Source organism: Lytechinus pictus, chromosome 2 (genome assembly GCF_037042905.1).
Source record: "Lytechinus pictus isolate F3 Inbred chromosome 2, Lp3.0, whole genome shotgun sequence".
In the NCBI taxonomy this organism is placed as follows: domain Eukaryota; kingdom Metazoa; phylum Echinodermata; class Echinoidea; order Temnopleuroida; family Toxopneustidae; genus Lytechinus; species Lytechinus pictus.
This window is the reverse complement of record NC_087246.1, coordinates 34,083,934-34,156,022: the sequence shown is the minus strand read 5'-3', so window position 1 is coordinate 34,156,022 and position 72,089 is coordinate 34,083,934. Positions and strand designations below refer to the sequence as shown.

The 72,089-nt window shown below is 37.0% G+C and overlaps 4 protein-coding genes across 6 annotated transcripts in view; 2 read left to right on the top strand and 2 right to left on the bottom strand.

The window, feature by feature from the left end:
* The window catches only part of LOC129254359 (GTP-binding nuclear protein Ran-like), a 16,187-nt gene extending 10,431 nt beyond the window's left edge, over nt 1-5,756 (top strand). For both annotated transcript variants that reach the window (XM_054892820.2, XM_064115521.1), the window contains exons 6-7: nt 355-525; nt 2,310-5,756. In XM_054892820.2, coding sequence (XP_054748795.1) covers nt 355-525; nt 2,310-2,354 — 216 coding nt within the window. In that variant the 3' untranslated portion in view covers nt 2,355-5,756. The remainder of the gene's footprint in view (nt 1-354; nt 526-2,309) is intronic.
* A 5,760-nt stretch (nt 5,757-11,516) lies between these two features.
* On the bottom strand, nt 11,517-24,870 carry LOC129281059 (probable 18S rRNA (guanine-N(7))-methyltransferase). The gene is made up of 9 exons (XM_064115518.1): nt 24,838-24,870; nt 24,215-24,310; nt 22,630-22,712; nt 20,631-20,727; nt 19,760-19,856; nt 17,472-17,608; nt 16,928-16,976; nt 16,068-16,219; nt 11,517-13,089 (listed from the first exon to the last, which is right to left on the bottom strand). Exons 2-9 carry the CDS (start codon nt 24,301-24,303, stop codon nt 13,032-13,034), a joined length of 762 nt encoding a protein of 253 aa, XP_063971588.1. The 5' UTR covers nt 24,304-24,310; nt 24,838-24,870; the 3' UTR covers nt 11,517-13,031.
* A 20,994-nt stretch (nt 24,871-45,864) lies between these two features.
* On the top strand, nt 45,865-71,309 carry LOC129254361 (myosin heavy chain, striated muscle-like). 2 transcript variants are annotated; one of them, XM_064115516.1, is made up of 21 exons: nt 45,865-45,997; nt 48,229-48,950; nt 49,938-50,173; nt 50,786-50,932; nt 51,382-51,516; nt 54,903-55,067; nt 55,610-55,822; nt 57,016-57,253; nt 57,583-57,798; nt 58,353-58,401; nt 60,701-60,862; nt 61,260-61,313; nt 62,582-62,629; nt 63,736-63,800; nt 64,714-64,980; nt 65,515-65,646; nt 65,980-66,779; nt 67,338-67,459; nt 67,987-68,082; nt 68,431-68,496; nt 68,965-71,309. In XM_064115516.1, exons 2-21 carry the CDS (start codon nt 48,313-48,315, stop codon nt 69,058-69,060), a joined length of 3,945 nt encoding a protein of 1,314 aa, XP_063971586.1. In that variant the 5' UTR covers nt 45,865-45,997; nt 48,229-48,312; the 3' UTR covers nt 69,061-71,309. The 2 variants fall into 2 exon arrangements, with proteins under 2 accessions (XP_063971586.1, XP_063971587.1); XM_064115517.1 differs by having other exon boundaries at nt 65,980-66,776; nt 68,965-69,144.
* On the bottom strand, nt 69,876-70,610 carry LOC135153220 (V(D)J recombination-activating protein 1-like). Its single transcript, XM_064095615.1, has one exon. The coding sequence runs from the start codon at nt 70,608-70,610 to the stop codon at nt 69,876-69,878; it is 735 nt and encodes a 244-aa protein (XP_063951685.1).
* Nucleotides 71,310-72,089: the final 780 nt, after the last annotated feature.

Sequence of the window (72,089 nt, the reverse complement as noted above, 5' to 3'; positions counted from 1 at the left end):
TGTACACATAGTCAACTGCAATGACAATAGCCAAGTGTCTAACTGTGCAATACAAACTGAAGCTTGTATTGTGAAGCTTGTATTGGATTCTTGAATTCCATCTTTTCCTCAGCACTATGATATGCATGGCCCTAAATTCTTTAAAGGCCATACCATGGTAACTTTGTGATAGTGGTGTCTACTAAAGGTAGCAGTACTCAGCAGCCAATCAAAGTTATGGTTTCCATTTTCGTTATGATGAATTAACCATGATTGTTAATGATTAATAAAAAGAGCATGTGGAACTTAAAAATTTCAATGTCATTCTGGTTGCTGTATTGGTATTAAATCTGTCGGATTTTTTTCTTTCTACAGTATTATGACATCAGTGCAAAGAGCAATTACAACTTTGAGAAACCTTTCTTGTGGCTGACCCGTAAACTCTGTGGTGATGCCGAGATTCAGTTTGTGGAGATGCCTGCCCTTCAGCCACCCGAAGTCAATATGGACCCCAGCCTTCGAGTCCAGTACGAGACTGAGCTTGCGGTGAGTTATTTTCAATTCAATATCAATTCAATTTATTGACCATTAAAAAAAAACATCAAAATATTTACAGAAATAACATAATACCAACAAAATAATCCAAAATATAACGGGTGACAAGTTACTCAATGGTCGAGACCCCTAAGAAGAGATGATAAGGCTACTCTGATATCAAAATGGTTTTAACAAAAGCAAAAATATGAAAGGAAAGAGTAATGATAGATTGACAAAAATCCATCAAAGAATTATATTAAAAGGTGTGAATGTTTTTTTTATTTTGTGACGTCACATGTGAGCATCTCCTCCAGTCCACGTCATAAAATGAATTCCATTCATTCAAATTATCTACTCAAGCATGATGACTAGATCCATGAATGGGTTCAGGTTTTACTGATGCATAAGTAAGGGAACAGGCAACAAATTATCTTTTTTATTTGGGGGGGGGGCTACTTGTCACAATTGACTGCCTAAATCTGCAACTTTGGATAAGCCTTTAACGCTGCGATAAATGGGGATTTCCAGGGCTCCTTTTTGTGTCGCCTGAAAGAAGTTCGGCAGAGACCTATGGAACACTTTTCCTGTTGGTCTGTTACAAAAATGTCGGTTTTTGTCTCACCTGCATAGCAGAGTGAGACTATAGGCGCCGCTTTTCCGACGGCGGCGGCGGCGTCAACACCAAATCTTAACCTGAGGTTAAGTTTTTGAAATGACAGCATAACTTAGAAAGTATATGGACCTAGTTCATGAAACTTGGCCATAAGGTTAATCAAGTATTACTGAACATCCTGCCTGAGTTTCATGTCACATGACCAAGGTCAAAGGTCATTTAGGGTCAATGAACTTAGACCATGTTGGGGGAATCAACATCAAAATCTTAACCTAAGGTTAAGTTTTTGAAATGTCATCATAACTTAGAAAATATATGGACCTAGTTCATGAAACTTGTACATAAGGTTAATCAAGTATCACTGAACATCCTGCATGAGTTTCACATCACATGACCAAGGTCAAAGGTCATTTAGGGTCAATGAACTTTGGCCGAATTGGGGGTATCTGTTGAATTACCATCATAACTTTGAAAGTTTATGGATCTGATTCATGAAACTTGGACATAATAGTAATCAAGTATTACTGAACATCCTGTGCAAGTTTCAGGTCACATGATCAAGGTCAAAGGTCATTTAGGGTCAATGAACTTTGGCCAAATTGGGGTATTTGTTGAATTACAGCCATAAATTTGAAAGTGTGTTGGTCTAGTTCATAAAACTTGGACATAATAGTAATCAAGTATCACTGAACATCCTGTGCGAGTTTCAGGTCACATGATCAAGGTCAAAGGTCATGTAAGGTCAAAGAACTTTGGCCACGTTGGGGGTATTTGTTGAATTGCCATCATATCTCTATAAGTGTATTGGTCTAGTTCATAAAACGTGGAAATAAGAGTAACCAAGTATCACTGAACATCTTGTGCGAGTTATAGTAGTTTTCAAAATCAGCACTGCTGCTATATTGAATCGCGTGATGCAGGTGAGACGGCCAGAGGCATTCCACTTGTTGTTCAACTTGCTCTCGTTTCTTTATTTCTGCATCAATGGTGTTCATACTTCGCACATATGATCCTTGCATAATACAACATGTGAGATCATGAGAATGATGGGGTCATCCAGTAATTTTCTTTTAATTTTCTATATTTTCATATTACTTTGTATTGTAGTTAGGAAATATTTGTGAAAGTGAAAGTCTTCAAGATGTACAATAATCCATTTATCTCTCTTTTACTCTTGCAGGAGGCACAGAACACTGCGTTACCCGAGGATGATGACGAAATATAAACTCCTTCTATTTCATTTTACAAAATATTTGTTTAGTTTATAAATGCAAGACCGGTTTTGTGTGTTGTCTTTATCCGTGAAGGGATGTTATTTTGTCAGAAAACATGAATTCCATTATGAAAGTATATTTTTTAATAAACCTGATGATATCATCGGTTTTGAAAAAATGGTCCTATCCAAGAATTGATACTTAACAAGACCGCTACATAAATTGAAGGATAATCCCATGGTATAGCAAGGGATGAAATTCAACTTAGCCGCCCTAGGTTTATAATTTAGAATGTACGAAGTCGGTGGGGAAGGGCATAGCTCAATTATTTGTCCTGCAGAATTTTATCAGGCATTAGAATCGATTCCGTTTATTTATACACCTTAATGATAATGTCTGATATAATATTTCTCAATTTTTCATATTTTTCCCTCCTGCCGCCTATTTGTAGTACCTGCTTTTATACATATTATATTGATTGTAAACTATGTTTACCTCAGAGTATCAATTTCATTGCTGTCATGATTGCTTTGTATTATAAGGAATGTGACTGAAAGAACATGTACATTTTATTAGTATTCCTTTATGTTATAAACATGCATGGAAGGAAATTGTAAATAAGTAACTCTGATTTCATATTTTGGTAGCAAAATTTGTTCACACCAATGTGACAAACAGAAGAAAGAGACTCCTGCAAACTTCTTGTAGCTCTGGACGTGTGGGTAAAAAAATCATCCTAATTTGACTCCGACATTTTTTGTATGATATTCAACTTTGTAAAATAGATGTATATGGATATGTGTAGTTCTTTGGATTGTGCATCAACATTTTGTCTGCATTCTTTTTTTATGAAACCAAATATGCTTGTTTCCTAAGAATTGAGAGGTTCCTTATTGTGAAACCTTAATTCTTAATCTTACACAATATTTATTTTCTTAGAAGTAAATGAAGTATTCCACCATTTTCCTTTTGTGTTTGTATTATTTTTTGAAGAACTTTAGATGTACATGTAGAAGTCATATGCAAGTTATTCCACTGTTTAAAAAAAAGGGGGGGGGGGTCATCTGGACATAAACTTGTGGGCTACCGGGGGTTGCTAATTGGGTTTTATTGACCAGCTCTCTCATGTCGGTTATAACAAATACAAGGACAAATTTCCCCCATTTTCATTTGATTGACCTTTTTTATTTCTTGATGAATATCGTTCAAGCAGTAAAAATAAATCTATTTTATATTGCAGAAGTGAATGAATTTTTAATTTCTTAATAGTTAATCTGCCTTCTTTGATTTAGTTTCGTACATCAACCATGTATAATAGCTTCAAGCAACTTCAATATCCTACTAATTTTGTCTTTTATTTACTATTGGTCCATGTTATTGCTTTATAAATGTTCATTATTTGATTTGAGGGGTGAGATATGTATACCAGTATCAATTTATGCGCTATTTACTTGTTCAATCTGTATTAACCGTGGCTGCTAATTCATGAGGGATGAGGTTCAGGGGGCTGTTTCACAAAGAGTATGACTTTTAAGCACTAACAAGTTTAGTGAAACTTACCATGTAATCTCTTTGAGTAGCTGTTGCTGTTGCACTGAACCCGCGGGTATGTTCCAAGGCAACTGGAATCCCAAGTGCCATTCACAATTAGTTACTTGTGTAGCATTCCCCTCAATCCCATATTCATTTTATCCAGGGAAGCGCTTTGTCGTATTATATATTATGATTTGTAAATAGGGAATAAAAAGTTGGGTGTGAAAATTCTTCTATTTCCTGACTGCAAGGAAACGTAGCCTCTTCGTGTCAAAAGCAAGATGGGAATCTGCGGCCACATGAACATGTACGAGACTGGCAAGGGCTGGTTCTTGTGAGATTCTCCAATCAAATCACTGCAGAACATGTGCAAGGTTGCCAAACAAAAGGCCTTGACTCGAATATGTGATTTCAAGTCAAGTGGTGTATATTAAATTTCCTACCAAGTGAATCTTGAGTTATGTACAGACCATATATGAGCTTTATGGTGCTATCATTGTTCGGAATGAAACTGGATGTTGCATCCTTGAGACGAAGGTAACATTATGTAGTAAAAATTCCTTCTAAGCCCATGTACCCATTAGTCAACTAGTCGAAACAGATTCTCTAGGTGTTTTTACTCTGCACCATCCATCCATCTTAGTCAACCATCCATATATCCTTAACTGTTTTCATCTAGTTCTTTTTCAATTGAGGTAGGTCTCAATACGGATATATGGAGCTTTGCTGTACTATGGAAACACTTCCGAGTCCTATTGCAAATTCAATTCATAGGAAATTTGAAATCATGAAGTAAAAGAATAATTTTCTTTCAGAGATTCCAATCAAGTGTTGTGTCTTGTTTTTGTCAACAGTGGAGCTTGTGCCCTGAACTTGGGTTTAATTAAACTTTGTTCTTAATGCTTGGATGAATTATGGAAAGCCAAATATAACACAAATCTCAAACCATAGAGCTTTGATCCGTCAGCTCACTTCGTTTCACCATTAAAGCACGGTGAAATTTAAAGATTAACATAAATTTACGATGTAAACATGTTTTTGACAATTTCAGCGTCCCAGTTTTAGCAGACTTGGGACTATGGCCTTTGATTTGTGAGTACAGGCCTGTAAGTTTAAACTGACTGCTCAAAGTAAGAGTTTGGAGTTGATGATATTGAAGGTCAGCTCCAGACACCCATGTCATAATAGAAATGTTTATAGATACTTAAACCATGAACTACCATTGGTTCCACTTTAATATACATTTTTCATAGAATATAAAAGAGTATAAAAGTTATCTTGCTTATACGGCTAAACAGTTTAATTAAACATACACAGTTGAAGTTTACATGACATGCTGTAGTATGCACAAGAAATTGGGGGATACCTTAAATTCTGCCCCATTCGCATTCAACAATGCTATAATACCCAGTAATTTAGCTCATCTGCAATTTGAATGCTGCATCACATATCTCTATGCGTGATATCTATGTGTTATGTGTACATAAGAATTTGTGCTGGTAACAAACCCAACACAAATATTAAATTTTTGTAGTATTTTGCATGCAAAAGAGGGTTTGGGAAATATCTTTACCCTTGAGCATGATTATGTCAGTTGCGGAAAAGGTGAAATACTGGTTCCCGCCAAAACATCCCCATTTTGCTCTCAAAATACTGCAATTAGGTTTATTTGGTTGGTATCTCTGAATACCTAGGAAAAAATGGAATTGTAATTAATACCAATTTGTTTCTGATCATTTTCTGTTTCTTTTCAAATACATTTGTAATAACAATATGTGATGATTACAGAAGTGCATTGTAAATGTGTGTTTTATCACAGATGACACTTATTAATTGTGGGCTAAAATTAAAATCAGAATGGTTTGAATTTGCAGAAGAAATTTGATGTCTCATTTATTTAGTACAAACCTTGTTTTGAGTACATATGATATGTGGGATTGGATGTTATTGAATCAGGAAAGCAATCGACAAAAAGTGAACGAGAAGGATGTTAATTTGATTAAGGACGTTCCACAGTTAAAGTGAAATCCATGTCATTTTCACCAAACTTTGCACATAGATACTTTAGAACCTTAATATTCGAAATATGCAAAAATTAACATAGGTCCATGTGCTTGATTTTTTGCTATAGAGCTTCAAAGTTCACCCAAATTGATGTTGTTAAGAATTGCGCATTCAAAAGAATTTGGCATTTTTAGACCTCGCAAGATTACTACAATGAGTTTAAACCTCTATTACTCAGTCAAAATACATGAAAAAGTCATCAAATTTCGCAAGAGAGTTAATAATTGTATCGTTAGAATGGAGAATCTATTTATAGTGCTATTTGTTTGCAGTTTTAAGTCTAACAGCACTGTCAGTTCTTAAAATGGCGTAAAAGATAACAAGAACCCAATCTAAAAAAATGTGAAATTTCAATAACATACTACAAAAGTACAAATTCATGTCATTTTCACCAAAATTTGCGAAGTTGTAGAGGAAGGTATACCTAAGAGGTATAAACATTAAAAAATGGGGGTTCATGTGCTTGTTTTTAAACTATCAGCATTTTTTTTAGAGCAAATGTGCTTTTTAAAACACGAAAAATGTGCCGAATGCTTTGTATCTATGTGAAGAAAAAATCAAAACCACTCTACCATTTATTCAAACTCGGGGACTTATTCGTGATTCTTGGCAGCACTGCAGAGTAAAATATTTTGAAATTGTAGAGATGTTTTTTTTTAATGGTCCATGGAATAATTCCATTTTTTAGCTTCATAAGCTAATGCATCGGATCTGTAGTTAGAGTGCAGATGATGAGAAAAATCAGCTCATACCCAGAGCTAATTAATCACCTGTTCATCCATTGTGACGTCAGCGCGCAGAGTGTAAAGTATGCACAGATCATAATGCGCACAAACATAACTGTGGAACGTCCTTAAAGGACAAATCCACCCCAACAGTCGATTTGAATAAAAGGAGAAAAATCCAACAAGCAAAACATTGAAAATTTCTTCAAAATCGAAAGTAAAACTCAGCAAGTTCTGACATTTTTTATTTTTGCTTAATTTCACAAAACAGTTATCTGCAGTAATCCTGTTCTGTATGCAAATGAGGAGACTGATGATATCACTATTTCTTAAGTATTTTTATTATCTAAAATATGAAAAATTCTAATTTTTCCTTCATTGTCCTGTGAAACATTTTATTCCTCCCTGAACATGTGTAATTACCATTATTTAAGCACTTACTGGTTCAGTCAAGTTGGTCATTATTGCCAAATCTGTTTATAAAATGAAATATTGTGTAATTCAAACAATAAAAAGAAATAGTGAGCACGGGACATCGACTCTCTTTTGCATGTCACTGAATTGTGCATATAACTGTTTTGTGAAAAATAATTGAAACTTTAAAATGTCATAACTTTCGTATTTTACATCCGATTTTGATGAAATTTTCAGCATGCTTGTTTTATTTTTCTTTATTTCTCTATTTTCAGCATGCTTGTTTTATTTTTCTCTATTGATTCAAATCGACATTTTTTCTGGGGTGGACTTGAGGTTGATAAATTTGCTTCTGACAGAATGAGAAGCAGACATTTCCTAGTGAAAATAATCGACAATAGTTTAGTTTTTTTTTAATCAAATGGAACTCTTGACTATCTGAAAAATATCCATGATCACCATACTCCACGCATGAGAGCAGGTAGCTACTGCACACTACATGTTGTGTTAGCTCAATGGCAGTGAAGGGGTATACAATAGGAGGAAAAACGATAAAAACCAGTGCATCAGTGATCAATCATTGTTTTTTATTGTTTAAAGGGGAATCCAGTCTTGGCCATAAAATGTTGTGTTAGGAAGGAGAAAAATAAATTAAACAGAATGGTGAAAGTTTGAAAGAAATCGGACAAGCAATAAGAAAGTTATAGCTGCTTTAAAATTGAGATCACTAATACTATGTAGATTTCAAATTGGCAACTGAGTAAGTAAATTATGACAAGGGGCAAGGACAACTTTCCCATAGGCCATGTACTTTATTATCAGGGATTTGTGGTTTTCTCCTATGTACCCATTCCCCTGGGGCATTAATCTAAATATAACCCAGGTAGTATATTGTTTTATGTCCTCATGAAAGAAAAATATTATTTGAAATAAAACTTTTAGGAAAAATGACATTTTAGGCATCATATGTATTGGAGTACATGGAAGAGTAGTCCTTGCCTTACATCACCATGACATCCCATATGCGGCCAATTTGAAGTCTCCATGGGTATAGTGATTACCAATATTTACAACTTTTAAAAATGCATAACTTTCTTGTTGTTTGTCCAATATTGTTCAAACTTTCACCTATCAACTTGTCTGATTTTTCTGTTCCTTATAAAACAAGTTTTTATTTGGGTAGGATTTCCCTTTAATGCACAGGTATCCCATTGTTATGTCATCCAACATGACCGCTTGTTACGTCACATGGAAATTCTTTACCGTTTGGTGGTACCCATACCAAGAAATATATATCTTGATGAATAACGGACCACTTTACGAAAGAAAGCTCTTCCCATTCGTTTCTGACCTCAATCATTGTAATTTTGTTTGAATTAGCCTATTGAATCACTTCGATTCTTGGAAAAGTTAGTTTTTAAAGACCAAGCTTATTTGAAAATGAAAGGAAAAAAAAGAAAGCAAACAACAAAGATGCATTTCAGATGTTTAAAATTCCTGATTTACCGGTAGTTAAATTGACTTCAACTAATCCAAATGCATTTACATAATGGCTTTTTTTTTAACCTTTTTTTCTTGCCCCAAGTCTTGATTCTTTCACTTTTACCTCCCCCTATCTCGATTTCCTCATTTTTATCTTTCTCCTACTGGTGTGAATAGTCAACACCCTATCTCTACTCACTTGTAATTATTTCTTCTCTTAATCAATTTGACCCCTCCTTTTTCTCTCACACACACTCCCAAATCTGTTTCTCAAGCACTTTCTCTTTCCGCTCTGTATATCCCATGCTCTCTCTCTCAAGCTTTTCCTCTCCCTCTCTCTGACATTCCCATCGCCCATCCCCCCCCCCCCCCCCTTCCCACAGCAAATGCATACATGTACACATATCCATAAATTACTTGAAATACTCTAGTTTCGAAAATGGAAATTATATTTCACGATTTCCATTTAGTGTACAAACTAGTACGAATGGCGGATCCAGTATTTAGAGATAGAGGCGGCCCAAAGAGCAAAAGGAGCGGATAACAATTTTCTTAGATTCAGCAATATCAATATGTACATTGTATGTTCAAAGGTGATTCTCAAACTATAGAGGGGGTGATCATCCCTTCTGTAACTAATTATTATTTCCTTTAATTAAGTCAAGAAGAACATTACATTCACCATTTCAAAGTCTGTAATTTTATTTCATGATGCAGCTGAGCCAGAGAGACAAAAGATTGGCCAACGGCAATCTTTTAGTAAAATAAATATTGATCATACGTAAAATGTAATGGATGTAATCCCTGACCCTAAAACAATAGGATTACCGCAGGTTCCAAACACTACGCAAGGCTGATTGGTTTATGGTTATACAAAATTTACAGGCATCACCCCCAGCTTTAGGAAATCTACCAATGACATGAAAATCTCGAAGCACTTCTCAGTAACGGTCCAACTTACATTGCAAAATGGTTAAAGGAGAATGAAACTCTTGTAGCAAGTTAGCTTTTGTGAAAGCAGAAAAATCAAAGAATAAGATCAACAAAAGTTTGAGTAAAATAGGACTAGCAATAGAAGAGTTATGAGCATTTGAATGTCGAGATCACTAATGCTATGGAGATCCTCCCATTGGCAATTGGCAACGACCAAGATCTATGATGTCACAGATGAACAACTCTCCCCTTTTGGACACTGAAAATATACCCCAAAACATCTCTTTTTGCTCATTCTAATCATATGACAAACGATTCATCAATGATATAATGTTGTGAAACCTCTGTACTTGTCCTCTCATAAAGAGAACACCTCACCTTGTGATAGACTATAAAAGTGAGAATATAATTGAAATAAGTACTAAAGTAATGAGGGAGTTGTACGTGTGTGACATCACAGATCTTGGTTGCATTGCCAATTGGAGGATCTACATGGCATTAGTGATCTCAATATTCAAATGCTCATAACTTTCTTATTATTCATTCAATCTTCCTCAAACTTTGAACAATATGTTTCTTTGATTTTTCTCTTTGATATGGATTCAGCTGGTTTCAAGGGTTTCATTCTCCTTTAAATTTCAAAGTAAGCACAGTCACAACCTGCACAGTTCACAATATTCTTTGCATCGATAGATCCCTTTTCAAATTAAAAAAAACAAGGTAATTGATTATTGGCTCATGAAGCTCCAAAGATCTAGATCAGCTTACCATTTGAAGGAAATCTCCACCTTTGAATATTTTAAAGGCCATCTAAAGAATTGATAGGTAATGGCTCAATAAAATATTGGAGTATCATCTAACATTCCAATTTTAAACTAGAACTATCACTGAAGGTGATAAATACCCCCGCCAAATGCCGTTACCATGGCAATAGTTTCCAACACATGGAAAAACAAAATGTCTTGCCATCTTCACTGCAAGACCTATGTGTGAGCAAAATTTCATGAGAATTGGTTGAAAACTAATCAGGTAGTTCGAACCGCCAGAATTTTGCCTAATTTGGGGCATATAATGTTGTTACCATGGAAACACAAATTCTGACACACTAAAATATAAGTCGTGCACATCTTCACCCCAACACCAATATGTGTTCCAAGTTTCATGAGAATTGGTTTAAAATTGAGAAAGTAGTTCGATGCGCAAGATTTACAACGGACAGACCGTACGCTGATTCCTATATACCCCCTTCAAACTTTGTTTGGCGGGGGTATAAAAATCTTTTTACAACCACTGTATATTTGTGATAATTTTTATTTTACATTTGAGGATACTTAGCTGAATCTCAGTTATAAATTTCTATTTTTCTATAAAAAAAAGCCCTATCAAAACTTGTTGTTTGAAGGTTTGCATGGTGGTATGTACAATCGCTGATGTGGTTTACGGTACACCATGTGAAGTGTTATAGAAACAGTGGATAGAAGAAGAGAAGAAATGGATAGGCGAGAAAGTGGAGATTTGAGAGTAGAGTATTCTTTCTTGAAAGTAGTCCTGAAAAGGACTGTAAACCAGGAAAGATTGATGAGTTGAGAACAGCTTGAGTAGTAGAGCTAATGAGGAGATGCTGGCTTGAGTCGGCGAGTAGAGATGATGAGTAGTAGAGAGTCTCTCTACTACTCATCATCTCTACTCGCCGCCTCTCTACTACTCATCATCTCTACTCGCCGACTCAAGCCAGCATCTCCTCATTAGCTCTACTACTCAAGCTGTTCTCAACTCATCAATCTTTCCTGGTTTACAGTCCTTTTCAGGACTACTTTCAAGAAAGAATACTCTACTCTCAAATCTCCACTTTCTCGCCTATCCATTTCTTCTCTTCTTCTATCCACTGTTTCTATAACACTTCACATGGTGAACCGTAAACCACATCAGTTATCAAAACTTATCTTTCAAACGTTATAATGAATTGCTAATCAGAAAACAAAGAAAAACTATATCCTGAACTTTGGATCCCATTCTATTCTTGAGAAATGGTATTATACTAAAAAGCAATAATACAGTTTAAAAAATGTAAAATTGCAAAATACATCTGCTAAAACATGTTTTTTTTTCCTTCATGTTATCCAGTTTCCACATCAAAACGATTTTTAGCATACACATTGATATAATGTAGTAATAAACTGGAATAATAACCAGCACCATTTTTAGCAGGTGGGGGGGGGCAGGGAGGGGGGTACTAAAACTAAGAGAGGCTTGAATTTGAAGAACATTAATTCCCCATGAGCTCAGTAAAATATATACTTCATGTTCGATTATTTTATGTGCTCTAGTTAATAAATATATATAAGTATTAAAATCATAAACATACATTTATTGGCATGCATCAAAGATAAATATTCTCATCCATCATTGTTAACACAAAAGATCAGTGGTCTATTGCAAAAACATCAAGTGCAAGTTCCAAATACATACTTCTGATTGGTTGATAATTAAGTACTCGTAGTTGATTTCTTGAGTTGCAATTCTTCTTGCAATGGGCCATGGCCTTGAGGTTGTGAATTGACAATTCCATCTTTTCTATTGGTGACCATATGAATCTTGTATCAAAAGGGATCCCTTGTACATGAAACACATGCAAGTAGCAGCCCCATATGTCATGTAATAAAAATTCCATTAATTCCTAAATTATAATTTTTCACAGGGTTTAAAAGTATATTTTTTCACTCATAAAAGCATGTAGGAAATGTGGCTGATGATATATGAATGATCTTATCATATATTCAATATTATATTATTTACTTCTTGAAATGCTTGTGTGCTGTAAAAGGCCGCAAGGCTAAAGCAGAGATAATAATGTCCAAGTCCTTTGCAAGTGCATTAAAACATGATATCATACAAGATCTGTGTACAATTTAATAGCGCATTACATATTGGGGTGCGACTTGCAGGTATTATCACAAATCAAAGCTTTGAAAATCCATCAAGTTCTCTGTTAATCTTGTGAAGAGTTTTCATCAACCCTTCATTGATATGTTTCTCTCATAAAAGTTGCCTACTTTTTTCAAAACCAAATAGACTTCAGGACTAATGGAAATGCATCGCTGAAGCATATCCACAGAATATCTCCCCTTCAGCTCACCAATACCTTGATCTCTGATTAAACATTTTCTATAAAGGTGCAGTTTCTGTATGCAGTTTAAAGAGAGAATTCCTGGATTAACTTGAGACAGTATTTCTGGAGAACATCCACAAAACATCTCCCCTTAATAGTTCCTCCATATCAAGATCTAGAAGAATAGCATCATCTGCAAGAATGGTATTCCTGTACACACTGATGAAAGAGTCCTTGATAAACGTAAGCAAATGCCTCCGGAGAATATCCGCAAAATTTCTCCACTTTAAAATATTCCATCAGTTCATCCTTGAACTCTCATCATGATAAAAAGCACTGTCTGTAAGCATGCTATTTCTGAATGCAGCTGTGAAAGAGATCATTCCTCAAAGTGGCAAACTCGGGAGTAAGTCCTCAAATTGGCAATCTCAGAAGGCTTTTCCTGATCGTTTCCTTCCTGTATACTTGGAGTCTGGCCTCACCTCTCTGCAAAGATTATATCAAGAAGAAAGAAGAAATTTGTGACAAGTGACTATGATGACTCGTACAGCACTCAATCAACACACTTTACCCTAGAAACACGGTTATTCCAGTTTTCAAAAAGTTTAGTTAAAAAAAGTTTGCATTAGCCCAGAGACCTGGGGGTGTTTCACAAAGATTTTAAGTATGACTAATACCCCCATCTCACTAGGAAGGCGATCGTGGCGACCATGGCGATCTGTGTAAATCCCGCAAATCGTAGCAGAATCTTCCTCGAATTCTATTTTTAGCCTGCGAGACGATTGCACTGCAACTTCTATGCGACCGACCTGCGCTGAAGGCGATGGTAATACGCTGAAAGTACGACGATGCCACTTTCTTGCGACGATTCGAGGCAGATGTGATGCGCCGCTTCTGCGATCAAAGCGATCGTACAACGAGGCTCATACGCTAATTAGGACCTCGGTACGGTGGTGCTACGAATGAAGCGATTATGTTACGTTCATGATGGGCTCTTGAAACGATTTCAAGCAATCGGCATACTAATCGCGGCACATGACACATTTTTCAGTCGATTGCCAACCTCCGACCAACATGGATGTCCAGAATTTGGTTGGACTTATACATCTTGGCATTCTAAAAGAACATCAGTTAAAAGTTGAATGCGAGGACAGGAGTAGGAGGAGGCCAAAAAGATACAGGGTCCGATCCTGGCTGTCACCTAAGTCATAATATACAATATTTTTAAAATTTCATTCAAAAGATGTCGATGAGCCTAAGAGTTAATATGAGGGATGCATCCAGAATTTCATAAAAGAGCATAAAAATCTTTGATATTCTGTTTATTTTTTTCCACAAAGTTTGTCACTCAAAAATATTTGGTAAATTCCTTCCAAATTTGCTGACAAGAAGTAGTCTACTGATGTGAGAGCACTCATAAAAAGAGAGGGGGAGGGGGGCACAATGCCAGAATCTCCCTAAAGATTGCCTTTCCCAATCAATACATTAGTGATCGGATCATTAACAAAATTTGATGTTGTATACTGTCACTGTGGTTAGAATTCAATTTATTTTCAAAACATAATCAATTTATTTATTTCTGCAGAGGTAACCCATTTCGTCATCAAGACATGTGAGCGTCTTTTTTCTCTTTCCAGCTGGCTCAGAAGTAAGATTTTCATCCTCCTCCTGTACCCCCTCTACCACCACCATAACCCCTTGATCTTCCTCTTCAACCGCCGGCCTAAGAGGGGTAGCTTGGGCAGCTTTCCCTTTTCTGGTCCTTTTTCTGGGAGGTAGTTTGAAAACGCCGTGGTATCGCCTCGTAATCTGTTGCAAATATGATAATCCGCCACCATCGGCACGTCGTTTTATAGCAGCACGGACGGTTGTTGCGCAATCGCTGCCCAGTCATCAGCGGCGCAGCAAAAGCGCAACGTGAACGCCTGTAGCGGGCTGAGAACGTGTGCCACATGCCACCCAAAGAAGGAAGCGTCGTGGTGAAAGCTGTGTGAAGCGTGTCGAGCGCAAGGCAGTCGCCTTGTAAACGGAAGCAGCGTAGCAGAATTGTCTTGGGAACGGGCCTGAAAACCACGGGCGATCGGTGCCGCTTTTAATGCGCTTATATACGCTTTATGCGTTGGGGCTCCGTTACAGCTACGAATATGTCGTTTGTAATACGCTCATGACTCGATTGTGATGCGCTTTAGCACCTCCGCGATCTCGCTACGTAAGTTTTGAACATGTTCAAAATTTTGTGGCGACCATAAAGATGGTGGCGATCCTTGCCGCTTCAGAAAAGATCAAGGTACGACGGAGAAGATTGAAAAGATCAAGGCACGATCAAGCTACGTTATACCACGCTTTGTCGATTTTTGACGATCGCAGTGGAATCGCCATCTAGTGAGATGGGGATATTAGAGTCGCACTTATATGTCTAGTTGCATGCGGTATTAAAGGCATGACTGCATTGGTCAGATCATACTAAGAGGACGCACACAACTGTGTATTGATCAATAAGATTGCGTGTTACACATCATGTAGCCATCAGCGTTTAAGTGCGACTGTAAGTCAGATTTAAATCTTTGTGAAACACCCCCCCAGGTTTTCTGTTTGCAATTTGATTTGTAATTCATATTTGTGATTCTAGATTACAATATTTGATTAAATGTATGCAAAGAGTGCTGAGTAAATAATAATTAAAGGGATGGAGAAAGTTGTTGCAAGAACAGACTGTAATTGAAAGTGGTCTACACTGCTATGATTTGAAAATAAAATCACTACACATTAAATATCAGAGCAGCCAAGATGATTTAATGGCTGTCAATGAGAAAGCTCAGTGTCATGTCCAAATATAGAATTGCTTTGAGGAGATATGTTGGACATGAAGGTGGAAGAATAATTCAAAACAAATTTTAATTGAAATACCTTAAAAATATTTTTGGGGGGTGAAAGGATCCTTCTTTTTTCTATCATCACATGCAAATATCCTACAATTATAGACAATTGATCTGATAGATAAGCCAAACTTGCATGCACCACCCCCACAAAAAAAAATGAATAAATGAATGAATGGATGAATTAATGAATGAATGAATTAATAAATGATAAATAAATAAGTGAATGAATAGATAAATGAATAAAAAAACTAAAGAAAATAAACAAATTAATTCAATAATCAATAAAAATGAGCAACAGTTGCCCCCCTCCCAGAACTTTTAAATACTTAAATTTCTTTTACTGAAACTTTTCACAAAACTCATTAAAAGTAAGCACGCAATCCTTCAATTTCTGTTTGAAAATGCAAAAGCGCCCAAATGACAAGCTCGGTCACTTCGCTCTCTATCACCTTTTTCGAAAAATTGTATGTATGTAAAAAATTTGCGTACAGCCATGAAAAAAAATAAGGAAAGCCAGAAATAAATATTGGAACTAAAGGAATTGAAGATTCATATTCAGGATGACACCGATTAGCAAAAACTGACCCTTTTCCTTGTCGCCTCCTTCGTTCTTTCTTCTCCTTGATCCATTCTCTACTCTTCTTTACACTCTTTCCCTTCATGTTTCTATACCGCATACGAGAATCTGTGAAGGATGCCTGGGTAGGGACACCTCTGTCGTTACCTGTACCAAGAGCCTTTAGAACAAAGACAGATTCATCATAACAATCTTTATCAGTCATCGTCATCATAACATAACATCATCACCATCATAATTGTTAATAGCATCATCATCACTATCCCACTTCTGTTCCCTCTCCTTCCACTATCTTCTCCAACTTCTCATCCGCCTTCTTTCCCCTCATTTTCTTTCCCTCATTTTACACCTCCACTCGTTATGGATCTTCTCATCCTTCCTTCCTTCTTAGATCCTCTCTCTCCCCCCCCCCTTCCTTCTCCTCCTTCTTGTTCTTCTTCTTGAAAAGACTTGTACACTAGTTTCAATAATAGGTCAATCAAGTAATAATATAGTATTACTTGGTTCTTTTATAGTGCATCACACATACACATAGCAAATTGCATGTCCTATGCGCTAAAAGTATAGGAAAAGTATTAAGTAAGAAAAAGCTACATGTAGGGGACATGAAAGGAACATGCATATAGATACAATTCAATATCGAACAGTTGAGTTCACTGGAAAAGTAACTGCTTAGAACTTTAACTTTAAGAGCAGTCATATAAAATCTAGACATTTATTGTACCGGTACCAAATGTTGCTGGTATTATAAGAGGAACAGTGCACATGACAAGTACAAAGTGGTATATTACAATGATATTTATATCATATTTATATTACAATGAGTTTGTCTTTCACTATGTTTATGTGGATGTGATATAATACATACCTTGGGCAGCGTTGGATTACTAACTCCAGCAAATAAACATAAGAACATCCTGAAAAAAATACAGACACAAAATAATTAAAAACATTATATGGCCCATCATTCACGAAAGGGAAATAGTTAGCTTGGTCAGTGTATGCCTGTCGAACCAAAGGATGTGGGTTCAAGTCTACCCCGTGCAAATGACTGAAGCCTGCATTGTGTGTAAATGTGTCCCTCCCATGCTCCATGAATGCAGGCTATGTTACATTGGAAAACACTCCATCCCTCGGATATGATGTTAAAAGGAAGCCCTGCACTTAAAGAACCCTCTGCACTCTTTGTATTTAAGAGTAGGGGGAAACCCCAGAGAAGTTGTTCACCTGCACCCCCCCCCCCCCCATTAGTTATATCAGGAGAGAAAAAATAAAATAAGCATAAATAAGTGCACATCTAAGGTCATTTGCGCATCTAAAGAAAATATGCAATTGGATCAGATGCAATTTCCACAAGTACTTTAAAAACTTTGATGGGTAATGAATCAGGTTACTAGGATGAATATTATTACTTTTTTGCTCTTGTGCTGTTGGGAAAATCTACCACCAGTCCTCCTGTGAAGCCTGCCCTCATTGCCTGTGATGTGATCAACTCCAGCTGACTGGGGTTCTCTGGATAAAATTGGAAGACTGCTTTACTACCTCTCCTCTGCAACGGAAAATAATAAGGTCAAAATAAACATCACGAACCCATAAAAATTCAAATATTAACCCATAGAAACACATCAAACTAAGGTTTGGATTACTTGCTTCCACTCCTTCCTTAAACTGGCAACAATGACAAATTCAAACACAGTTTGAAAAATAAAAAATATGATTCATTATGTTGCCTATTTAGGGAGTGTAATGATTATAAACATCAGTTAAAAAGCTTTTATAAAGGAAGAGTCCAAAGTACTGCACTGGAAATAGAATCATTATACATGTTTTCTTTTTCTTGTCATATTCATGATTGCTTATATTCAGGAAAAAAAACAACTGATAAGTGGCACAATAGTTCAGTTGCTCAAACATTGGTCTCACAACCTGGGTTCGAAAGCCAGTCAGTGTGCTGTGCGCAAGTGCCCTTTGGTAGGTCACTCATCATTTATGTCCCTTGACTCTGTTCCATACACAGAGCATATATCGAGCTGCAAACTTTGATCGAGTCACATTTCATTAAAAATGTACACGCAACAAATTTAAGTCTATTGTACGCACAAACAATTAGTGTACACAATGCCTTTATTCATGCGTGCATCGCATTACATGTTCACATCCAGCATCTAATACACTCCTTTGCCAATACTACTTCCATTAAGATTTTTCAAGGAAAATTGAGCTTTTTAACTGCTTACATACTGATTGACTAGGAAGATTGCAGTATAATTCTGTCAACATTTTCTTTCTTATTCCACACCAGCTTTCTACATTTTTTTAAAACATACTGTACATAATGTGCATAACTTGCCCCTTAGTGGAGAAAATTAAGAAGTTCTTCTACTCATTCCTTTCAATTCTAATAGCTCGTACAGCTTTGCATATAATAAAGAATGATACAAAGTTATACTTCCATACAACAATAAGGACATCACAGTATGAAGAGAGAGGAAGTCTATTCAGAAGTACCCAGGGTACTAAGAATATAGTGACAGTCTATTCAGAACTACACTGGGATATGTATGAATAGACAGGAAGTCTATTCAAAAGTTTCCAGGGTACATGCAAATTTTAAAAGGAGTATTGTCAAGTTACTCTATAATAGCCTTGTTCAGATGTGGGACCCTGGTCAAAGTACAATTTTATCATGCATGGATTAAAATTCCAAAGATATTGGTTTATCCAGACTAAGACAAAGGCTGTACTAGATGGAGGAAGGGTTGGAGGAAGCCCAGTCGGAGGAAAGGTTGGAGCAGTGCCTGTCTGGACAGAGTTACTCCGACCTTCCTCTGAACAAGATACTCCTGCTGGTTTCCAGGGGAGCGCTTCATCAACATTTTTGTCAAAAAAGTTAGATGTGACATCTTTCCTCGATTCTGATTGGCTGAGAAGCATAGTTACTATAGTAATTGTCGGATAAAACAGGACACGTCAGAGAAAACGTCTGACAAGTCCTTTCATGAAATGTTCCCCAGGAGTATCTTGGTTGGAGAAAATAGACCATTTGGTCTAAATGCCATTTGATCTACACTGAACTTGGTCTAATACCAACTTTGTCTAAATTTAAATTGCCTTATACCCAGTTGGTCTAATTTCCACTTCATATACTTTTTTTTCAAACTTTGTCTAATAAAAAATTTGGTTCGTAAACAGTTCATCCATTCTGCTGTATAGGTATATGATTAATTCAATGAGTTTTAATTATGGGATGTCATTTTTCTTTCAAGCAAACTGCTTATGATGACAATCCTTTTGCAAATTGTGTATGTTATATAAATTTGGTAGAAGATCATATTTACTATGAATGACATTTTTAGTCCATTTTTTTTCTCTAAGATTCATGAAACCCCCCTGTAATCAATATATCATGTTTGTTTTGTAATGAAACATGTATGCAGAAGAAAACAATAAATCAAATCCATTCTAACCATATAGACTAATTCATGATAGACCAAGAGGGGATATCAGGGAAATCTGGAAATTTAGACAAAATGGTAAATTGGCTAAATGGCAAATAGAAAAAATGATAGTAGACAACTGGTTGAAGATGAAAAATGATAAGACCATGTGGGATGAGAGCTAACAGGAAGAAAACAAAGTGGATGTAGGCCAATCAGCAGTTTACCACAAGGGCATAGAAAAAGAAAGCAAGATTTCTTACCAGAGCTCCATAGAGGGTCGAGAAGAATTTGTATAACCTTTTCGGAGGGTGATGTGACTTTTTGTCCGCATTGCAAAGCCACTGAAGAGCTGATATACTGGAGATGGAAGAAAGAATTATTTACATTAATACAGTTTTGGTACAATAGAAGCATTTGATTTCAAAATGCGTTTTGAAACATTTTAAACTGATCTAAACCATTTTGTTCCAACACAATTTTATATTTAAAAAAAAAACATGTAATTGGGTTCTTTATGTTTTTATCACAACTTTGCATAATGTGGATATAATGATAAAGGTTGAAAATTCAATTTAAACTTATGTTTTGTAAGCATACAGTTGAAATTATTGATTTAACTTTCAATAGCAAAAAATAACTAAACTTTATACATGAAACATCAGAAGAGCTCTGTGATGATGTGATCCTTACATCAAATTCTTATTTCGAATTTCTTGCTCTATTGGTCAAGTAAATTATTGTAATTAATCATTGACAGATTTACATGTATATTGCAGACCAGAATGTACCGCTAATATGGTGCATTGTCCAATAGTATTTACAACAAACCACATATATTCCTCAAAGCCATTCAATCACAGTGAGCAAGCCCTCTTTTGTCAATCGCCTTTTTTCAGGCTGTTTGTCTTCTCTTTTCTCTCCTGTTTTTGGAGAAGTCTTGGTAGAGAAACTAGGCTTGCCATTTTGTAGTCCAAAAATCTCCCTTTTAATTTATTGTTGTTTTGTAGCCATTAGAAAATGTGATTGTTTTGCTGTTGTTGGTTTTTGGGGCGTTCATTTGTTTATTGCTCAAGATTTCCCAATAGGAATTTTTCCACAATACAGCTGGTTTCTGTAAGTATAAATACTGACCTAATTGCACCATCAAATGTCCCTGGTTTGAAGAAGATGCCTTGACCCATATCTGCCAGACAAACATCACCATCGACTTCTCTCTCTATAGCTATATCTGAAAAAGAAAGATGTATATACACTGTAAAATAAACTGACATTGTCAAAGGCAGTAGGACAAATCCATAAAATAATTCACCCCAATTTTCTTTTCTCTTTTTTTTTTTTTACTTCACTTCCTAAACTGCTCAAGCCATGATAATATCGGAGCTTTACAACATTTCATACAAACTATTTATTTATAGTTTTCTTTATTTCATTTTTAAACAGGCTAGCTCCATATGCAGGCATACATACTGTATAATACAGGGGTGGAAGAAAGATACTCATAAACCAGATGGAATTTTCAGATTAAGATAATTATGAACTAATGAACAGTGACAAATTATTTTAGAAAGTCAAAAAGGGGCCTAAGCTTTCGATCCTAGCAGAATCTTCGTCGGAGGCAAAATGAAAAAAAAAAAAAAAATTATTTTAGGAGGGTCCCACATATAGGGGGTCTGACATACTGTACATACTTTATGAAGTTGCAGAGTAATAGATAGAAATGTACTTCATGAAAAATGAGTTGTTTGGTGATGAGCAACACCCATATCAACTTTTTTTTTTTTTGGGGGGGGGAGGTGAGCAGAAAAACAACTATCAACACAAAAAAAAGAAAGTTCAGGGTCCATGGGGGCCGTTTCATAAAGCTGTTTGTAAGTTAAGAGCGACTTTCAGAACGACTGGTGATCCTTTCTTACTCGCTAAATCATCCCCAATGAACGTTTTGGTGTATATACCATTTACCTCAAGAAAGGATCACCAGTCGTTCTTAAAGTCGCTCTTAAAGGTCAAGTCCACCTCAGAAAAATGTTGATTTAAATCAATAAAAAAAATCAGACAAGCATAATGCTGAAAATTTTATCAAAATCGGATGTAAAATAAGAACGTTATGACATTTTTAAATTTTGCTTATTTTTCACAAAATAGTTAAATTCACAATTTAGTCACATGCAAATGAGAGAATCGATGAGGTCACTCATTCACTATTTCTTTTGATTTTTATTGTTTGAATTATATAATATTACAATTTTTACAGATTTGACAATAAGGACAAACTTGACTGAACCAAAATATTAAACAATGGTAATTCCACATGTTCAGGGAAAAATAAAACTTTGTTTCACAGGATAGTGAGGAGAGAATTAGAATATTTCATATTATAGAATACAAAATAGTGAGTGAGTGATGTCATCACTTCCCTCATATACATACCGACCGGGATGTGCATTTAACTGTTTTGTGAAATTAAGCGAAAATGTCATAACTTTCTTATTTTACATCCGATTTTGATGAAATTTTCAGTGTTATGCTTGTTGGATTTTTCTCTTTTTATTTTAATTAACTTTTTGTTGGGGTGGACTTGTCCTTTAACTTACGAACAGCTTTATGAAACACCCATCAGCAGTAGTTCTTGTACAAACTAATAATAATCACTAAAAGCTACTATTGTTTGATTGACTGGGTTTTTTTATTCACATTTACTTTTAAAAAATGCATGATTATTATCTAGACTATTACACTGGATGTGCTTTTACGTTCTCAAACAGAAATTAAATCAAAGCACCTTACCAAAAGTGAGAGCCGCATCTTTCTTATTGGAATCTTGCAAACGTCTTTTCAGGACTAATCCTAACGTTCATCATAAACAAAACAATGGAGAATGCAAGAAAGCTGCTATGGAAGAGATATGTCTTTGGCTCCCACCTCATAGGCACTATGCATCTTTCACAGCGACGACCCCCACAGTCCCCATTGCATTGTCTAGATGACGAATGTGGTCATTAGCAAGAAAGGAGATGCAAAGGATTCCTGCGTGAAGTGCCGCTTTGACTTTGGGTTATGAAACCTCAACTGAAGTGAACACAGATAACAAATAACCAGTTCCTGTATTAACTGCACAGAGATTCAAACTTACCTAACATGCTTGAACTGATATCCATTCCTACCCAGTGATGACCTTGCTCTGTCAGAGCTTCCCCACTCAAACCAGAACCACAACTACAAAGGTGGAAAAAAAAATTGAGTCGAGAGAAAATAAAACAAGTGTCAACTATACAGCCTGGGAAATAATTATTAGACTATAATACTGTATGGGAGTTTAGTAGGAAAGTGGTGTAATTATTATAACCCAAACATATACATATTCTTTCAAACAAAATGTGATTGTTCACTAAAACACATTATCAGGTAAATATTTAATTCTGAAGTTCTGACTTTGCTGGCTTTCCATAGTTCTGATTGATTGGATCAATCGCAACTCTTTGTAAGGCCCATCTTACAAAGAGTTACAATTGATCCAATCAAACGTAACTCTATGGAAATCCATCTATACCATAATTTTATCTACAGAATATTTGCACAATGTCCTTTGTAAACAAAGAGAAGCACAGTAAATTTTTAAGAAAACAACAAATGCATGAATAGAAAATTCTATTTAACAAACATGCATAATACATGTTGACATTGCTGGCCGTCCATAGTTGTGATTGATCAGATCAATCGTAACTCTTTGTAAGACGGGACCCTGGGCCCGGTAACATAAAGCATAGCGATTGATCGTGGGGCTGGTTTCCATGATTGATTGCATTGATCATTGTGTATGATCAATCATCAAAATCTGACACAAGATCAATCACGAAGCTCTATGTTACAGGGCCTGGGGTTGCTAAAAAAATTAAATGAACGTCTCAAAATCTTAGCTAGTACTACATAGAATGCCTGTTATACCATAGTCTCCTGTGAGACTAAATGAATTTGACTGGTTGCAGAATGAGACAATGTACCAAGATTGAGAGCTAGACTTTCAAGCAGGAATCCCGCAAAATGTGTTTCATTGTTAATCTTCATAGTTTTTTCAAAAACAAAACAATGTTTCAATCAGGGTTCCCAGCTTTTCAAGAAAAAAAATTCGGATTTTTCTCTGATAAAGTTTGAAAATTCCCTGATAATTATTTAAACCCGTTCCCAATTTCGCATGTTTTCGAAGTTGTTGCAGTGAATTACATGTATTTTCAGTATAAAAACAATAATGTACATGTAAAACTAATTAGTGCTATTACACAGGCATATAATGGCCTCCCTTCTCCCCCATCAAGCCATCCACCATACCCCATAATCACAATAACCAGTCAATCAATGGATGTTGTTTTGATATGCAACAAAATATAAGAGTCTGACTGACTACCGTGCTCTCTCCTTTTGGGCCGATCAAAAAAATTCCCTTATTTTTCCCTCATTTGAGGCATTTTTCCCTGATTTGAGGTATTTTTATCAAATTCCGATTTTTCCCTGACTGGAAAAAAGTAAAATAATTTTCCCTCATTTCCCTGATGGGCTGGGAACCCTGTCAATGATAATCCTCATATTTCAACATTGACAAAAACAAATGCATGAAAGGCCGGTAAGCCCACTTGAAAGCCGAAAAGTGCCTTTATGACAGGATTCATGCTGAATGACCATGCACGGACTTTCGGTGAGGTGTCTAAACAATTGGAACTTACCCAATATCCAAAATGAAGGAAGGAGTGTCTTCGGGAAGAGACAGGAGTTCTATTGCTCTCTCAGACATGGTCATTTGAATCTCTATCATTCTTGAACTATAGAATTAAAGGAGATAAAAAGTATGAAGTTGATCGGTCAACGGGTTCTTGAGTCATTAAATGAACAGTGCAATGCATTTTAAGGTGTACAATGACCTCCGAGACCTTAAACATCTCACCTCCATACCCCCAAAACAAAGCAGTTCATCGTCAGTCCCAAATGTATGATCCAAATATGAAGTCAGTACGTCAAACAGTGAGTTATCAAGAGAACAAAAGGGGGCAGACAGGCGACCCAAAAACACTACGCCTCCACAACCACATACGGTCGGCGGAAGCTTTTAAAAAAAAGAGACTTGGTGAAAGAACATGTTTTCATTATACACCAACAACAATACTTATCCTCAGAAAATAAGGGATGAAAAATGTACATGAAGCAACACACTTTGTGCAAATCTCTTGTACACAGGATGACTGGAGAAAGGTTTTATCAACAGCTTCACTATTTTCTTCAGTGTTGTGTGAACAAGTGAAGTAAAACTTAGCATAACTTCTCTATCTGATTAAGCAGTGAATATACTTACTTAGATGTGTATTTCCTTGCTTCATCATCATTATAAAACTGGAATATAAACAAATAAAAAAGATATGACATAATCATTGTATATAACAGAGTTGTGACAAATAATTGAAGCCATAAACCACAGTAACCATTCATCATATTAATAACTTCAGTTTAAAACACTGAACTTCTTAAAGGACAAGTCCACCCCAACAAAAACTTGATTTGAATAAAAAGAGAAAAATTCAACAAGCAAAACACTGAAAATTTCATCAAAATCGGATGTAAAATAAGAAAGTTATGACATTTTAAAGTTTCGCTTCATTTCACAAAACAGTTATATGCACATCTCGGTCAGTATGCAAATGAGGGAACTGATGACATCACTCACTCACTATTTCTTTTGTATTTTATTATATGAAATATGAAATATTTTGATTTTCTCGTCATTGTCATGTGAAATGAAGTTTCATTCCTCCCTGAACACGTGGAATTCCATTATTTTAACATTTTGTGCTTCAGGCAAGGAGGTCCTAATCATCAAATTCGTAAAAATTGAAATATTTTATAATTCAAACAATAAAAAACTAAGCCTGAGTCGAATCGATTTTAAAATCGGTGTTCGATCGATGTCATCGAACGCCGGTGCAGATTTTGCAAAATCGGTGCATCGAAAAAAAAAAAAAATATATGTCGGCCGGCCGATTCGTTTGGTTCACACAATCAAACATCAAAATAAACAGTAATATCCAACTTGACTACTACTTACTTCATTTATATTGCCCCCAAAATGAAACCGATTGTGTAATTATGATGCCTATTCACCATTAATTTGAAGTTTATTTTGATCATAGTTCGAGTCTTACTCGTCTGCCCGGCTCGCCTGCTCGTGCCGAGATAATTTATGCACGATGAATTTATGAATGGAAGTCGCCATTGATCGTGCATGCGCAGTACTGTGCTTTAATCAAATCAGAAAATGGCCGGAAAATTGACGCGATCAACGTAAAGTAAATCTTGCTTTCATGAACAATATTAATATCATGACCATAGAACATGATTTAATTGTAATATTTAACAATAATTTGCATATGATAATCATTAATATGAATTTAGAGCTTGATGTGAAACGTTTGTATTTCGTTTCAATTTTAAATGGCGGACATCACATGACGATCGACTTGAGTGAGTGCACTTGCCTAAAAAAATAATTATCACGTCAGGATTGATTATCGAACATTGTCAACATGTAGAAACTCTTTTGAAGATCGTAATATCACCATATAATAATATTTTACATGACAAAACAGAGAAAAATTATGTTTGATATTTTTTTCCCATCAATTTGAAGCTCGTTTGTGCCCAACTTTGGGCTCTGATTTCATGAATGGAAAATATGTCAGACGTCATCGAATGCGCATGCGCATTGTGCTTCTTTTCTTGGAGCTCAGAGACGTCCAGAGATGGAATAAAAAATAAAAATAATGCCAGTATAATACTATTAATGAATTCTTCCATATGAACACAACATACTTTGCTGACGTCGTCAATATTTTTAGTATGGCCATAAAATCTTATTAAATCGTAATTATTTAACATCCAATAATAATTTATATGAATTTAGAGATCGATCCGAGACATTCGTATTTATTTCGATCACAAGCGCTTGTGTCTAAAAAAATGGATTATCATTATCAGGATTATAAAGTCTCGAACATCGCCAGAACTCATATTCCACAATCTTTCCTCACAATCGTTATATCAGCATTGAATACCAATTCAAATGACCATCCAGATAAAATTACGTATTTATTCCCATCAATTTATTTGGAGCTAATTTTGGATCCAACTACACAATCTCAGGCAAGTTACAGCGCTCTCCCCGCTGTTTGCACTTGTTAGATGGCGCTGGCAAGCACGCCTGTCGTTTCGGGAGAGTGAGTGTACGGGGCTGGCTGCGGAAGGGGTGGTGTGGGCGAGTCTGGACTGCGAATGCGTGTTGACCGAAAATCATTCGGATCGACTCTGCGTGATTCATGTCTTTAATATTGTTTCATTTTAAACTTATATGTTATCATCTGCAAATATCATTGTTGAAGATATTTTGGGAAGAATTCTGCATTGCTCCCCGGCCTTTTTTGTGTTTTGTGATCATGGAAAATACATACGAACTTTGCTCTGTCATCTGCTTTTGCAACGCTCACCCGGCCAGCGCAGACAGTCAGTGCATGTATAGTGCATGCATAGCGCATGCATCGACGGCCGGCCGGAGCCAAAAAAATGACTTGATTTTCCCCGCCTTCAAATTTCGATGCATCGATGTTCGATCGAATTAAAGCTGTCAAACATCGGTTTTCAAAATAATCGATATGACTCAGGCTTATAAAAAACAAAAGAAATAGTGAGTGAGTGACATCATCGACTCTCTCATTTGGATGTAACTGGCTCGTTCATATAACTATTTTGTTAAAAAAGAGCGAAACTTTGAAATGTCATAACTTTCTTATTTTACATCAGATTTTGATGAAATTTTCAGCATTGTGCTTGTTGAATTTTTCTCTTTTTATTCAAATCAACATTTTTCTGAGGTGGACTTGACCTTTAAACATAAACAAGCCAGTATTAGTGGTGACAATCTAAACAATAACAGTACAGGCCAAAAGTTTGGGTCCATCCTCAGATTTAGAAGATAATCATACGTAACACTGCATTCTGCATATAATCAAATGTATTGATACTGAATAGGCTATGCCAGCTAGGTTCAAAACATCACACAAGCATGTTTCCAACCGGTTTTGAGTGCAGTTCTGTGAGCCCTAGTCGGTTTTCATAATATATTCAAATTTAAACTTCAAAGGTATGCATAAAATTTGAATATATTTAAAGCAAAGGTTGTTTTTTGACAACCTGAAAGCTTGACCAAGGCTGGTCTGACATAGCAACACATCATACATGTTAACCTGTCAATCGGACAGTCAACCTGCCTCAAACGTCAAGTCTTCTCTCCTGCTCTACAACTCAACTCGCCAACTCAAGCCAGCCTTCTCTCATCTACTCAATCCTCTCTCACCCCTCCAATTCAACAAGCCTTCTACTCAAGCCTCTCATCCTGCCTACCGCTCAAGCTTGGCACTATTTCTGGTTTACGGTCCTCTTTAAGACTACACTAATTTCCAAAACATACTCACTCTACTTTCTAACCTCCACTTTCTCGCCTCTCTAGTTCTCTTCTACCTCTATCCACTTTTATCTCTCCTTGCCAAGACTTTATATATGGTGTACCGTAAAAACCACTTCAGCGACTGTTCATGCCACCATGTAAACCTTCAAATATCTTCTACTAGTATCCAGTTTGCATATATTTTTTTTGCTATGTCAGAACAAGCCTTGAACAAACTTTCAGGTTGTCAAAAACAACCTTTGGTTTAAATTGAAATTTTATGCATACCTTTAAAGTTTAAATTTGAATATATTCTGAAAACCGACTGGGGTTCACAAAAGAGCAGTCAAAACTGGTTGGAAACATGCTTTTGTGATGTAATGAACCTAGCTGTCATAGCCCGTTCAGTATCTAAACATATGATTATATGCAGAATGCAGTATTATGTATGATTATCTTTTAAATTTAAGGGTGGCCCAAAACTTTTGGCATGTACTGTATTTTGAATAGAATTTCAGAATCCAATAAAATGACAGCCCAAGTGTTAATTGTAGAAGTATAGAAATTTGAAATACATTAAATTCAAGAGAGTATAATTGAATGAAAAAAGTGATGTATTGATCAAACATTAATGTTTTACTTTTAAAGGGGAAGTTCACCCTGACAAAAGGTTTGTTTTTAAATAGCAGAAAAAATAATTAAAAATATTGCCGAAGGTTTGAGAAAAATTCATCAAAGAATTAAAAAGTTATTAGAATTTTAATTATTTGATTTGTGACGTCATATGCGAGCAGCATTCCTACATAGCGAATGGTAAAAATTAATGAAATCTCATTTTCTCAGAAAATTGAAAATGGTTTTTTACTGTCCCTTTCGTATATCAATATACAAATCATTTCACACCCGATCATGAATAGAAACAAAATTAAGTCATCGGGAACCATACAAAATTTAAAATTCATGCATTTTATATTACATAACATATGGGGCAGCTGCTCGTTTATGACGTCACAAATCCAGAACTTTGAATTCTAATAACTTTCTTAATCTTTAACGGTTTTTCCTCAAACCTTCGGCAATATTTTTTATTACTTTTGCTGCTATTTTACAACAATCTTTTCTTCAGGGTGAACTTCCCCTTTAAGTCTTGCACATCTTTGGTGACCTAATTTGTGATACTCAGGTACCCGGTTGCAAAATTATGCAACATTACGCAAGTCAGGCCTGACATAAGTGCATATCAGACCACAAATTGCTCCAAAACATGAATTTGTGTACAAAGTCAAATCAATGTAAAGTTGATTTTTATTATCTCATTCCAAGAGATATGGTTATTTTTACAGTTTTTCTTTTATCAACTGAAGTAAATTCTTAGCATAATCATGCTTAAAAAAAGTTCTGCAATAAATCTAGTGAAAAGAACAAAGAAAAACACAAGGTAAAAAACAAGGAAATACAAAAGGAATTCCTTAAACAACATACAAGATATTGATTTTCAAAATGTTTTTTTTTTCATTTACAATTGTTAGAAATGGTATACATGTAATATAAAGAATATTTTATACCGAAAATTGGCATTATATGAGCCATTTTTTAATAGCAAATTAGAGCAAAAGGTATGATTTATGCATAAATTAGCATAACTTGTATAAGAGCAGCTGCCCCATATGTTATGTAATGTAAAATGCATAAATTTCAATTTTTCAATGGTTCATTTTTTTTCTTTCAGGAGCAGGTATGAAATAATTTGTTTGATATAATGAAGGTGCAATAAAAACCATTTCCATTTTTTGAGAAAATTATGTATCATTGATTTTTTTTAGTGATTATACATGTAATATAATAATGTAACAATATGACTGAAATAATGACATCTATGGTGTGCATAATGTATATTAATGTGCAGTATAATCTATGTAAATAATGTAAGTGCAGTATAATCTATGTGAATAATGTAAGTACAGTATAATGTAAATAATGTATGTATATTTTGTAATGCCAACAAAGTGAATTTCAATTGACAATAAATTAATGAATCTGAATCTGAATAGTACACGACATATAGAGAAGTTGCTCACATATGACGTCAAAAAATTAAAATTCTAATAACTTTTTTAATCGTGGATGGATTTCCCTGAAATATTTACCAATATTTTTTCATTATTGTTTTTCTGCTATTTTTACAATAACCTTTTTGTCAGGGTGAACTTCTCATTTAAAGAAATTGATATCATCAGTCTTTGGTGACACTATAATTCTTAAGTATTTCTTTATTTTATCCGCGCACCAGTCGGTCTGGACAAATTCGGACCAGTGACCGCCGCACCCTGTTTGACTTAGCCAGGCTCCTAGAGAGTAAAAATCATTTACTAACGTATGCTTACCCTCCACGGAGCCAGGGATTACATCCCATTCATGTGTGTGTACCCAAGTACCGCGAAAAAAATGAAACTTTCACCCCAAGATTTCTACTTTCCTTCTAAAAGATCTAGCCCTACATCATGTAAATGGGATACAGCTTCATTTCCAAAATTTCTATGATATTGATTTCATTTTTAAACAAGAAATCATTTTTAAAAAACGAGAAAAATATGAAGACGGGAAAACTTGCCGTGTTTACGTCGCCATCTTGATTTCTGTCTAAGACAAAGATATTTTCATCTCATATAAAGATTTAGGTAAGAATGTAGCAAAAAGACCACTGAGCTGAGCTGGATTATTGCCAATCATGCCAATGAAAAATAGCACAAAGCCACAAAGTCAGATTTAGACACACCCATGGGTTCATATCGTCTCGCGTGCGAAGGAATATCAGTCATATGATAAAATTACCGAGGAGCTGAATCAAGGTTGTGAAATTTATTAGCGCCACCAACGGGCTTCCTTGTATTTCCGTAGAAGAGACAAACGAAGTCACTTGCAAGGCCGAGGTAAGCGAAATTTGCTCTTTTTGTAATGAAATTACTTCATAATCATATGTGTAATTTTTTTATGTATTGCTACTTACCGGAAAGAGCCCCGGTGGGTAGCGAGAAGGAGTTTCTGCAAATATTACTTCAGCAATGAAGCTATGTTTGCCAACTACTTCGAAATCCAGGGTCAAACACGGTCCCTTGTACGAGGTTAGTATATAATATACTAACCTCGTATTAGTGTGAGTGTATACATGTATACTAACCACTCCTAGTACCAATGTGGTCCAAACATTAACATGTATGGACCTCATAGGCGACATTACCCAAATTATGGGTTGGACAATGCTGTTCTGATTTCCAACCCAAGACTTTGGTAAATGTACGCATTAATACAAGTTGCAGTGTTAAGATATAACTTTTATTTGGTCGCATTTAATGGAGTGAGTTCTAAAAATAGTTGAAATTAAAATAGATTATTGTTAAACTTACATTTCAGGCCCTTTTTGTTGATTTTCGGTGAGTGTTCCACACACCTGCGACGAGTGATCAACTCCGAAGTGATACGCGTACTGGTCAGCTGATCGGTCAGGTGATCGGTTGGTTATCTTTTTGTCAGACGTTCATAATTTATGTTAAGCGTATCAATCTTCAGTATCTTGATTTCAAAGCATTAGTATTGCAGAGAAAAGTCATTATTGATTGGAATCAGTGGCGGGGAGGGGGGGGGGTTGGGGTGAGCATTTCTGCCCGTTCCCCCTTTTGAGATTTATAGTAAACATTTTGGAATTAAATATGTTGTTAATACTAGTTATGTGCCCCCCCCCCCCTCATGAGAATCACGTACAGCATTATTTGTAATGGGGATATTTCGTTCATATTCTTTTCTCTTTTTGGCCTTTTTTTTTTATTGCCAAATTCAAAATTTTACTGGGAACAAATTAACAATATGACTTTCTATACATCACTTTTAGGGACAAACTTTTTTATGGGGGTGGGGGTTGGGGGCTTGCCAAATATAATCAATGGTGGAAAAAATGACCTTCTTTTTAGTGACAACTTTATAAAAAAATTGTCAAATTTTACGCGAGACAAAATGACCTTCGATCATTGCTATAGTTAAAACCTTCTTTTTTTTTTTTTTTTTTTTTTTTTTTTGGGGGGGGGTTGCCAAATATCACGTGGACAAAATGACTTTCCCTTTTCTTATTTTTGTGTGGGGGGGGGCTTGCCGAATATTACGCGGACAAAATGACTTTCATTTTGAGTGACCCCCATTTTTTTTTTACTTGTCAAACTTTACGCGAGACAATATAATGACCGGTTTTTTTTTTTAGTAAGAACCTTTTTTGGGAGTTGTCAAATTTTACTTGAGAAAATTCACCCCGCCCCCCCCCCCTACTTAATTTGGAAAATCTTGGATGCGCCTCTATATAGTTTGAATCATAATGAAGATTAAGATCATGCGTATATATAGCTTACATCCACGACAGAGGCATAAACCGCCGGGGGCATGCAGGCTGGCCCTTGATCCCCGGTCCAGTGGATTTCACCCAAAAAAAAACGGGATAAGAGAAAAGGAATGAAGGAAGGAAAAGAAAGAAAGACAGAAAGAGAAAGGGAAGAGAAATAAAAGGCCATAAAAAAGCAAAAGGAAAGAAAAATGCATGCGAGAATAATTCCGAATGTTATGTCAAAATCTATTGCAAAATTGATATTTGTAATAAAAGTGACAAAGGTTTTGCTCGCTCGCCTCTTCATCTGGTAGGCGCGTAGCTAGGGGCGGTGCCCCCCGAAAAGGTCCCTCCCCCCAAAAAAAAATAAGGAGGGAATAGAGAAAATAAAAAGCGAAATGAGAAAAGGGGGATGTATATAACTTAGTTTATAATTGTTTTTCATTTTTTGGGGGGGAAGGGGTCAAAACATTAACGTTATGTTTTTCTATAAATAGGTCTAATTGCTAAATATCCAGAGTTATCGAGACCCACCTGCTGATATTGCACTGGGGGTACACGATGGAAGGGTTAGGCCCAGGGGCCCCCGAAAGTTCTACATAAGCTTGTAACCGATTTTGCAATCGGCAACCGATTCCACTCGATTTCACCACAATCGGCAATCACTTGCCGATCTTCGATCATGCCCCCTGAAGGAAAAAATCGAAAATAAAAAATCGGCGTAGATCTGGTTACAGTGCGTGATCGCTCAGAACATATTTCAAGATTGTTTTTGCGGTGCTAGCTATTTAGAGGTCGCATTATTCAGGGAGAAAGACACGGTATTATCTATGGCGATGTTTAAGAGGAAAGATATCTTCTCTTCCCACTCATGGTGATAGCGGATGCCGCCGTGAACTTTGAAAGGTCGTATTCCCGACGGAGCTCACTGCGTTACTCTCTTACATCGTTTATGATGATATACATTTTATTTTCAACCTCGTGGTGATAGCGGATGCCGCCGTGAACTTTGAAAGGTCGTGCTACTGACGGAGCTTATTGCGTTACTCTCTTACATCGTTTATGATGATATACATTTTATTTTCAACCTCGTGGTGATAGCGGATGCCGCCGTGAACTTTGAAAGGTCGTATTACCGACGGAGCTCACTGCGCTACTCTCTTACATCGTTTATGATGATATACATTTTATTTTCAACCTCGTGGTGATAGCGGATGCCGCCGTGAACTTTGAAAGGTCGTACTACTGACGGAGCTCATTGCGTTACTCTCTTACATCGTTTATGATGATTTACATTTTATTTTCAACCTCGTGGTGATAGCGGACCCCGCCGTGAACTTTTAAAGATCGTGCTACTGACGGAGCTTATTGCGTTACTCTCTTACATCGTTTATGATGATATAAATCTTCTCTTCAACCTCGTGGTGATAGCAGACACCGCCATAAACTTTTAAAGACTGTACTATTGACAGAGCTTATTGAGTTACTCTCTTACATCGTTTATGATGATATACATTTTATTTTCAACCTCGTGGTGATAGCGGATGCCGCCGTGAACTTTGAAAGGTCGTACTACTGACGGAGCTCATTGCGTTACTCTCTTACATCGTTTATGATGATTTACATTTTATTTTCAACCTCGTGGTGATAGCGGACCCCGCCGTGAACTTTGAAAGGTCGTATTACCGACGGAGCTCACTGCGCTACTCTCTTACATCGTTTATGATGATATACATTTTATTTTCAACCTCGTGGTGATAGCGGATGCCGCCGTCAACTTTGAAAGATCGTGCTACTGACGAAGCTTATTGCGTTACTCTCTTACATCGTTTATGATGATATTCATTTTATTTTCAACCTCGTGGTGATAGCGAATGCCGCCGTGAACTTTGAAAGGTCGTATTACCGACGGAGCTCACTGCGTTACTCTCTTACATCGTTTATGATGATATACATTTTATTTTCAACCTCGTGGTGATAGCGGATGCCGCCGTGAACTTTGAAAGGTCGTATTACCGACGGAGCTCACTGCGCTACTCTCTTACCCCCTTTATAACGATATAAATCTTCTCTTCAACCTCGTGGTGATAGCGGACCCCGCCATAAACTTTTAAAGACTGTACTATTGACGGAGCTTATTGCGTTACTCTCTTACATCGTTTATGATGATATACATTTTATTTTCAACCTCGTGGTGATAGCGGATGCCGCCGTGAACTTTGAAAGGTCGTACTACTGACGGAGCTCATTGCGTTACTCTCTTACATCGTTTATGATGATTTACATTTTATTTTCAACCTCGTGGTGATAGCGGACCCCGCCGGGAACTTTTAAAGATCGTGCTACTGACGGAGCTTATTGCGTTACTCTCTTACATCGTTTATGATGATATAAATCTTCTCTTCAACCTCGTGGTGATAGCAGACACCGCCATAAACTTTTAAAGACTGTACTATTGACGGAGCTTATTGAGTTACTCTCTTACATCGTTTATGATGATATACATTTTATTTTCAACCTTGTGGTGATAGCGGATGCCGCCGTGAACTTTGAAAGGTCGTACTACTGACGGAGCTCATTGCGTTACTCTCTTACATCGTTTATGATGATTTACATTTTATTTTCAACCTCGTGGTGATAGCGGACCCCGCCGTGAACTTTGAAAGGTCGTATTACCGACGGAGCTCACTGCGCTACTCTCTTACATCGTTTATGATGATATACATTTTATTTTCAACCTCGTGGTGATAGCGGATGCCGCCGTCAACTTTGAAAGATCGTGCTACTGACGGAGCTTATTGCGTTACTCTCTTACATCGTTTATGATGATATTCATTTTATTTTCAACCTCGTGGTGATAGCGGATGCCGCCGTGAACTTTGAAAGGTCGTATTACCGACGGAGCTCACTGCGCTACTCTCTTACCCCCTTTATAACGATATAAATCTTCTCTTCAACCTCGTGGTGATAGCGGACCCCGCCATAAACTTTTAAAGACTGTACTATTGACGGAGCTTATTGCGTTACTCTCTTACATCGTTTATGATGATATACATTTTATTTTCAACCTCGTGGTGATAGCGGATGCCGCCGTGAACTTTGAAAGGTCGTACTACTGACGGAGCTCATTGCGTTACTCTCTTACATCGTTTATGATGATTTACATTTTATTTTCAACCTCGTGGTGATAGCGGACCCCGCCGGGAACTTTTAAAGATCGTGCTACTGACGGAGCTTATTGCGTTACTCTCTTACATCGTTTATGATGATATAAATCTTCTCTTCAACCTCGTGGTGATAGCAGACACCGCCATAAACTTTTAAAGACTGTACTATTGACGGAGCTTATTGAGTTACTCTCTTACATCGTTTATGATGATATACATTTTATTTTCAACCTCGTGGTGATAGCGGATGCCGCCGTGAACTTTGAAAGGTCGTACTACTGACGGAGCTCATTGCGTTACTCTCTTACATCGTTTATGATGATTTACATTTTATTTTCAACCTCGTGGTGATAGCGGACCCCGCCGTGAACTTTGAAAGGTCGTATTACCGACGGAGCTCACTGCGCTACTCTCTTACATCGTTTATGATGATATACATTTTATTTTCAACCTCGTGGTGATAGCGGATGCCGCCGTCAACTTTGAAAGATCGTGCTACTGACGGAGCTTATTGCGTTACTCTCTTACATCGTTTATGATGATATTCATTTTATTTTCAACCTCGTGGTGATAGCGAATGCCGCCGTGAACTTTGAAAGGTCGTATTACCGACGGAGCTCACTGCGTTACTCTCTTACATCGTTTATGATGATATACATTTTATTTTCAACCTCGTGGTGATAGCGGATGCCGCCGTGAACTTTGAAAGGTCGTACTACTGACGGAGCTCATTGCGTTACTCTCTTACATCGTTTATGATGATTTACATTTTATTTTCAACCTCGTGGTGATAGCGGACCCCGCCGGGAACTTTTAAAGATCGTGCTACTGACGGAGCTTATTGCGTTACTCTCTTACATCGTTTATGATATAAATCTTCTCTTCAACCTCGTGGTGATAGCAGACACCGCCATAAACTTTTAAAGACTGTACTATTGACGGAGCTTATTGAGTTACTCTCTTACATCGTTTATGATGATATACATTTTATTTTCAACCTCGTGGTGATAGCGGATGCCGCCGTGAACTTTGAAAGGTCGTACTACTGACGGAGCTCATTGCGTTACTCTCTTACATCGTTTATGATGATTTACATTTTATTTTCAACCTCGTGGTGATAGCGGACCCCGCCGTGAACTTTGAAAGGTCGTATTACCGACGGAGCTCACTGCGCTACTCTCTTACATCGTTTATGATGATATACATTTTATTTTCAACCTCGTGGTGATAGCGGATGCCGCCGTCAACTTTGAAAGATCGTGCTACTGACGGAGCTTATTGCGTTACTCTCTTACATCGTTTATGATGATATTCATTTTATTTTCAACCTCGTGGTGATAGCGAATGCCGCCGTGAACTTTGAAAGGTCGTATTACCGACGGAGCTCACTGCGTTACTCTCTTACATCGTTTATGATGATATACATTTTATTTTCAACCTCGTGGTGATAGCGGATGCCGCCGTGAACTTTGAAAGGTCGTATTACCGACGGAGCTCACTGCGCTACTCTCTTACCCCCTTTATAACGATATAAATCTTCTCTTCAACCTCGTGGTGATAGCGGACCCCGCCATAAACTTTTAAAGACTGTACTATTGACGGAGCTTATTGCGTTACTCTCTTACATCGTTTATGATGATATTCATTTTATTTTCAACCTCGTGGTGATAGCGGAAGCCGCCGTGAACTTTGAAAGGTCGTATTACCGACGGAGCTCACTGCGCTACTCTCTTACCCCCTTTATAATGATATAAATCTTCTCTTCAACCTCGTGGTGATAGCGGACCCCGCCATAAACTTTTAAAGACTGTACTATTGACGGAGCTTATTGTGTTACTCTCTTACATCGTTTATGATGATATACATTTTATTTTCAATCTAGTGGTGATAGCGGATGCCGCCGTGAACTTTGAAAGGTCGTATTACCGACGGAGCTCACTGCGCTACTCTCTTGTCTCCTTTATGATGATAGACATCTTCTCTTCAACCTCGTGGTGATAGCGGACCCCGCCGTGAACTTCAAATTGATTTGAAAACGCTAGCTACCCAAAACATTTAAATAACATATTTCAAATCATCGTGCGTGCTTGCGTCTTCTACTACATTTTAATTGCACTTGCGACTTTAAGATGATGCGTCGTAAGAGATCATTCCAATAATTCTAAATCGCTAGCACCTAAAAATACTTCTAAAAGATGTCCCGCCGATCGTTCATTAACCTGTGATCTATGAGAAATATTTTCATTTTATTTTCCTTTGCGCCTTTGCTCGGAAGATGCGTCTTTCGTTTATCTTTCTAATAAAAATCACTCGGTTTATTTTAAAGCAATAACACCTCAAAACCCCTGGCTTTAAAACATGTTCCAAACGATCGCGCATGTTGGCGACTTCCATTCCAATAATGCATTCGTCTTTGTGACTTTGTCAGGAAGATGCGCGCGACCGCGAACAACATTTTGATGTATTCCTTTGTTTTTAAACATCGCCGATTCGATTTTCGATTCGATTTCGATTTTAGAAGCTTAACTGCCGATCCGATTTTCGATCTGATTTTTGATCCGATTTACAACATTAGTTCTACAACCAAGATAAAAAAGAAATGAAGGGAATTAATGAAAAGAAAAGGAAAAGTGTAAGTTAAGATATCTATCTCAAATTTAGATTTGCACGAAAAGTTTTTTTCTCGCTTGCTTCACTTGCTTGGAACATATAAAGCAACTTTATTCCCACGCGCCATGTATGCCTACATTGGCCCTCTTTCTTTCTTTTCTTTTATTTTTTTTTACTCATCATGCTACCGAACTGCCACACACGGGTTTGCCCTAATGATCGTGGACAATCATAAAAAATATCATTTTCATACCATGTGACTGGGAAATTTTTGGCTCCACCCCCCCCCCCTCTCGATCCCTGTATCGATTTTGACTTGATAGGGGCCTATACCTGATGGAATTTGCTTCATTCAATATAAAATCATAACGGATAGAACGCCTTGAATACAGGCCAAACAGCCTGACGACATTGCCGTGTCACGTGACAACCAGTATTAAACGAGAATGTGCACAACCCTATGGCGACAAAATTTGCCGCAAAAGTTGAGCAAGTTCTGGACAAAAAGGCTTCAATACCCCAAGAAAAGACCAGGCGAGTACTATTTATACATTTTTTCCATTTATTAATATCTAGAGACTAGTCTAGAGTCTAATTTAAGAATAGATTTCGTCATGGAGCTCCATGGTAAGATCTAGTAATTTAAGCCCAACATTTAATTCGCGTGCACTCACTTTTTTAACACAGGAATTAATAGCCTTGGTGCCTAGAGTGATACTAACCTCGTATTAGTGTGAGTGATTTAGACATTGTCATTATGAGTATGACATTGGATTGGTCATTAGTTACATTGTCAGACAATATTATTATTACCAAAAAAATATTCACAATGATTTTTAACAATTCAATGCATGAATTGTGAGAAAATCCAAAGAGGAGGATCATGTGTTTATCTGCTAAAGTGTCAGGGCATCTAAGTTCTAACAGTTAAACACCCCTAGGGGCATAAACTAAAATCTTATTCCTATCCTAGCTCGACTCACTTTTAAAAACATAATTCCTAGCGTATGGGACTGTGCCTAAAATATTTTTCGAATTACTCTTAACCCTGTGTTTCTCTTCAAAATCATTACCAATTCTGGAGGAGCTGTATGTTCTGGTCTTCGATTGGAGGCCATCGTAAGGTGATATTGTCGCTGTAAGCTTGGGAAACTTATATTCTTTCTCAGAAAGAGTTTTGAAGATAAAGACGTAACCTTCCTCAGTCCCAGTGACAAAAGCATGGATCGGGTTGCTAATCATATGGCGCAGATCCTGCGATCGATATACCGGTACATCGATCTAGAGATATACATACGGGCGGCTGGCATCACCCTGCCCCCTAGTCAAGTTCAAGTTTAAAGTTCAAGTTTATTTAAACCAATCTAACAAGAGACATATTACACAGTTTAACCAAAAATAAGAAGACATGATGGGTTTTGGGACCCAATAGGATATGAGATCAGCTATAGTGAGAGGGGCTCTATATGGCTGATTTTTCTTTTCTTAAGCTTTTTTTTCCTTTCTTTTATCTTTCTTTAATTCTCTTTCTTATTTTCCTCCTTCTGCACGGATCGCTGGGAGAACAGTTGATAAGATTTGAAGTGGCTCTTCTTCGGCTTCATCTCCTCCTCCTCAATTTATCCTTCTCTTCCGGCCTCCTCCTCATCCTAAGTGCTCCCCTCTTCAATTACATAATAATATCATCCTCCTCCTCCTCGATCGATCCCCCTCTCCTCCTTAAGCCATGTTGGTGGGGGGGGGGGGTACTTGGGTTCCGCGTGGAGCCCCATTAGCTTATACAGTAATTGAGGAAAACTTATTGTAGAAAACAAACAAAAAATAAAATAAAAAAGGGGGAGGAAGATGAGGAAAGGTAGAAAGAGGAGGAAAGAAACATGAATGAAACAAAGGGAAGGGGATAATTTGAAGAAAAAAAACAATCATGACACAATATGAAACAAAACAAAAATCGCTCACATGGCCATTGATGGGTGCCATCTAATAAACTGCTCAAGAGAATAATGGGACTTAAAAAATATCCCGTTTTGAAGTCAATATGCACATTTTATTCTGCTCGCGAAGTTGAAGTTTCATTTTGTTTCAGCGAGATATCCTATTCATGATCATAACGAAAAAATGCTCAATTAAATATGATAAATTTTCAGCCCGTGCTACGCGCTCGCCCCGGCGCTCGCATTATGTGAGATAAATATATACTCCTCATGAGCAGGTCCTGGGAACAATATTTTTACAAGGGGTTCTGATTCTAGTGTAAATTTGACAAGCAAACACAAAAAAGAGACTAATATTCACTTCAAAATGACCTTCATTTTGGTCCCGAGAAATTTGACAAGGAAAAAAAAAGGGTTTCACTACCCTGACAAAATGTAGGTCATTTCCATTTGGCCACACTCCAGCCCCCCCCCCCTCAATTGGCGGAGCAAAAAAAGAAAAGAAACAAAAAAGAAAAGGGAAAGAGAAAGAGAAGAGGGGAAAAGAATAAGGAAAATAGAGGAGGAATTAGGACGAGTGAATAAAATAAAGTGGGGGGAAGACTCGGAAAATTGAAAAAAATCTGTCATGTCATTATATAAAATTTTCGCTTAACATCAACAAATTTCACGCTCTCAGTATATAAGATAATGACATTTTCACGAATTCCTAATAACTAAAGAGTATTTTTAAAATGTAATATCAACAAGTTTCATCTCGCGCTTAGGAAGAAGATACAGGAAGATATTCATCATTTTTATTATGATGACAAAATATCCATAGAATGTCCCGCGGTCCTAGATCAAAATAATAAAAAAATACCAGCTCACAGTTCGTGCTCGCATGGACCACATGCAGTGGCGTACCGTACGTGGGTCGATGCATTGTGGGGGGGGGGGCACTAGCAAAAATTTTGAGTCACTTGGGGCCAGGTATACTGACCTAATAGAGACATATTAAGGACTGCAGCATGTATGTATCTCAACTCATCAACTAACCCGAGTGCGAAGCGCGAACTGATTTTTTTATATTCAGACATTAAAAGGGGGCATTATAAGCAACTTTTAGTTGTAATCATGTACCTGTCTCACTAAACAAAGATTGCGAGCGCGAAGCGCGAGCTGAATTTTTCTCTATATATTGACCCCAAACGGACATTTTAAGGACTCTTTAGGATTCATGAAGAGCATACATTTCTCAACATAGTCATTTAACGCAAGCACCAAGCACTTGCTGATTTTGATGAAATTACACCCTAAACACATGAAGCACTTTTTGTAGCGATATTATTCATGAACATAACATCATTATCAAATATTGCGAGCTCGAAGCGTGAGCTGAAAATTTTTGAAATTCAGAGCTGAAGAGGGGCATTCTAAGGCTTGTTTGTAGGAATTCACTAGCTAACTAAATGATGCGAGCGCGAGCTGAAATTTTTTGATATTCAGACCAGAAAAAAATTGAAATTTTGACTGTTTTTTTTTTAAAATCATTAAGAGCAGACATAATTATCTCACCAATCCACTAATGCGAACGTAAGCATGGACTGGAAATGTTTTATATTCAGACCTTAAAGGCCGGGGCCATTTACTTAAGTAGGCCTTGTCATGAAAAAGTAGCATATGCCACTACATAAAAGCAATAATAACTCGAAATGCGAGGAAATATATTTGGTGTATACTGACTTGAAAACGGGATGTTTTAGTATCTCATTAAACTTACAATGCGAGCACCAGGAATGATGAACACATAGGCCCTAAATGGCATACGCAAATTATGTTTCATAAAGTTGTGATTTTTTTTCTTATGTTATATGATATAGCATGATAAAATATACAATAATTTCTTCGTTCACCCATTACGTTTTTTATGCATTCTCCCTCTTTTTCTCCCTTTCCCCCGGTTTTTGTTGCCAGCTGATGGAGGGGAGTACCCCCATGCCCCCCGTAGTTACGCCACTGACCACATATCCACTCACAATTTTTATACACAGTGTTAGAAATAGTACTTAAATTTTGACACCTTTTAAGATCAAATATTTACAGCTTGCCCGTTCGCTCTCGAATTATTGCTTTTCATGATTTTATTTTTTGTTTTGCTTTTGAAGTCAGTTAATGTTTGTTTTGCAAGTGTACATATATAATTATTAATATTATTTATTATTACGAACGTATTCCTTCTTTGTATGTGTGTGTAACTAGGTAATGACCAGGGGCGTCGATCCATTTTTCAGATGGGGGGGGGCAAAATCATGAATCGTTCTAAAGGCGCTCGATCACACCAAACAAACTCACCCACACACACACACACACAGGCCTAATTATAAATATATATATATATATGTGTGTAAAGTTATACATGTACAAAAGCATTGACAACTCTTTTTATTTAAATATTGTAAAGAAATGGATGAAGAGAACAATGGTAGGCGTAGCTTAAATCAAAGTTCCCCAGAGCTATCTACCCTTTGGAAAAATTGGTGATGCCGAAAAAATGTCTCTGCCGGGAATCGAACCCGGGCCCCCAGCTTTGAACGCCGGTGCCTTAACCACTAGACCACAGAGACGGGTTAGCGGCTAGGGCGACCCCGATCCGATTGACCGTCAGATAGACAGATTTTCGACACTACACCAATTATAATTTCCTTTGTCGGGTGAAGGTGGGTTTTGAACAATGACAAGACATTTTTTCGGCATCACCAATTTTTCCAAAGGGTAGATAGCTCTGGGGAACTTTGATTTAAGCTACGCCTACCATTGTTCTCTTCATCCATTTCTTTACAATATTTGAATAAAAAGAGTTGCCAATGCTGTTGTACATGTATAACTTTACACATTTGTATACTCTCTCCCATACGTGTACCGTATCAAAGCAATAGCTTTGATCCAGCTGAGGCATGGCGGCTTGTCATTGTTCAAAACCCACCTTCACCCGACAAAGGAAATTATAATTGGTGTAGTGTCGAAAATCTGTCTATCTGACGGTCAATCGGATCGGGGTCGCCCTAGCCACTAACCCGTCTCTGTGGTCTAGTGGTTAAGGCACCGGCGCGCGGCGTTCAAAGCTGGGGGCCCGGGTTCGATTCCCGGCAGAGACATTTTTTCGGCATCACCAATTTTTCCAAAGGGTAGATAGCTCTGGGGAACTTTGATTTAAGCTACGCCTACCATTGTTCTCTTCATCCATTTCTTTACAATATTTATATATATATATATATATATGATATGAGAAAGAGACTCGGACACATATCTCACCAACAAATTAATGCGAGCGCAAAGCGCGAGCTGAAATTTTTTAGAATGCTGACCTGAAAACAGGAATGGTACCTGCCCAGGGCCTACGTCTTCATTGTTCCTGGTGCTCGCATTGTCTGTTTAACGAGATAATCCTGTTGTACTAAAACGTCCCGTTTTCAAGTCAATATAAACCAAATATATTTCCTAGCACTTGAGTTATCATTGTTTTATGGAGTGACATATGCTTCTTTTTCATGACTCAAAAAGTGATTGCCCCATGTTAAGGTCTTCGTATATATGAAACATTTCCTGTCCGTGATTACGTTCGCATTAGTGGATTGGTGAGATATGTCTGCTCTTCATGAATTCCTAAAATCAGTCCTTAAAATGTCCCTTCTTCTGATCTGAATATCAAAAATTTTCAGCTCGCGCTGTTTGTAGCAGTAACTCATGTGGAGGATACTTATCTCACTGTACACAGACTAATGTGAGTACCGAGAGCGAGCTGAAATTTCTTTATATTCTGACCTGAAAGATTCATTTTTGGTACTAATGATTAGGATGGGTATCTAAAATAACAATAAATGCGAGCGCGAAGCGCGAGCTGAAAATTTTGATATTTCGATCTGAAAAAATTGACAGGTTATTGGACGTTTTTAATAAAGATCAAGATATATATTCAACAAAAGATTATTGCAAATCGGAGCGGGAGTTCTTTTTAGGTTTAGGCCTTAGAACGGGACATTCTGTTCACCTAATTAATCATGAAAAGTATGGGTTTTGGTACATAAATGATGCGAGCGCGAAGCGCGAGCTGAAAATTTTTATATTCCAATCTGAAAAACGGACATTTTGAGCACGATTTTAAATAAAGAACGAATTGTGTATCTCAATCTCACTTGCTGATTTCTGTGTAACACTGCAATCTTATTTTATTTTTGCACATGTTTGCATGTGGAATTATTGGGGGGGGGGGCAAAACGATATGTTTGCCCCCCCCCCAATATTTTCATTGGTGGGGCGATCGCCCCCTGCCCCCCCCCCCCCCCCCCCCCCCAGGATCGACGCCTCTGGTAATGACACCATGCTTTACTTTTTTATTCAGGAAGCCCTTCCGTTTTACTCTAAAATACAAATATCATCTTAGGCAGCATAATATTTTTGCTTAAATTATCCAGTTTCAGATCAGAATATCAAAAAATTTCTGCTCGCGCTTCGCGCTCGCATTATTGATTTTCATAATAAAAGAAATGTATTTAGAATGCCCAGATTCTAGGTCTAAATCTTTAACACGCGCATGCATGTTTATTGAGATTCGTACACAGCTTATTTTATTAAACACACTTAAATTATCCACTTTCGTTCTAGCTCCCATTATTGATGTAGAAAAATACCAAATTACCCGTCCTTTTCATGATTTACAAAACAAGAATAAGTGTCCCATTCTTAGGTTTAAATATATTTTTTCTCGCTCGCGCTTCGCGTTCGCATCAATTGTTTAGTTATATACCTATCCTGTTCATGATTACGAAAATTGGCTAGAATGTCCAGTACTTAGGTCGGGGTGAAACAAAATTTCAGCTCATATATATATATATATATATATATATAACTTGACAAACACAATACATATATATATATATACCGTTGAGGCCAGAAGTTAAAATACACACCGGAAATTAAAAAAAAAATATTACACTTTCCAAAAATCATAAAATTTACTGTATCTTATAAAACATTTGTGCTATCATGACGAATTTGATATCATACAAATGAGTATTTCATGCCTCTTCATCAAATTGCTTTGTCATGCAGGAGCTGATAAATATTTAGGTGGCATTTTCCCCCAAAAATCTTCATATTTTAGACAAATTAAAAATAAAAACTTGACAAACATAATACTTATCAGTGCTAGTTACTTCTCAACATTAGATTGCACTTTTTTGTTCAGTGGTGACATATCATGATATAAAATGTAATATAAATCATAGATTTGACATTTATATAGTTTTATGAATGAATGTTTGAAAATATAATATCAAACAATAGAATACATTTGGCAAGAATATTACTTTATTTCTTCAAAGAAAATTCCACCTGAAATATCCCAACGGCATCCCCATCGCGGGCCCCATCGTTGGAAAGAGCTCAATACACTCTTTCATTTGATACCAAATTCGTCATGATAGTATTTATATTTCTGAAGATATAGTAAATTTTACGATTTTGGCAAGTGCGTGTGTGAGAGTTTATTTGTTTTGTGTGATCGAGTGCCTTTGGAATGTTGATTCATGATTCCCCCCCCCCCCCATCTGAAAAAATGGATCGACGCCCCTCGTATATCTGGAATATTTTCAAAAACTTTATAAACTTTATCTATTTCATTTCCATCTAACCCCATTCTCAGAAAGTCTGTAGGAGACTTGATGTTACCTTCCCTGTCAACAATACATAATATGATGTTTTTATATGTATTTTTAAGAAATATGTTTTCATCAAATAATAGCATATAGGGGGAGTTTGCGAATGCTCGATCGATATCGATCGCGCCAAATGCAATTTTGAGCTACAATTGTAGTGCCGAGGATCATATCTTTGGTGATTTCACGGCGTTTCACGGTCCTACAGACTTAGGCCGAGCTACTGGAATTTTCCGGATCATAGCATAGGTATGATACGGCGTATATATTTTTAAGATCTTTAAAGATCTAGGAATTAAGTATCGTACCGACTACAGAGTACTGATACTACTAAAAATAAGCCAAACTGTTTAGCCCACATCTACTAGTACGGTGCGGTAGCGGTCCATGGCATACGGTAATGTATGCAATTCTTTATGCACACTTATCCAATCGGGATATCATAAATTTCGTGATACTATAATTCGAATTACACGGGGGCTAAATCCCGGCATCGGATGTACCATGGTCAACGTAGAACTTTCTATGTATGGCAGTGAGGTAGTTCAAACTTCGTGTGTGTCCATAGCATAGCAAGGGTGATATTCCTCCGATTCAAATTGAATTTCCGATTTTTTTTCCAGCAAGGGTTTGGTAGGAGGCTTCTACTAGTTCTAGAGAGTAAAAATTATTTACTAGCGTATGCATTTCTACGCTATCGATTTTATTTTTAAACAAGAATTCATATTCATATTCATAAAAAAATGAGAAAAATATTATGAAAAGACGGAAGAGACTTGTCACTTGCCCGATTTTAACGCCGCCATCTTGTTTCCTATTGTTCTTCCCCAATGTCCGTAAAGCTTTTTCCCCCGAGGTCATATTTTGGCGACAACTTGTTCAGTAGAGGCGCACGGCCAATATGGAATTATGGGAGACAATCTCCCATATTCATTGGTAACCCAGGGAGCTCCCGCCCGCACAGCGGGCGGGAGCTCAGGCCGTCAGGGGCTTACCGTGTATTTTACCATACTCACGGGACTAGGGTGAATTATGGTCTAAATATTTCTCCAAATGAATTGTGAAAACAGAAATTATGCACTTACCACGATTATATGGATGAAGGTCTAACGAGTGGCAGTTTCCTGATATCTGGGCACAGACTGAAACCTCAAAAAACGAAAAGTTCTCTCCTTCTACCCCCGTCTCGATCGGCCATTTTTGTTATGAATTGTAACAAAATGGCCGATCGAGATATATTTTTCTTATCTCTTTTCTTCTTGTCTGAAAAATCCAACAATAGAACAAAATATTGTAGGCCCTAGATCAGTCATTGAAAAAAAAAATTATGAGCTGATCCTAAAGACCATAAGGCACCTTTATGTAAATTCTTTCTCAATCTAAATTACTTATAATGAACTATAAAATGTAATAGTCACAATTTTCATTCATTTTCATTGAATATAGCTAGTTTTTCTATTAACAGTTTTGTAAAAGCAGATCACATTCTTAAAACTGGGGATGTTTCACAAAGCGGAGGGTCTACGAGGCATGGTGTTACGTACATATACATGTGTCAACATCAAAAGATTTTCTGCTTTGCCTGATCTTCAATAAAAACTTAATTTTACACACTAGAAAACAACTACCTACGGTAGTCATTTTAACCATGTCAAAGTCAACTATACATTTGGGGATATGTTTTGATACAGAAAGCAATTTTAATAAAATAAGGCTAAGCAGAAAATAAGTTTGATGTCCAGACAAATGCAATCCTTTTCCTCGTGGAAAGACAAATATGACAAAGATTTAAGTGTGACTGAAAATCACACTGAAATACTCAGTTGCATGTGGTATAAGACGCATTACTGTATTGGTCAAATCATGCTCAGGGGACGCGCTACTGTATGTTAGTGAAGAGATTTCATGCTAAATGTCATTTGCCTGCCAGCATTTGAGCAAGACTTTAAGTCTTAACTTACAGGTATAACTTGTGAAACACCCTCCTGCTGTCTTTGATACAATGTATATATATTTTTCATCATGAAGTAAGAGTGAACTCATCTACCCATCTGCAATGAAGATTCAACAAAGTGCATGCCTGACATAGTTCTTGATGGCAGCTTTGAACATTGTTCAAAGGGAATAAGTTTTGCAGTATGTCCATGTATTTCAAACTGCTTATTACATGTATGTAATTTTTCTTCTAGATCCACATGTAGGATGGGGGGTCGGGTGTCCGGACACTTTATATTTTTGAAGCCTTCTTTTGTGTCTTTGGATTACACTAAAAATACGAAATCAATAGTTGTAATCATCTTCTATTTTGTTCTCTATAATATTTCCTGACATTATGTACTAAAAATTGATAAAACTTCCCTTGTAAATTTTTCCAAATGACTTTCTAAAATTGATCGTCCGGACACACAACCTGTCCGGCCACACAACAACTGGGTATACTATTTACTCTCAGTTTTTCTCTTATTTCAATTTTTCTACAGATAATTGGAGAAATGTCAATGGGTCAGCCAAATTGTATCAATCATACTCTCTTTGTTGTGATAGAATAGCGAGACTAAAGTAACATGGCGGAAAGGGTAATGGAGAAAAGCATCTACCAAGATGACAATATGGTGCAAACATCGGAAGAAGAGTCATCGGATGACACCAGTGCATGGGACAGCGATCCCGTGACCCAGAGGCAGAAGTCAAGCAGACAATATCACCCAGTCAGGGGTCAACCAGAAGATGTTAGTCAGTCTGGTGGCAGCGATGAGGACGATCCAGACCCCAATCCCAACATGGAAGGAAAACTTGAAAATGGCAAGATGTTCAGGGTGGGTCTGGATAACGGAGATGAGCGAGAAGCGGGTCGGGAAAGGACGATGGAAGAGAGAAGCGGTTTGAGGGATGGTGGAGTTACAGCTCAGATAAATGGTGGTGGACATCACCGGAGCAATCATGCCAATGGTAATGATGACCTTGATGATGACCTTGATAATGGACAGGAAGAGGAAGATGGAAGCACAGCATCAGAAGGAGATGGAGAGGTGTATTCAAATGAGATATCTTCCAAAGTTTACAAGGGACAAGAGCAGTTTGGGAGTGAAGACAAGAATGATGACGGGATGAAGGAAGATCAAGAGGAGGAAGACATTGAAGAGATCGATCTTACCAGAGAACATCTTCAACAGAATTTCTTGAGGATGAATAATGGAGAAAGGTAAGTTACAGCACAGCGTAGTATTATGATGCAATTCCACTACAATACATGTTTTTGTAGTTTTCTTATTCATACAGTTGCTGTTATATATGCAAATAAACTGTCACAAAAGACATGGTTCTACAATGTAGTACATCTATTTACATCTACATGTTGCAGTTTTTAAACAGATTTACTCAGCAAAAATTCAAATTATATAGGCCTACCTCACTATATCAAACATCAGAACAATTGATTGTAAAGTTACAATGGCCAACCAAATTAGTAGTTTCATGCACAGCTTTTTCCCACAACATCTAATTAATAAGTCGATAATTGCAAATTATTGTGTCACATGGTCCAGCTGTCCGTTGCTCCAAATTTTTATGGGAATGTTCTTGTTTATTTATAATAAAAGCTGCCAATTCAAGGTTTGAATTGATTTAGTGGTCTTATTTTTTTAACATCTGTAATTTTGCCATCCTTCTGCTCTTTTTATTCTGATTTCACAAATTATTTTATGATGTTTGTGAAATAAAGCTGATGCACAGCTTGATGCATGACAGGTGATCTTTTTTTTGTGCCAAATTAGATTCTCAATAAAGTGTATCCCATCAGAAAAGGGTTAATTCTTATTTTCATTTATTAAAATTATTGTTTTTAACAAGCATGTTAATGTAAAGTTTACAAGAGATTTGTCAAGGTTTGATTTAAGGAATATTATGGAAAACCTCATCACAAGAAAAGGTCACCATTCGTGTGCTCTCTTTCTCTAATGCTTTGAAGTGCCTTGAGCATCTAATTAAGATGGAAAGTGCACTATACAAGTCCTATGTTTTATGTATTATTATTACATGTAAGTCATATGTAAATTACAAACAGCTTTATGAACCCTCCCCCCGTTTGGATTGCACTTCATGGTGGTAAACAGGTGTTCATGCTTATGCTTACATTCATATTGCATTATGTAAAATATTTGATGCTGAGTGTTGTTTTTTGTTTGACCAGTCAATACCAGCAGTCAAGGGTGATGTACCTACCCTCCTTTGGATTCCTGGGACCCACTTCCCTTGGTCCAACATCCCTCGGTCCTACCTCACTGAATGCTGTCATGGGAGATCTCTTTGCTGGTGCCCCAAGTTTAGACATCGATCAGTCCGATTCAGGAAGCAATTTCACAGGGTATGACCAGGATGAAGGACTCTACAACGACTACAATAAGGAAAGTCAAGGATGCGAAGAAGGTAACTGGTCAGATATTTGAAGGGCAGACGATAATGTTCCCTTAACCCCCATTTGCCTGAGTGCACCTTTTTATGATTAAAAATGTAACAAGGGTCCATCTAATACCCTGTTTGTGCTTGAGAATAACCGAATACAATCAAAATATGTGAATGAATACACATTTATTTATTTACACATACACACTTATGTCAAACAAATCTATTACTTTAAAGTAGCAAGAAAATAACAAAACGTGTTGAAAAGACAAACAAATAAGTATGAAATCAGGACTAACACAATGGGCATTATAAGTCAGCAAAAAGATGATGCAAATAACAATAATAAATGTTATATAGAATCTAGTAATTTTGGCTTAAAACACTATTTGCATTGGATTTGTACAGGAATTCTCACTTTTGAGCAATTGTGGGTCTGCATGCACTTACGAAATGTTGCGTATCCGGTGATCGCAATTTTGGTCTCAAAAGTTGCGCGAGACTTGAAAGTTAAAAAAAATCAGCGAGCAACGAGGTCAAAAATTTTGCTCGGAGGATTTATCGCGAAAAATGTTGAGGAGGCAGCCCCCCCCCCTCCCCGCCCAGTCTTATTAATCTCATCACTTTCATGTACAGGAAAACCTAGAGACGATGATGAGAATCTTGGTGAGCTATTTACAACCCTGAGGCTTCAGCATGATGAACAAATGAAAGCCCAGCAGGATCACCATAGAAAACAGCTTCAGTGGCTCAGAAACCAACTCATCACTGAAAGAAATGACGGTGAGAAAAAAAAATACTTGCCCCTATTTTGGGTCATTGTTTTCATTGCTTACAAGGCTTATTGCTATGGTCAATGCCAGAATACAGACTTCTGTAAATATATGAAGGTATTTAAGTCGAGTTAGATCATCAAATAGATAGGGGGGCAAGTAAATTATATCATTTTACTGGTAATGCACTGACAAAAATTTATCCATTATACCTTATAAAATTTTGGAGACTATTCTGTATTTTTTTTTAGATAATGGGCTATGTTATTCCATTTCTCTCCTTCAAGCATTGGAATAGAGAGCTATGAGAGTGATGCCATTGATCATGAACCTCGTACTTCTGATTTCTGACGAATGTCCAAAATGTATTCAATCTCCTGAACTTTTGAAGAGTTTGTGAATATTTTGAATGATGTGCTTCATTATTCTATTTTTCTCATCCCTCAAACATTGGAATAGAGAGCTTTCAGAATGGTGCTGTTGGTCATGAACCTGCTACCTCAGGGGTCCGACCACACGTCCAAGGTGCCAGTACAGAGGAAGGAGATAGTGGGGAAACACAGTCCCAAGACGTAGACTCCGCACATGCATCAGGTATGTGCCTGCACGGATCGGGGTGGGGGGGAGATTACTAGTGCTGTAGCCGAACCGCCGAACCGAACGGTAGTTCGCCGAACATGGCACTTCCGAACCGAACAGAACCGAACCGAACACTAAGACTTGGTTCGGAAGTTCGGCAAAAAAAAAAAAACGGCTTTCAGCTAATAAATTTATAAGTTTACACCCTTTCTAATCATTATATTTGCGCATTCTCTATTTAATCTTCTTTGCAATTGTATGTTGGAAGTATGCGCTTATTTTGCGGTTACTAGATTTTGTTTTCATTTTCATGTTGACATTGTGGTTTTTACGGCCCTGATTAAGAAAGGAGATCCGATGAATGATGTTGCGCGAGCTTGCGCTATAATCATTTTACTAGCTTTCATCATCTCTCGCTCTGTGGCCGAATCGCCGAAGCATGGTAAAGAAAACCAAAACTGTATGAGTGTTCATTGGTTAAATCTAATTATCTAAAATATTGTTGTTTTTAGGTGGCGAACAAGATTCTTGTTTGAAAATCTTCAAAGTATTTTGAATGAACGAGCTCAATAAACTGAAAGTGAAAGATGAAGTACCATTAATATTACGAATTACGATACGATGTGATTAAGATCGTAACTCGTGTATTGTTGCGGCGGAGAATAAAGATCTGATTGAGGTGATTGACATTATTATTGAGGTGTCGGCTCGCTACTGTCTAGTTTTCATGATTTTAGAGAGAAGTAAAGAGTTTTGAAAACGAGAGATCCAGTGAAAGTGGGAAATAAAGTGAGTGACTGTTAGAGATGGAAAGGAGAGACGCAAAACAAATAATATAGAAATGAGATGAGATGAAATGAAGTTATATTTTTTATTATTAACAATCAGATGAAAATAAAAATCAAACACTCATGAATGATTACGGTATAGCATATAGCAAGATCCCCTTCCCCTCGTTGACAAGTTGAATGAAGATAAAGCCATGCGGAAACATTCATCTCTTGGGGGAAAATGACCCCCAATCTTTACTTTTTTTTCCCTTTCTTATCAACTTCTCAAATTAACCATAAACAATTCGATGATCACTCTACTCCCCCTGTCCCATTACAGTCGTAAAACTTTGCATCCCACTTGGTCTGTATGTTCATGGTCGAATGAAATCTGACCAATGAAATCATAGAAATCTCGGGAATTGCTCTTCAATCAGTGAGCTGAGTTTCGCGAGCAGACAAAGCACGTGGCTTTATGTACCGATGCGACAATCAGCGACATGCGATTGGTGGTTTAGTTCACCCATCGAGCCAATTAGCGAAAGGCGCATTACATAAGCACGCTTTCTTCGACACGCCCCTGGCCCTACTATGCCTACAGTTCAGTGCACTGGCGCTGGCCGCCTCGTATGTGATGCAATTGCCAATCACGTTTGGCCGGACTGTATATATAAATATTCATGAGCTCAGAGTCCCGCTACAAGGGGACTGCATGCGCTGGCCTAGCCTAGCTGGTACGAGTGCGAGCGTAGTTAATTTGGCAAGTATCCAAAGTGTGGTCCACGTATGGACGACTAGGAAGAGTCGCCATTTTAGAACTGTGAGTTACCCAATAAATCTGTCATCAGATAATCAAATTCGAGATAACAGTTGATTCGTTGAGCGCTATAACTTTCATAGTTTCATGTCAACAAGATAGAGATAAAATGGTTTGATGTGACAGAGGTACACGCGAGCACATGCAGTCAATCAAGTACAAATTGTCTACCGGTACGCTACGTATACCTGAATGAACTAAAGCTTTATCAGTCTATCATTACCGAACCCCGAACCGAACCAATGTTCGGCAAATTTCTGCCGAACCTTGCCGAACCGAACCGAACCCGAACATGGCGCCTGACTTGCAGCACTAGAGATTACCCTGTTATGAGAAGTGCCCCTACCCCACACTCCTCCCCCCCCCCCTCAACTGTATACTTTGTCTGTATCTTTTGTTTCAAAAGAATATATCTCATCGTCATGGCTTGGGGCTTTTAAGACAAAAATAAAAATAAATAATACAATGAAATGCACAATGACAGGTGCATTGTTAGTTCAAAATCACAGTCATGTCAGCCATAGCTGAGAATTTTTATCAGCCATATCTGAGAATTTTAAAACAAATAAAAATTTAACATACAAATATATGAATTGAGCCAGATGCATTGCTAGGTCAGTATATATATTTAGTTCCAGTCATGCCAGACATAGCTTGGGATAAAAAAAAAAACCACACTAATATTTGCATGGTGTGTTGCTATGCCAGATCTTTACTTTAAATTCACCTTTGACTTTGTGAAAGCTGTGTACCTCTCTGGGCTAAGGCAACAGGTGCAAAATTACAATTTTGTAAGTTTTGGAGAAATAGGCTGAAAAAAATTCACTGATGCTCCAGCTGAGTCATTTTTTTTAGTCACTGAACATCACTTGCAAGAGCCTTTTGGCATGCTATGTTAATGAATGCGAGGCTGAAAAGGGTTTTTTCCCTGACTGTGAGGCATCAGTTATTTCACTCCACCTGTTCTACTAAGACTTGCATAAGTTGGAATCCGTACTTGTTGTCTTCAAGTTTAATTCATTCAGGCATGCATGGTATCAATGGTGCATGAAAGGTATCAATAAACAGCTGAGGATTTCCCCTTTCTTATCTAGTGACGCAGCACAGAAACGTTATTAGAGCCAACAATGGTCTAACAGAGACCCTGTTAGAACCTGTAATGTTACAGCGATGCCTGATGTCTTAACAATGCGTTATTTACATCTTGGATCAATGCTTGATATCACGATTTGAAAGATATGACTGAGTCTAATGTTAGTGCTCTGTTAGGCTAATATCGTGCCTGTACGGCCGATACAGGTAAATTTAAAATGATAAACTACAGTATATGGCCCAGATTCGAAGCTTTGCCTTAACTTTAACCATAGTCTAAGTCTGGGATAATATTATGAGAAGCTATTAGTGTCAGATATTATTCTACACTGTATGCTTCTTGTGTTTACTGGGCTATTTTCCAATTTTTACTGATGAAGAAATGTATTATTTTTATTATTTCCAGTTTTTTTTTTGCTGGGTTTTTCCCCATGTTTTAATGGTGAAGAAATGTATTGTATTTTCATGGTTTTTTTTTTTTTGCAATGATTTGAGTGCTAGATATGATTTATAATTTGATTATCTAGGTATTGATATTTGCCTCACGTTTGGCTTCCTTGAATGATGTTTCATAAAAACATTGAGATGGTGCTTGGCACCACAGATTTAGACCATGGGTAAAATTAAACCAGGTTTTAGAATATGTGACTATACCTTTTGGCTATGAACCATCAAAGTGTGGAATATTATTATTTTGATAACAATGTATTGATTTGATACAGGCCACATGAATTTGGAGGAGGTACCGCTCCTTGACCAGGCGGAAAACACCTCAGAGACCTCCACCTGTGTGTCCAGCTCACTGGACATTACCCAGATGACCACGTGGTCAGATGTTCATGGTCATAGGCAGTCAGGAGAGGCTCATAGGAACCAACATCAACAAGGTAACACACTATCGAAGATTGCTTGCTTCAGTATCTCATAGAGCTACACAGAGCTTGAAGGATTGAAATAAATCTGCTTCCGCTCTTCAAATTGGCAGCATCAGTTGAAAAGAAACAAATTCAGATGGAGCATTTCAATATATACTAGTAATATAAGTGTGAAATTATAAGATGTCAATTTGCATTCTTAAGAATTTTATTTCCCAATTTAGTGAGTATAATGATAAAGATTATTTTATTTTTATTTACATTTATTTATTCATTTATTTATTTATTTGGGGGGGGGGTTCTTTTCTCTTATGATAACTACTATAAATCGAGTGTTTTTTGGTTTTTTGGAAACTCTATTCTATTGCTTTAAGATGGTGCTTGGTCATTCAAGATTTCTTTCAGCATTAGAAGAGAACACAAACTCACAAAGGACATTACTTGAAATTTTTTTGAAGTTATGTGTGTAATGTTCTTGATCTGGCAGTGGCGGAGACATCAATTTTAACTGTGCGGTCAAGAATCCATGTATTTTCAATTTGTATTTGGTGCAGCTACAGCAACTGAGGCAGCCATACTGGAGCAGATGCAGCGTAACTTTGAGTTGGAGCAAGCCGCCTTGCACCAGGAATACCAGTCCCAGGTCAACAGATTGCAGCAAGAGTGGTTGACCCAGCAACAGATGCAGACACACCAGAAACAACTGGTCGAGGACATGTTGCAGCAACAAGAAAAGAGGTTGCAACAGATGACGCAACTTCAGAAAGGTGTGGCGGTTATCCTGTCTCTTGTGTCATTTACCAAAATTCACCCCTCCTCCCCCAAGACCCTGTTTCTTTGGCCAAATGCAGACCAAAGTTTACTTTGTAAGCTGTTGCTTTAAGGATGCAATGGCTAGTGCTACCCCCCCCCCCCCCATCAAACTAATTGCTTGTGATTTTTAAAGCTAGGTCATACCAGCTTGAGCCCTTCATTGGTTTAGAAAAAGTAATAAAAAAACACACAAAAACCAAATAAAAACAAAACAACCTTATTCTATAAGAAGATCACCAGAACTGACCTTATGTCTGCAAAAGACTGTATTTGAGAAGAAGCAAATCCTTTGACATGACATAAATTACTTTACATATTTTAATAGAAAAGGTGTTAGCTAGCTTTCTCCTACTTTATCTTAATGGGCTGTTTGAGAGTAGACGGAATACAGCTTGCATTAATTGGAAATTAAACTTGCTGTGATTTTGTCCGCACCATTATAACTGCTATTAAAAAAAAAAACAATAGCGAATATTGCCAACTCAAGTTAAAAAAAAGCAAATGTCTGTACTCGTGCATTTGCTTCACTTTGGTCTTATTTGCCTTGAGCTATCATTGATTTAGTGTCAGTGATGTCGGACACATTGGTGTTAGCACAATCAAAAGCAGTGGCGGACCGTGACCCGGAGAAGACAAAGCATTGAAGGGGCACAGCATTGTTCACAAACAATACAGTGCCCCTCCAATGCTTTGTCTCCTCCGGGTCATGGTCCGCCACTGATCAAAAGCATGTGTACCATCAAACTCTGACTAATGAATATTGTTTAAACCCTAAGATATGCTCTAATGTATATTTCCATTATGTTCCTCTAGTTTGCTAAATTTTACAGTGCAAGGCCACCGCACGCCTTGCGATTGCTTGCGACCCAATATTAGAATAAAATGTAGTAGAATTTGATGCTAGTATTGAAACATGGAATATCTTACTGTGTAATGTTCTAAATCATCGTACAAATACCTATGTTCAAATCTGTCACTATGCTTAATCATTCAAGCCAAGTACACTCTTATAAGTGTATACAACATATGAGCTCAGTACCATTTTCTTTTCTCCCAACATATACAGTATAAACCAGGTAGATGTGTTCAGATCCTACCTATGACATTTTTAACCTCTGTTCCATTTTTTTTTTTTCCCTCCGGAAAGATGCGGAAGAAACCAGTTCCATCTATTCAGATTTTACTTACTGGAAGCTGGAGGAAGGAGATACCTACAAGGATTTACCCCATTCTAAACCGAGGGGAGGGCAACCATCCATGGAGAGGGACTCCCTGCTGTCAGATGATGCACAGAACACCCCTCAGGATGAAATGGTATCATCCAAGCATTTGAATAAGAACTCAAATGGAGCCAAGCTTGTGGAAAGTCCAAGGACATCTTCAAAGTGAGCAAATAACTATTTTTTTTTTACATGTTATGTGCTTTTAGTAATATCAAGTTATCAACGTTATCAACAAAGGGATTTAAAAGTGTTAAAAACATGGTTTAAACCTCTGGTTTTACCAATAGGTAAAAAAAACAAGGAGCAAAAGTATAGGCCTATATGTAAAAAAAAAGGTCCATGAAGAAATAATCTTTATAGATGACATTTTGAAAGTGTTCAATTGGCTAAGAAAGGATTTTGTTTTGAATCAAAATTATTTCGTACAAAAGTCTATTAAAGATAACTGCTTTTACACCATTCTTATTGTCGTCCCTCATTCTTTTGTCCAGTCGCATCGACCTTCAGGAGAAGTATTCTAGACACATCGCTGACATGGAGGCGTACTATGAGGGAGAGCTTGAGGATCTTCGCAAGCAGCTTGCTCAGGCCAGGCTAGCGTCATCCGCCATCGGGAATGGTCATGGGGAAGAGCTGGTGGGAGCGGATACGAGCAAGCTCTATAGGCATTGCCAGCAGCTACAGACCAGCCTCAATGCTGCTAATAGGTGAGTCCACCACCCTATTATCAGTGAGGAAACGTAAACAGTGTGAATCTCATACAGGCAAGTACACACAGACATGACAGTACAGCATCACACATCCATGGAATGAAGCAGCGGAAGGAGTTGCAGATTTGCAATCATATATTTTGATGAACATCTTTTCTTTTAATGAACACTTTTGTTGAGTAAGATTTTTTCTGTTTGACAGGAATTTTCAATCATATATTTTGATTAACATCTCTTCTTAAAATTAACTATTGTATTGAGTAAGATTCTTTGTGTTTGGCAGGAAATAAGATTTTGTTAATTATATATGTAAGGTATAAATTTGGGGTAATTTCAGTAAAAGTCTCACAAAGGTGCTTGGTTGGAACTACTATATTGACTTGTAGAATATTGTGTCACTATTTGAACAATGCTACCTGTATCTTCTCATTTTCATCAATGGAATATCATTTCTTCTCAAAGTAATATACCAGCATGAAGATTAGGAGGAGGGGGAGGAGAGATGGATGAACATTTTTATCAAGATTTTTGTTTTGTCAATTTCTCTTCAGTCGAATACAGGATCTGGAAGATACAGTGAAGGCACTGGAATCTAGATTGGTAAGTACTTTGAGCTCTTACTATTGAATTGAAAAATTTAATTTGATTATACACCCTTTCTGCTGCACAAGGATACAACTTCAAACCCTCGTCATGGATTTTGTATCGTGATGATAAAGACAATGTAAACCTATTAACTGCCTATAATCTTACATTTCTTAATTCCATTGGTAAATTGTAATAACTTCACAACACTAAACTGATTACACTTGAAGATGATTCGATCTTTATTTCATTGGTTACTTCATTTATACTGGTTGTTTCAAGATCACAAAAGTAAAAAACCAGAGAGCCAAGCTAGCTTGACTCCAAGAGCTGCTCTCTACATCTCGAAAGATTTGTTTGGCAGAAAGTTATAAAAAAATCCTCTGTAAGAAAAGTAACTGTTCACGACCTTCTCTAAGTCACCTTCAACACTGCCAGATCCAGGATTTTGAAAAGAGGGGGGGGCAGATTACAATTTTCTTACACTTGGCTATGTTTATATCAATTGGTCATTCTCAAAATATAGAGGGGGAGTGCGCTTCTTGCATCCCCTTCTTGATCCGCCACTTCTCAATATTTTATATTTGATACTTGATATTTTCCTTTTTTTTTATTTTTGTCTCACCTGCATAGCAGAGTGAGACTATAGGCGCCGTTTTTCCGACGGCGGCGGCGGCGGCGTCAACACCAAATCTTAACCTGAGGTTAAGTTTTTGAAATGACAGCATAACTTAGAAAGTGTATGGACCTAGTTCATGAAACTTGGCCATAAGGTTAATCAAGTATTACTGAACATCCTGCCTGAGTTTCATGTCACATGACCAAGGTCAAAGGTCATTTAGGGTCAATGAACTTAGACCATGTTGGGGGAATCAACATCAAAATCTTAACCTAAGGCTAAGTTTTTGAAATGTCATCATAACTTAGAAAATATATGGACCTAGTTCATGAAACTTATACATAAGGTTAATCAAGTATCACTGAACATCCTGCATGAGTTTCACGTCACATGACCAAGGTCAAAGAACTTTGGCCGAATTGGGGGTATCTGTTGAATTACCATCATAACTTTGAAAGTTTATGGATCTGATTCATGAAACTTGGACATAATAGTAATCAAGTATTACTGAACATCCTGTGCAAGTTTCAGGTCACATGATCAAGGTCAAAGGTCATTTAGGGTCAATGAACTTTGGCCAAATTGGGGTATTTGTTGAATTACAGCCATAAATTTGAAAGTGTGTTGGTCTAGTTCATAAAACTTGGACATAAGAGTAATCAAGTATCACTGAACATCCTGTGCGAGTTTCAGGTCACATGATCAAGGTCAAAGGTCATGTAAGGTCAAAGAACTTTGGCCACGTTGGGGGTATTTGTTGAATTGCCATCATATCTCTATAAGTGTATTGGTCTAGTTCATAAAACGTGGAAATAAGAGTAACCAAGTATCACTGAACATCTTGTGCGAGTTATAGTAGTTTTCAAAATCAGCACTGCTGCTATATTGAATCGCGTGATGCAGGTGAGACGGCCAGAGGCATTCCACTTGTTATTGTGGAGCGTTGTGGCCCAGTGGATTAGTCTTCGGACTTTGAAACAGAGGGTCGTGGGTTCGAATCCCAGCCATGGCGTAATTTCCTTCGGCAAGAAACTGATCCACAGTGTGCTGCACTCAACCCAGGTGAGGTAAATGGGTACCGGTAGGAAGTAATTCCTTAAAAAGCTGTGTGCGCTATGAACGCCTAGCTTAGCCGGGTAATATAGGAGCACCTAACAAGGTGGATATGTGTGCAATATAAATACCCTATATTATTATTATTATTATTTGTTTTATTTAAATTGATTTTATTTATCATGATTTATGAAATGTTCTTAGAAAATGGGACCTCCACCCTATGAGCTCAGCTTTCTAGTAGGTGTCCTTCCCATTTGATATCATGCTGCTATGGTATTGTACACATTGAGTTCAATGTTATATGTTGTATATACAGTTAAGCTCAAAAGTTAGTGAACCCCACCACAAAATGCACTCCTTCATGTTGAGTGTTGAATAAAGACAACAACACTATATAATGTTTGGCGAGTCCAGAGAAACAAACTTTATGGAATGCAATATTATCACCTTACTTCAGAATTCAATATCTAATACATGGCAGAATCTGAACACTTTGAGTATGTTCATTTTTTGGTGGGGTTCACTATCTTTGTAAATTGAACTATCATTGTAAATGTAAAAATATTGAAGAGAGAAATAAATGAATTGAATTGAAATTGAAATTAAATTGATAGTTTATTTGTTGGGTTACTTTTGCAGTTAGAATGGCCGGACAGGTACAGTCTTGCTAATACCAATATTGAGATCCTTCAGAAGAGAGCCGATGGCCTTCTTCACTTGGTCAAACAAAGAGAAGATGACTTCAACAAACTGGATAGAGAGAATAGGAAGCTCCAGTATGAGCTCCTTGAAGCTCAAGAGGTAAAAAATTACTCTAAAGCTGCAGATACCAATACCAATCAATGCCCTCCCCCTGCCCCCCCCCCCAAAAAAAAAAAAAAAAAAAAAAAAAAACCTGTTCCTGCTGTCTTCCTGGGGAGCATTTCATAAAATGTCTGATTTTTTATCTGACAAGTCCCATTTTATCTGACAGTTACCATAGTAACAGTGCTTCTCAGCCAATCAAAATCAAGGAAAGTTGTCACAACTTGTCGGACAAAAATGTTAATGTATTCAGGCATGAATTGTATATTTCGGATAAAGTATCTATGAAATTTAGACAGATTTGAATGGATGAGTTAAAATTGGTTTTCAGTAATTGACGCTCTAGATTTTGATTCCCTTTATTTTGATATGCACTGTATTTTGTACTTTACAGCAACAGCAATCACAGCAGAATGAAGGCAAGAGAGACCAGGTTATGCTGAGTAAGGTAGGCCATTATTTTGATTGATTTGACAATTAATGTATTCATTTAACAATTTAATCCATGGCAACATTTGAATTGTTATCTAGGTTTTAAGTTTCTGCTAAACAAGATTATTTGCCCATTCTTCTGTGTAATGCATTGATTCATCTGGACTAAATATTCAGGAAGCAATGTTCCAACAAATTTGTTCAAATTCATGTTCTATCGGGCTTTTAGTTTCTGCTATAAAACAGAGTATTTGTCCACTCCTCTATGGAATGCTAGGATTCATCTTCTGGACTAAATATTCAGGAAGCAATTTTCCAACAAATTTGTTCAAATTCATTTTCTATTAGGTTTTTATTTTCTTCTGTAAAAGAAGAATATTCTGTCCACTCTTTAATGGATATTATGATTCATCTTCTGAACTAAATATTCAGTACAGAAACAGTGTTTCACTATAGGATTGAAATAATCTTCACATGTTGAAGTGTTTGGCAAGTGGCACTACATAGAAGTATGGTCTAAGTTAACCTAGGGATAACTTGATCAATGCAATAGGAATACCACCAGTGTAAGACAGAGCTGAGCAATTGATTACGTTTATTGTACAATCAAATGTATAATCAATTGTTCAGTTTTGTGGAAGGGAGCTCGACTACTCTGCTGATGAAATCCAGTATAATCACTCTAAATTCTTTAGGGATGCTTGTGATTAGAAACAGAACTTGTTTGTGATCTTTTAGTTTCTATATTTCCATATTATTCTTATAATTGGTACTGTGTACTTTTTTCCCCCTTTTCATTCAGAGCCCTAAAAATGCATCAGAAAAATCCAATGCTAACAGAAAAAAATCTCTAGTGAATTCCTTAAATTGGCAATGTCATGGATATTTCAGAATTGCAGCTCTCCATGCAAATTGACAATTTTTTATTTCAAAGTCTTTATTGATTTTGACTGCATGAACTGTTAAAGATAACATGCCCCAATAAAGCAAAATAATAATGTTGCTAATTTGAAGCATAAAATCAATGCTAATTAAATATTTAAAAGAAAACAACCACAAATTCATTGAATTGGCAATTTACTTTAAAGACTATTGATTTTGGCTGCATAAATTGTAAAAGATAAAACTTAGCAATGATGTTGCCAATTTGAAGCATAAAAGCTAATCAAATAAAACTTCCAAGGATCCAATGTCCCAAATGAGTTCTAACCTATAATATCTCTTTTTTTTAATTGTGCTATTAGCATCATAATCCTCTCTTTTCTCTCCTACAATTTCATATAGTTGATAGCGAAGCTCACTCAGCTGACAGAACAACATGATAATACACAGGTAATCTATTGATACTTATTTGTCAGGGAATATACATGTAAAAGAATATGCAACAGAGGATTGTTGAAGCCCCCATGGTTGCAAATATTTCAGGGTATGGCGGGGGGAGGATGACCACCTACATTGTGACTTTTCAAGTGATTTGATAACTGCAAGAAATATTTTTAAAGGAAGGGGGGTAAGAAGAAAAATGAACTAATGGGGAGAGTGTGCCAGGACTTGTAACATTTTAATATTGCTTGTTATACAACTCCCAAGAATGTTCTGTAATTTGATTGGTCCAAATCGGATCACATGATATTCAGCGAATTGCACTATTGCATCCAAAATGCACTATCCTGCACTCTAACGTCATACCAAATGCCAAATGCATTATCCTGCACTCTGACATCAGAGTGCAGGATAGTGCGAGTTCTGGAATTATCTAGAATTTAGATCAAATATAACATTCGGGGCAACTCAGTAACATGGGTGAGGGGGGGTTGTATTCTTGTGCATATAGGACCTAAATAATGAACTCTGCTCGGCTCGCCAAATGGATATACCGCACTCGGTCCTGCGAACCTCGGTGCGGTATATCCATTGGCACTTCTCGCACATCGTTTATTATTTGGCCCTGCATGCATGTGCTTACGTGCATTATTTGTATAATACTTTATTTATTTGTTGTTTTAGTGAGGAAGAGGTATATAGTGATAATAGCAGCCTCTGTAATTTATTTTTCCCCCTTTTAAATGGTTTTATGCATCTGCCTACCATTATGTTTTTTGTTGTCTGTCCATTCATCTCTCCCATTTCCATTCCTGCGATAAATAATATTTTGATTGACCAACTTCAAACTTGGACCAAATATGTATATAGGATTAACGATGATCTGGGTCCCGTAACACAAAGGTTAGCGATTAATCGTACGCTTGATTTCTATGATTGATTGTACCTTGTATCCAATGGAATCAATCGTAGAAAAATGTTCTACGATCATGGCTAAGCTTTGTGTTACGGGCCACAGATTGGGTTTTGAGGTCACAGAGGTCATTATTTATTCAAAAGTATCTTGTTCATTTGACAAATATTAAAAGTAAAATTTTTACCTTGAATCCCACCAGGCTGAGCTTCTAAAGGTCCAAGTGAAACTAGAAGAGGCAAATCTCTCAATAGCTGATCTGAAGAGGTGAGTTTTAATTCATGAGGAAAATGGTACATCATCTTTGCTAGAGTCCCTTTATTTGAAAGAGTGGTAACATGAGCATTTGATTGTTCTTGACTCAGAATGCTTTCTATCAAAGATGAGCTGGGCCCTGTTGCATAAAAGTTAATTTTAAAGAACCCTTGATTCTGATTGGCTGTTACCATGGTAGCTGCCATTGTATTGCAAAGTTACTATCATAGTAAATGGCCTCGGATGTTCAATGAACTTGAAAAGACACATTGTATAATTATTTTTGATGAATATGACGTTGAAATCATGAGATGTCATAACTCATACTGTATAGAGGTGCCCTAGTCATTGCTTCTTGGGACATTTTCATGAAGATAGTTCAAATTGAGGAGAACTGGGCCCCGTCTTACAAAGAGTTACGATTGATTCAATCAGTCGTGACTATGGAAATCCATCATTGTCATAATTTTTTCTACAGGAAATTTGCACAATGTCCTTTGTAAACAGAGAGAAGCACAGTGAATTTTCAAGAAAACAATGAACAATGCATGAATATACATCATAGTTAGAAAATATTTTTAACAAACATGCATCATAGATGTTGATGTTGCTTGCCGTCCATAGTTGTGATTGATCGGATCAATCGTAACTCTTTGAAAGACCGGGGCCCAGTTCTCTAGATCATCAGGTAAACTTGAAATAAGGTTTTATGCATGTTCCCTATTTATTGGGTTATTTTAGTGTTTATTGTTTTTCATGAATTCTACATTTCATGTATAAGAGGGATTCTTGCAGAAAACGGCCCCCAGGTTTTTTACTTTGAGTTGTAGAATATAATTGCATGTGGTCTAGTATAGGATCCATGGTATTTCCTCTCTCTCTCAGGTGTATTGACACTTTTGCTCTTGTCTTTTTCAAATTTCAGGACGGCTGTCAGGCAGGAACTCGAGATCAGGCAGCTTGAAGGTGAAAAGAAGAAGCTCCTCAACCACCATGACGACCTTCGTCTCATGGTGAGTCCTTTCTCCACCAGCCCCCTTCCATCCAGTCCCCATCTCCAAAGTGGGCTTGGTGAAACCCAGCAGTCGGTGAAGAATCACGATGGTGTGACCGACTTCTTGAGGAGTCCCAGTGAAACAAGACCAAATCTATCAGAGGGCAGTCCACATCATGAAGCAACATCTGCAAAGAGGTAAGTTAGAGATTGTGTAACTTGAAAGTTTTTTTTTTTAAATAAAGCTATTTTAAAGTTATGTGTGCCTTTACACACCACAGACACATATTTTTATGCTACATGGGACATCCCAATCTCCCCTAATCTAGTTCTGACAAATCGTAAAATGTTGCATCGAATTGCTTATTGATATGAAATCAAAACTTTAAATAGTACATATTCATATTGTTTGATTAAATGATACTTCAAATGATTGAGAATTCAATTTTAACCAAGGATATATTACATTCATTTTTAAAGTTGCAAAGTCATGTTTAACAGTTCACTGAACCAATCAATTCTAACTTGATTGTTCTACGATCCAATCTTTATGCCATTACAACAAAATTATTAAATAAATGAAATTGTTAACTCGTTCTAAATTTATGTTTGAAAAACATTGTGTGTTATAATCATGAATGTCAAGAAACGATATATAAGACAATCTTGTTCGTGCTCAATTTGTCATTAATTTGCCTTTACATGGTTACATCTCTTCATTATGTTCCATAGCCCACCGAGTGTAGGAGACAGTCTGCGTCTGAGTGTTGAAGACAGGAAGTTCCTTCGATCAGGAGCAAACTACAATATATTGACCGGATGGTATTCAGAAGCAAAGACTCCTAGCATCGATGTAACAAACAGGTAAGAGATATTCTACTCAATAACCTTTCAGCAATGTTTGTTCTATGAATTCATACTCTAAAACAAATAATGTACAGGCTTGCATTGTGGCAATGGTACTCAATGTTGTGCAAGAACATTCGGTGCCAACAATTCATGCTTTTTGCACCATTTGAAATACCAATGAGTGCACCACCACTAACACACTATCCTGTGCATTCTTGAGATATGATTGTTAGGATAATAATGGAAATTTTTGAAGTTTGTTTTAAACACATCTGAAACAATCTTGATTAAAACTGTCAAAATGGAATCGGTGGATAAACTCTCCTGTTATTATTTCGATATTTACAGTACTACTGAGCAACGTGATGTCATATCCCCAATCCAAGCAATAACCTCACCTCGTGACACACTTCATGCCCCCTTTGACTCTGACCTTGAAGAGCGCCCTCTTTCACCGATGATGAAAGCAGCTGCACAGTTTGACAGGTGGCAGAGCAGTGGCAAGTCACCACGCAGCCAGTATAAGTCGAGTCAATCACCCATGGAGCTGGGCATAAGTTCCCATTTGAATTCTACTGAAATCCCCGTCAGAGATTTACCAGTGAGGAAGAATGAGACAAATGGTGACCAATCAGTGTCGTATAAAAAGAGGACAAAGGATGAGAAGAATAGTGGGAGAAGAGACAAGGGTAGGCAAATTGAGAGTAAAGACAAAAATACAGGACTTAGGGTGAGAGTATCGGCAGCACCTGTTCTTGACAGAGAGAAGGAGAGGTCCGCAAAGACTGCTTCTTACAAGAAACCCTCGACAATCGCAGATATCATCCAACCTGGAAAGAACAATGACTCCAGTCTCCATGTCTGGGCCTTGCACCAAAGTCCAGACACTGCAATGTCCAGTAAGACCAGGAACTCTAAGGCAAGCCCGAGACAAGGGGTAGCGGACTCACCAAGTCAGGCTGCAAGGAAGAACCTTGCGAAGTATTCCCTCAAAGATGGAGGTGGAACGGGAGGAAGCGAGAGGAAGAAGAGGACGAGCCCCAGGAGGAATCTGTCGGCCAGCTTCCAAGCTTCGGAAAAGAAAAACAAGGATGGGATGAATCCGAGGAAGGGCAAGATGAGCAGTAAATCAGTTCAAACACCAGGTGGTGAGTTTTAAATCATTTGCTTTCTCCAAGTGCTGTTTTCTTGAGCCGTTGATATAGGTACGAATGACTTTATAAATGTCTGGAACCTTTTTGGGTGTTTTTAATAATTCATATTCATAAGCATTTTAATTTCTATTAAATAAATTTGGAAAAATTCTTGTTAACAGTTGTGTCAAAATTTCATTAAGGCTTTACTATAATCAGTCTTGCTTTGTAAAAACACAAGAAAATTTTGAGATATTTCATTTAGTACGAGAACGTGTTCCAATCATTCATGAAATCAACTATCTTTACAAACACCTATATTAACAAACCTTGGAGAGTTATATTTATTCAGGTAGGAGATTGTTTCTGAATCATCTCCAAAAATGTATTTACAAATGTCTCCAACATTTGTGATGATTGCCCAATTAGGAGTGTCTACTGCCAGTGGAAATAGCTACCTCATGGTTCAAAAGAAAAATTAGTATCATGAGTTCTATGAGATATGGTACAAATCTGTTTCTTTCTTCGGCACATGCACTCTTTATGTTCCTTCCTCTCTCTCTCTCTCACCAGCTGGTGAAGACTCTCTTGAGGCGATGTTGCAGAATGTAAGGGAGGGTCATGTGATCACGAGGGCTGACTGGGAGAATGGATTTGCAGAGAGCAGGTTAGCTGCTGACAAGAATGCCAAAAGGGTGAGATCATTTGTCAACAGTCTTCCCACAGAAACTTTTTTTGGGTTTTTGTAGGGGAAGAAGTAGTATACTCTGAATTTATAACTTAGAATTCATTTAATTTTGATGAAATACAAAAAATTGTCATGGAATGGATAATACATTACAAAAATGATTGTAGGAAAGGCTGTTCAAATTGTCAAGGCTATTAGCTGTTTAACCTTAAAAAGACTTGAAGGGGGCCCAATATTCTTTGCAATAAATTGTTAATGTGAAAAGCTTTCATGGCTATTTTTCTCTAGTCTTGCTCACCTTTTCAGACCAAATTTCTGGCATATTATTGTGTGCTTCATAATATTAGAGCCTCAAGAAATGTTTGCTCTGATTGCATCCTGCTTTGTCCTGGTACATGTACACATTGTCAGAAATGTGGAAGGCATTATTAATGCATTGTTGTTTGAAATTATTCTATTGTTATCATTTCCATCTCTTTATCATGAAAATGTCTCAAACATGTTACGCATTTGTGTTATGGTTTCTCCCGTCAGATGACGTCCAAAACTGCAGAGACACCAGAAGCCATTTTGAAGAGGCTATCTAAAGAGAGTAAGAAACTAGACGACCTCATGTTAGAAAAAAGAAAGGTAAGCGAAATAAAGAATTAATCCATTCTCACAAAATTATCATATTCATTATCATAATTTCATATTGTGATTTTTCAAGTGGGAACAGTTATTGAAGTTTGGCATTTCTCATTAGGCCTGTTGTTATTTAAGTGGTAACAGTTATTGAAGTTTGGCATTACTCATTGGGCCTGTTGTTATTTAAGTGGTTCAGAATTAAGGATTTTCCTTTTCCTGAGATTGTAGGAATTCCCTTAGTCTTTAATCTACCAGAAAGCTAACAAACAGCCCTTTGAAAAACCACCAGAGTTTGACCAGCTTATTCTTTCTTTATTTGACTAATATGCTTTTATTTAATTCCCCTTTCAGTTGGAGAGTGACTTATCTCATCTGCCAAACTCTGGACCTGCTAATGCCAAGAGAATTGAACAACAGGTATGCATAATAATTACAGAAATCATAATAATTAGTCAAGACATTATATTTATTATCATATTTATTTGATACTAATTTGCAGGAAATTGGATACCAACTGTGCTTGTCGAATCTGAATTGAATGAATGAAAGGCCAAGCCAAAAATTCCAAATTTGTCACCAATAAATTCAATATTTGGTTTCAAATGTGAAAAATATTTTTGTTGTCATTGCTATTGAGAAAGGATGTTACTAATATTATTAGTAATTAATTATTCATAATTTAATTTAATTAAATTATGAATTAATTCATTACAAATTAGCTCATCATTCTTCGATGGATAGAATGAAGTTTTTGTTGAATTTGATGATTGGATATTCATCATTATAAAACATAATTTATTTAGTTATATTTGTCAATTTCCACTTAATATAATTTGTAACTGTTATTATCTTTCATATCAAAATCACTTCCACTTTGTCATTTAGGAAAAACTTGAGGAAAGGCTAGACCAGGTGACGAGAGAGCTTGGATCAGTCCGCATGCTCCTCAGGAAGTACAACGCCCTCAATATGTCATTTTAGACCAGACTGTCCGTCCGACAAACCGCACCCCCATCACTGGCAGTGTTTGTTCTTCTACTTCCACACACATCCACCATACTAATGTGTTTACATTGCAAGTGTATGGCCAGTATTATGTCGTGTGTGAGGTCAGGTGATTACTTTGTATCTGGTCAGTTGATTGATTGTGTTTACATTTGTCATATTTTATCGCACATGGATAAACGTTAATGGTAATAGCCCTTGTCCAGATAGGTGCGAGTCATGTAGGGTTATGGATATCCATGGTATATCCAATTAAACCGTGCATGGTGGCTCAGTGATGGAGTACTCTCCTAAGGAACAGAAGGTCATCAACCTGATCCTCGGCTGAGAATTGGTTGCAAGGCGACATTCTTTAGGTCGGATCGTCACCTATCTGTCAGGTCAAAACATGATCATACTAAAAGTAATCTATTAAATCATATTTTGTACATTTTTTTTTCAAATCTGAAAAGATTCAAAACAATGGTCACAAACAGTATGTGTATCAAAAAATCAATATTTTCTGAGTTTTTGTTTTCTAGAAATACTAGAAAATATTAGAGCTATACTCAGGTAGGTCCATTCCAACAGTTGTAAACACTAAGTTCAACTCCATAATTTTGACATAATGCTTCATGATTGTTATGTATCCAGGCTGTTTAAAATCCATTTTGGTAAGTGTCACGGGCTCCGTGGTTTGTACCAATTTAAACTCTCCAGCTGCGATTCGGCTCCAGCCTAATCACAACTTATCATTGGATAATCTACTGAAAATGCTATGTTGACTTGCATAATGAACGAAGACAAATATTTCACTTGCTGGTACTAGGGGTTGGAGGGCACGTAAGCTTGCTGTGTCCCTCCTCTCCACAAATTGAACAGTGAAACTTTCTCTTGACCAAACTTGCTGCTCGCAAGGCATGCAGCTGCTGGGATGTATACATCCAATGAAACCAGAGGACATCTCGCAAGCTTTCCTCAACTGTACTTCTCCTGGAAGCATATTTCCTGAGATGACGAAACAGTTTGTTTGCTGCCTCACTCCCTTCTCCACTAAAAGCTCCAATGCTGCCTGGGTCATCGAGGATTTCTTGCACATGTTCAATCACTTTGTGCAAGTAATTTGGCCACATAACATAGCCAAAGTTATCAAGCAGTTCTTGGCCCATCTTCACTGCAGTGGCCTTATATTTGGTGACCTCTTCTCGAACTGGCTTAAGAGCTCTGTAGACCTTCCGAAGCGATCTGAATTTTTCAAGTACAGAGGATAGATGATGCCTCCTCTCAGCTGAAGGGAGGAGTTCAAGGAAGCATTCCTCATTCTTGAAATCGAAAAGTTCTCTCGCATAATTACCTGGCATCATTAGGGTTGGTGCCAAGCCAATTCGGGAACGAACGTCGTTTAGCCTCTTCTCCGCGTCACTTATGTACTCTCTGAAATCCTGATTCTGTTCCCATACTTGTACCCCTGCAATCTCCCTGATGATAACCTTCTTAAAGACCTTTAAAAAATGAGACCTTCTGCCTTCTAGCCGGGCTCTTGGCATGGTAAAGGGAAGTAATAACATTGTTATGCAGGGCCCGCTATAAAGTGATTGCCATAAGTCATTATTTATTATCAGGGCAATTCCATAGAATGGTCAACCCATTTGTATGTCTGTCCCCCAATTTTCTCAAGTCTTACTTCACTTAATAAACTGATGAAGTCATGATCATTTGACAGTATTACAGACTGTCAAAATAACCAGAAATCAAAGACAGAATATTTCACGAAGGTCCTACATATACATATAGGGGGTTGGATGTACATATTTTATGGAATTGCCCAACACTAATTACCTCATATTGTTGAAGTTTTTTTTTAGATTTGTTTTTTGTTGTTGCTGTGCTTGTGTTTCTTTTCAATTTTAGTCAGGTTTTTTTGTTCAAGAATCTGTATACAGAGTGAAAATATAATGTATTTTTTTTTTAAGTGTAACTGATAATATTCTTTGAATCAGTGGTGTTACATTTGTGCAAATTTGCAAATATGGCTTTGAGTGTGTGGTTTAAAACCATGACTGACATAGATTACATACATTACTTACAATTAATCTAGCACATTTATTGAGAATAGGTCTGGATAAACAAAGTGTGTTTCTGTCACAAGAGGCATTAATAAGCCATTTTAAAATGAATGAGTTCATTTGAATTAACTTACATAAATTGTAAACTCTGGTAAGCTCTTACCAGGTAGAAGGATATAATTAGCGCCTTGTGACGAGATTGTTTATGCATTATTGTATCCTTGTCTGCATTTATTAGCACTAAAAAACAATCGAGAGTTCCGAAATGTGACGTCATCAACTTTCACTTTTTGCATTTCAGCGTATTTTATACCATATTTTGGTAAAGCATTATGAAAAACTCCCACAACCCAAACATGGTGGGAATCGATATGACCTCATGAATACAAATAGCCCCATTGATGTCAATGTATTATTGGCCTGGTTCTAAAAGTTAGGAACCAGGCCAATAACACATTGACTTTATATGGGGCTAATTATGTATTCATGAGGTCATATCTCAGGCACCCATTGACCAATTCTCACCAAATTTTGAAAGGGGGGGGGGGGGTTTCAACATGCTCTACCAGAATATGGTATAAAAAATTCTGAAATGCCAAAAGTGAAAATTGATGACGTCACACTTCGGATCTCTATCAGCACTCAAAAACAATCTCTATCAATGTTATAAGCTATGGAAGAGTGCCAAGCTAACGGGTGTGCAGTCCTTTAAAGTACATCATTTCTACAAACACCTTGACTTCTATTAAGATTATTTATGCATTTTGATATTATATGGCATTTTAGATAGACTAAAACTGATTACAGAAAACTATAATTTGACTTGACAGGCAAAATAAGACATTTGTCATGCTTCTGATGCGTCTCTCGGAAAATGAAATTCAGATTGCTTTAATCATGGACTGGACATTCATCGAGCAGCTCTGACTATATCCATCGCAGTCGCCGACAGTAATTCGA

What these genes read in the sequence shown, in the direction of transcription:
- LOC129254361 (XM_064115516.1), top strand. Translation starts at nt 48,313, where the DNA reads ATGGCGGAAAGGGTAATGGAGAAAAGCATCTACCAAGATGACAATATG. An exon ending in ACCAGGTTATGCTGAGTAAG is followed by an intron (nt 61,314 to 62,581) that starts GTAGGCCATTAT and finishes AATTTCATATAG; the next exon opens with TTGATAGCGAAGCTCACTCA. An exon ending in CTGACAAGAATGCCAAAAGG is followed by an intron (nt 67,460 to 67,986) that starts GTGAGATCATTT and finishes TTCTCCCGTCAG; the next exon opens with ATGACGTCCAAAACTGCAGA.
- LOC135153220 (XM_064095615.1), bottom strand. Translation starts at nt 70,610, where the DNA reads ATGCCAAGAGCCCGGCTAGAAGGCAGAAGGTCTCATTTTTTAAAGGTC.
- LOC129281059 (XM_064115518.1), bottom strand. Translation starts at nt 24,303, where the DNA reads ATGATAGAGATTCAAATGACCATGTCTGAGAGAGCAATAGAACTCCTG. An exon ending in TATCAGTTCAAGCATGTTAG is followed by an intron (nt 20,728 to 22,629) that starts GTAAGTTTGAAT and finishes TTTCTTTTTCAG; the next exon opens with ATATAGCTATAGAGAGAGAA. An exon ending in AACAGCACAAGAGCAAAAAA is followed by an intron (nt 16,977 to 17,471) that starts GTAATAATATTC and finishes TATTTTTTTCAG; the next exon opens with GATGTTCTTATGTTTATTTG.